This window comes from Podarcis melisellensis, assembly GCF_964234715.1.
Source record: "Podarcis melisellensis genome assembly, chromosome: 13".
Classification (NCBI taxonomy): domain Eukaryota; kingdom Metazoa; phylum Chordata; class Lepidosauria; order Squamata; family Lacertidae; genus Podarcis; species Podarcis melisellensis.
The window spans coordinates 1611289-1680199 of record NC_138545.1 but is presented as its reverse complement, the minus strand read 5'-3'; the positions used below and the strand labels follow the sequence as shown (position 1 = coordinate 1680199).

General features: G+C 51.8%; 3 protein-coding genes across 3 annotated transcripts in view; 2 read left to right on the top strand and 1 right to left on the bottom strand.

Annotated features, from left to right (window-relative positions):
• Positions 1-5961, top strand: part of PFN1 (profilin 1) — a 7630-nt gene extending 1669 nt beyond the window's left edge. The window contains exons 2-3 of the mRNA XM_081887111.1: positions 3679-3871; positions 5462-5961. Coding sequence (XP_081743237.1) covers positions 3679-3871; positions 5462-5559 — 291 coding nt within the window. The 3' untranslated portion in view covers positions 5560-5961. The remainder of the gene's footprint in view (positions 1-3678; positions 3872-5461) is intronic.
• Positions 5962-8590: 2629 nt separating this feature from the next.
• Positions 8591-30911, bottom strand: RNF167 (ring finger protein 167). The gene is made up of 10 exons (XM_081886940.1): positions 30804-30911; positions 25433-25563; positions 25250-25330; positions 22973-23095; positions 21733-21820; positions 21534-21624; positions 16374-16479; positions 15252-15345; positions 10870-10950; positions 8591-10342 (listed from the first exon to the last, which is right to left on the bottom strand). Exons 2-10 carry the CDS (start codon positions 25526-25528, stop codon positions 9945-9947), a joined length of 1158 nt encoding a protein of 385 aa, XP_081743066.1. The 5' UTR covers positions 25529-25563; positions 30804-30911; the 3' UTR covers positions 8591-9944.
• Positions 30912-51577: 20666 nt separating this feature from the next.
• Positions 51578-67011, top strand: SLC25A11 (solute carrier family 25 member 11). Its single transcript, XM_081887000.1, has 8 exons — positions 51578-51738; positions 56973-57125; positions 58054-58260; positions 59220-59310; positions 60443-60533; positions 60737-60836; positions 61823-61874; positions 66375-67011. Exons 1-8 carry the CDS (start codon positions 51665-51667, stop codon positions 66528-66530), a joined length of 924 nt encoding a protein of 307 aa, XP_081743126.1. The 5' UTR covers positions 51578-51664; the 3' UTR covers positions 66531-67011.
• Positions 67012-68911: the final 1900 nt, after the last annotated feature.

The following is a 68911-nucleotide window of genomic DNA, read 5'->3' as shown; positions in this document are numbered from 1 at the left end:
CAAAACAGGATACAGGTGGGGCTTTTGCGCCGCAAGAAGCGTCGCTTGCAGGCCGCCTTGGAGAGACTTTCAAGAGCGCAAGCAAACATGCCCCCCCCGCGCACTTCTCTTCTCTTCCCCCCCCCCCTTGCGCAAAGGCCGGGCGGAAAAGTTGCAAAGTTCTAGAAACTCTTTTCCCCCCCCCCTTTCTCTAGGGCGCTTCCGGCGCGCAGAGTGGAGCCCGGAGGGAACTTTTGCAAAAAAACCCAAACCGCCCCGTCGGGGCATCCATCGCCTTGCTGGGTTTTTGGGTGCCCCCCCTCTCCTTTCTTCCCTCCCCCCCCCCCCAAAGTGCCACGTCTCCAGACCTGGATTCCTTTCAGCTGCGGCTAATCTCCGAGCAATCCCGGCTCTGGGCCTCTGGCAGGAATCTTTGGGGGGGGGGGGCGAGAGATTTTGCTGCGAGGCTTGGGTGCATTTTTTTGCATTTTCGTTGGAACTTTCCTGCGGGGAGAGGGGGGTGGGGTGTGCGTGCCTCCCAACCCTCCATTTCCAAAATGTGGGGACCTGTGCAAATAATAAAAATACCCCCCCCAAAAAAAATTCCAGATTAATTCCTCAGTTCCTGCTTTCCAGATCCCGGGCAAAGGTTCCCTTTTTCTCTCCCCCCAGCCCTGGAAGAATCTGGAGGGATGCTTTGTTGGAGCTTCTCCTGGGGTGGGGCCCAAAGCAGCTGGCCTGGGGGCTCCCCCTGCAAAGGATCCACTGCTTTCCCTTGTGGATCCACTGATCAACCTTTAGGCTGCATCTTAATGTTTTAATGTTGTATTTTAAAATTGTTTATTAAGTTGTATTTTAATCATCTTGTTTTTATTATTGGTTGTTAGCCGTCTTGGCTGGGGAGGGTGGGGTATAAATAAAATTTATTATTATTATTATTATTATTTATTTATTTATTTAGGATCCACTGTTCTCCCTGTGGAGGAGAGGATCAAAGGACTTTAAAATCTCTTCTCTCCCCCCCCCCAACTTGATGAAGGGGATCTGTGCCCCCTTTGCTCAGTGCTGGGGGGGACAAGACCCCACAATATCCCTGGAGCCCCAGCATCGCCCCATGATGGGGAGGGGAAGAAAGGGTGCCCCACAGCGCTCCTAACACCCCCCCCAAAAGAAGGCCTTGGCTTCAAACTTCCCAATTCCCCACCTTAGCGGAAGTGCAACTTGTGTGTGTGCGTTTGGGGGGGGCCGTTTGTGACTTCTTCCGCAGTTTCTCACTTTTCTCCAAATTTGGCAATTTGAGCTTCATCCCTCCTGATTTTTTTGGGGGGTGGTGTTATGTGAGTTTGGGGGGCAGAGATGGGGCCTGCCTTTTGCAAAAGTGGCCACTTGGGCTAGGCTAACCCCCCAACCCAGAGATTCCCCCCCTTAACCAACTGAATCCTGGGGGGGGCCTGCTGGAGGGACCCCATTTCTCCCCTCTGGGGGGAACTGGAAGGGTGCACTGCCTGCCTGGCTCCTGCCATTCCCTCCTGTCCCCTCCTCCTCTGTTCCTCGGAGGGGAGTGCGGCGCAATGGGCGGAGGCGGCCAGGCCTGCCTCCCCCCCCCCCGCTGCCTCTTCCATTCTTCCATCCACTCAGGGAGGCTATTCTGTGTGTTCCCGCAGTTAATGTGCAACCTGGGAACCGGAGTCGCTGCCAGCCCAGCCCTAAACTGGCATGGGGGGGAATAAAATAAAGCTTGCTGTGTGTGCACTCAGCCCTGCTCCTTCTCCTGGGGAATTGGGGGCAGAGGAGAGAGTATTTGGGGGGGGTTAAAGACCTGAATCGCAGCGGGTTGGGCAGGATGACCCCAGGGGGTACTTTTTTCCAACGGGACAATTCTGAGCTGTAAACTGCTTGCTGTGTCTATAGGAAGGTCTCTCCTCTCTGCCCCCCCCCCAGCCCAGAGAGAGTATTTGCAGGGCAGGGTCCACTTCAGATCCCCCCCCAAAAAAACCCTGATGTCCTACATATCTTGGGGGGCAGTAGGCTGCCTTGATGGTGAAAGTACCAGCAAATTCTTCAGCTGCGATTCCTGCAGGTTGGGCTGGATGACCTGGGGGGGCCCCAAATTCCAGATGGAGACAGACATCTTCTGAGCAGCTAAAAGAGGCGGGGGAGTCTGCAGTTGTTCTTGCCCCCCCCCCAAAAGACCCAGCCATCCCTTGAGCCACGGGGTGTGCTGACTACATTCCCTTCCTTGTAGTGGGGGGGTGGAACTGCACCCCTAGATATTGGGGGGCTTCCAGAGGCCATGGCAGCAAGGGGGGGGCTTAGTCCTGGGTGGAGAACGACCTCCCTGTACGTAAGCACGCTTTGGGGGGGGGAATTGACCCACAAACTGGACTTAGCCGTGTCCAAGTGTGGGGGGGGGAGAGCTTGGAAAAGACTTCCTCTTCTCCCCCCCCCAAAAGCAAAAAACCAACACCCCTGGATTTCCCCTGTTTTCCTTTGGGACTTAATGGCCAGGAGACAGAGGGGGCAACAGGTGCTGGGGCTCCATTCCATCTTCCAAGGGGGCAGGAGAGAAGGGGCTTAATTGGGGGGGGCTTCCTTCTGTCCCTCTGCCCCCCCCCCCCCGTCCAGACCCCCTTCGCCCCACAAGGAACAGTTGCTGCCTGCAGCTGCTTTTTGGGTGTCCTCAGGCGCAAAGGTCAGCCCCATGGCTTGCGCTGCCCCCTTGCCCCTCCAAAAAAGATCTGCCCCCCCCTGCATTAGAGGGGGTTGGGCTAGATGACCCAAGGGGGTCCCTTTGGGCTCTGCTGCTCTATGTCCCCCCCACCCCGAATCCCCATCTTCATTCTCTGGAGTCCAGTGGTTCCCAAACTTTTTTGGGGGGCAGAAAACTCGCCCCCTATTTTTCTCAAAAGCACCGCTCAGATGAGAGGCTTGTATTTTCCCCCCAAGGCAACAATTTAATTGCCCAATCAAATAAAAAGTAAGCTATTTAGCTTAATTGAGGAATGATAATAGTTTTACTATTTTGAATGTTTTATTTTTTGAAGATTACTTCCAGTTGTACCTTTCTCTCGTTCTTTACAGGACATTCAGAATTATACCATGGATATATGTCTATTGTGAATGTATATTTCCCTTATTTCTACCATTGTGATCTCACAATTATTACTTTTAAATTGTGTTGTACATATAATTCGCTTATTCCCCATGCATTTTTTCTTAACTTTTTGCATTGACTGAAGTTCGTAAATAATTTTACTGTTTCTTCTCCCCCCCTCCCCCAAAAATCTGGCTGGCTTTCCCAGCCCACCAAACTGACAAACTTGATCCAAACTTTGCTAGAATCCTAGACTTGAAAGGGGACCCTGGGGGTCATCCATCCCCCCCCCCAGAATTGCAGCTCAAAAATAACCCCTGAGAATCCTGGAATCGTAGGGTTGGGGTTCCAGCGGTCATCTAGCCCAACCCGCTGCGAGGCAGGAATCTGTGGCTCGGTGCGGGTCTCGAACCCAGGACTGTGAGGTTCTGCTGACTGAGGCGCATCTAATCTGTACCCTTGCCTCTTAATGTGCCCCCCCCCAAAGATGCTAAAGCCATTTGAGGGTCTGTGGTTTAGTTTGGGGGGACGTGACTCAGTACTGTGGCTTTGAGGCTGTGGACCCTCACTTTCCCCCCTCTTCTTTTTATTTTGCCCCCCGGCAGCCGGCGGAAGTGAACATCTTGGTGGGCAAGGACCGGAGCAACCTGTTTGTCAACGGCCTGACTCTGGGCGGGCAGAAATGCTCGGTTATCAGGGACAGTCTGCACACGGACGGCGAATGCACCATGGACCTCAGGACCAAGAGCACCGGCGGGGCGCCCACCTTCAACATCACAGCCGCCATGACGGCCAAGAGTGAGTTAACCGGGGGGGGGGGCACCCTCTCCTCTCCCCTCCCCAAATCTCCTTGCAGCTGTCCATCTCTTGCAGAAGGGGCGACTTGCATTCTTTACCCTCAACAGCTGTGTGTGTGGGGGGGTGTCCCTCTGTTTCAAATGGGGGGTGGACAGCTGTTGCTAATCCAGCCCCCGACTGGGCAGAGAAGGCGGCCTCTGTTTTGCCGCGGCAGCTGCAAGGGGTCGTAAATCTTGCTTAACGGGAGCTGGGTTTTTAGCTGGAAGGAAGGAGGGATGGGACCCCTGGGGGTCATCCAGCCCAGCCCGCTGCAAGGCAGTGGAGAAGAGTCTGGCACCTGAGGTTGGGGCGCATTGTAGGGTTGGCAGGGACCTCCAGGGGTCATCCAGCTCAGGGCACTGGCCGTCGGTCAGGGATGCTGTAGCATTGCAGGGGGGTGGGATGGATGACCTCCAGGGGTCCCGCCCAAGTCAAATTTGGCATCCTTCGCCTGGCACAGCTTCTGGCTAGCGGGGTGTTGGCTGTTCAACTTGAAGGTAGCCCCTGGTTCTGGCTAGAGGAGCCCTGCCTTGGGTTCCCCCCGCCAAAAAAAACCCACCTTGAAGTTGCACCTTTGAAGAGTCCTCCTGGATCAGGCCCATAATAATAATAATAATAATAATTTCCTTGTAGCCCCAGCCGCTCTGGGCAGCTTTGCGCAAAATCTAAAAGCCTCGCTTCCCTCTGTGAATTTTCCCTGCCTGATCTGTCTGCGCTTCCTGCCTCTTGTGGCAGGGAGTTCCGCAGTGCTTCACCTTTGGCCTGCAATTGCAGAGGGGTTTTCCGCTTTCCAAGGCTTCTCCTTAAATGTCCCTGAAGGGGCTCTAGGGGATTTTGCAGGACCCATAAAAAAAGTCCAGGGCTGTTTATTGTGTCTTTATCTCTGCTGGAAGCTGCCCAGAATGGCTTTAGTACCCTTACTGTGGTTGGACTACAACTCCCATCGTCCCTGGCTGCTAGTCCTGCTCGCTAGGGCTGATAGGACTTGTAGTCCCACCCCAGTTGAGGCACCCCTATGGAAAGCAGTGCAAATTTGGTGCTTCTCAAGTTTGGTCCCCAGCTGTGGTTGTACTACAACTCCCATCAGCCCTGGCCACCGATCCTCCTTGCTGCGGACGATGGGACTTGTGGTCTGACACCCGCTGGGAAACCCCACCATCTACGGCCTCACCAATTTGGCGCTTCTCGATCTCTGCCCCCACCTGTCTCTTAGACTACATCTCCCATCATCCCTAGCATGGGAGTTGTAGTCTGACCCCAGCTGCGAACCCTACACGGAAGGCAGAAACTTATCAGTGCCCCTCAGCCTTACTGCCGGGGGACTTTTTGGGGGGACTCATCTGCCACGACCACCGATATGCCCATCACACTCTCTGTGGACCATGGGTTTCGTAGTCCCTCTGCCCCAGCTGGAGAAAAAACTGCAATTGACGAACTTTGAGCTGGAGAAACGCAGCGTCTGGGTGCAGATGGACCCCCCCTTTTCTCCTTGGGTGGTTGGGGGTCCTAATTTCCTTTTGCGCTGACCCCCCCTCTCGTTTCTCCCCCCAGCGATAGTCCTGGTGATGGGCAAGGAAGGCGTCCACGGCGGCTGCGTGAACAAGAAGTGCTTTGAGATGGCCAACCACTTGCGGAGGTCGCAATATTGAGGCCCCCCCTTGCCCCCGCCTGCGGTACTACTGAGGGACCGGGGGGGACGCGACGCCCACGGGGGCTGCCACCGCCCAGGACCCCCAGCCCAGCCCCGGCCCGACCAGCGTGGGACACCCACCCACCCCCCCGGCGCCGGACCGCCACTCTCTTCCTCTCCTCTCCCACCCCCCACTTTTCCTGCTTTCTCAACGGTTTTTTTTTTTCTACCCCCCCCCCAAATCGCACCCCCTCCTCCCATCTTTCCCCCCCCTTTCGGGCCATTTTTTTCTATCACGAGAAATCCTTATCGCTGCCAAATTTTCTGATGGTTACAAAGGTGTAGCTTTTTTTGGGGTTAAGAAAAAAGAAAACTATATTGGAACAAGACGAACGAAATAAAAGAGAAATTGAATTCTGAACCTGGTTGTGGTTGGTGGTCCCGTGGGGGGGCGGTGGGGGCTGGCGCCCAGCGCAAAAGGTGCTGGGGGAACTGGGAGCCCAGTTTGAAGGGAGAGCGTCAAAGCCGAGCGATAATTTGGACCCTGGTCGACGCAAGGGGCTAGTCCTCATTTAATCCTCGTGATGGCACTGCAAGGGAGGCAGAGGCAGCCAGCAACCAAAGCTCCGCTCATTGAACCTCAGGGCTGCTGAGCGGAGGATCTGCGCCTTCCCGGGTGCAGCGCTCTAACCACTAGGCCTCCGCTGCCTGGGAAGTTGTCAATGGACAAAGAGTTGGGGGAAGAGCCGGGCTTGGGGGCAGGACTCCTGGGTCCCTGACGCCGATGACAAGCGCCCGTCTCCCTTAGGCTGCGGGAAACAATGGCTCAGCCGCAGGCCCAGCACAGAAGGCGCCTGTTTGGCAAACAATGGGAACCGCCAACCGAGGTGCCTTTGTCCTCCTTGCGGACACAAGTGCTGGTTGCGCCGGGCGCCTCGGGGCAGGGAAGGAGGAAAGCGCGGCTGGACTGAGGGTTTCTGGCAGAAAAAGGATGTGCAAGACAAATTGGCGCCCTCCAGAACTATAACTCCCGCCAGCACGTTGGGCGCCATGAAGGCAGTTGTGGTGTGGGACGTCTGGAAGGTGCCAGGCTCTGGGGCGCCAGCCCTGGCAGGTCCAGTTGCTCCGTGCGATGCCGTTTTAGGAGCAAAGCAGCCAGGCGTTGCTGCGCTACAACTCCCAGCCTCTCCTGCAGGGAAAGGGGGTGCTTTGGTTCCCAAGAGGTGGCGACAGTGGGCATTGTACTGGACCCCTCTGCCCAAAAGCAACCTGCCCTCCCTTGTAGCCGGCCCCTGCTTTGTTTAGGAAGGGCGGAGAGCGCCTTCCCCGCCTGGGAGTTGTAGCGCAAAGTCCACCCGCTGGGCCTGGCCTGGCCTAACCCTCCGTGTCAACACTGGATGCGGCCGGTGACTCATTGTTTGGGAGCCGTTGCCATGCGCTGCTTTGGGCGTGTGCTGTTGCCCTGGCATCGGAGGGCGCCTGGCCAGAGCCCGGTTTCTGCATCTCGAAGCTGATCCCAAATCGTGGAGTTGGTGAGGGACCCCCAAAGGCCATCCAGCCCAACCCGCTCCTAAAATGCACAGGAAATCCTTGAGCCCTGCTGAAAACCCTCCAGCGGAGGAAGACTCCCACCACCTGCAACCTAGTAATGGTACTACATCTCCCATTATCCCAAGCAAGGTGTGGCTGATGGGATTTGTAGTCCAATACATGCCAAGTTGAAGAACATGGCATGAGAGCGTCAGAAGGGAGCCCTGGAGAGAACTGGAGGGGGGGGCGCACATCTATTCCAGCTTCCAGACCAAAGGGGTGTCTGTCTCTATGGGAAATAAAAGTTGTTGGCCGTTGTGGCAGGGAGTTCCACAGGTTAACAGTCTGTCCTGAATCCTGCAATATTCAGCAAGATCTAAAGAGAAAAGCTGCTTTTAGAGCATGATGCTGATAAAAGCCAAGGTTGCAGGTTCAAATCCCCGTAGGGATTGGCTGGCTTAAAAGCCCCCCACGCTGCCTCGTTTTGGCAGCCCTTTTGTGAACCTTCCTCCTCCCTGAGCCGCTGGGGGCCCTGCAAAAACCTGCTCTGGCTTCTGCCTCCACCCCAGGAAACCGTTTATTTCTCGAAAAAACCTCCTCCTCCGTCACCCACATCTTCCGGCGACAGAGCCCTGCGCTCGCAGCCTTTCACCGCAGCCGCTCCCCAAACCGCCGCTTTCTCTCTGCGTTTGGGGGGGGGGCTTTTAAGAGTCCTAAATTAATCAGGCCAAAGCGAGGGGGGCGTCTATGTCCCTGTCCCCAAATTGTCTGTCCGAATGACCCCAAATCAGCCCCCCAACGGGGGAGCCGGGCCCTTCCCTGCAAGTGATGCTATTCGGAGGCGTTTCCTGGTGAAAGCCCCTTTTCTCCACTGAACGTGCAGAGTTGGGACCCCGGGAGGTCATCCATCCCAACCCGCTTTGAGGCAGAGACCTTTGCAGATTGACCTCCAAGGAAGGAGAGGCCGCTGCCTTATGATGGAGTGGAACAGCCTGCTGCATTGGGCCCAGAAGGAACCAGCAAGCAGGACCCGGGTGCAAGAGCCACACTATTCCCCCTCCCCCCCCCAACCTCCACTTGGGTCTCTGGTTCCGATCATGCCAAGGTTGCAGGTTCAAGGGGGCTGAGCTAGATGACCCCGGGTGCCCCTTCTGCAAAAGCCCTCTTCTCCTCCATGCAGCCCTCCGCAGAATTGGTTTAATCCTCTTTTAAGCCACCCAGGTCTGCATCTGCCCCAGCCTCCTGTGGCAGAGAGTTCCATAGGCTAGGAGGGCTTTTTTTTTTGTCCTGTCCCAAAAAGTTCCATTGTTAGGAAAGAGGGAGGAAAAACATCTCCCTCCGTGTGTGCGCATCGTTTTAATAAACATTGCCTCTTCTGGGCTGTGCGTCAAACCTCTGCTCTTTTATGGGGCTGGGCTAGGAAGGGGGCGGCGCTGGGATCCTGTTCCTCTTTTGCCCTACTTAGGCAGCAGAAAAGCGTTCGCTCCCCCCACTTTGCAAACACAAATAGCCCAGCAGACTTTTATTTTAAACCGTCTTCCGTTTATTCCGACTTAAATCTCTTTTTTTAATATTATTATATGGAAGTCGTGATTTCCGTTTCCCCCTGCATCCAGGGCATGTCTGAACCCTTTGCTGGGGGGGGTGTCTTCCCCAATCTCCCCCCCACAGGCAAAAGCCCCTTCGCGTCCCACCATAAAACTGTACAGTGAAAAATAAAAAGTCCTTTACAGTAAAAATTATTCAAGGCGATCGAGAGAGAAGGCTAGGCAGCAGCGACTCTGGCAGGCAGCAGCTGGGGGGGGCGAGGAAGAGGAGAAATGGCCCCCTTGGTGCCCCCCCATGGCACCCCCACCCCAAAAAACCCAGCACCCCCCCCCCCCGAGGGCCGTTGCTTGTTAGTTCCTACGCGGAAAGAAAGTCAGTATCCTGCCCATTGCAGGGATGGGGGCAAGGAACGGAAAGAAATTTCGGGGGGGGGGCATGGAAGGAAAAAGGGGGTTAAAAGGTAAATTCCCCCCCAATAATCATTATTATAGGATGCTAAATTTGGAAGTTAGTGTGGGAAATTAGGAAGGTCAGCAGTCCCAAGAGGAGGGTTTTTTTTTAATTTGGGGGGGGCAGAGAGAACAAGAAGCCCCCCCCCCCCAATTCCTTGGCACACAATGGGGAGAAAAGTGCAAAATCGCAAGAGGGAGGAGGTGGGGGCGCTGCAGGGGAGATCCCGACGGGGGGGGGTCTACACCCAAAGGACCCCCCAACCCACCCTGGGAGTGGTAGGGTGCTGGGGGGGGTTGGCATGCTTTGCAAAGGGGGGGGCTCCCCATCAATGTGTTAAATTTATATACTGTCCCTCATGAGCTCCTCGCTGCCCCCCCAATGGATACAGGACTTTCTGGCCCCCTCCCCACAAAAAAATACTGTGTTTAATTGGGACCCCCCTGCACCAAGTTTGGGGAGGGGGAGGATCTGCTTTGGCCACTGTGGGGGTCTCTCTCTCCACCCCCCCCAGGAAAAAGGGGTTTTGTGGTCTGGGGGGGGGAGATGTGTGCCCCCTACCCTGCAAAGGAACCAGGCAGGAGAAACCTGCCCCCTCCCTCTTGGCTTTTGCATCCTGTTCCCCCCCCAAAAAAAGACACCCAAAGGGGTCTTGGACCGACCCCCCCACCCCACTCCTGCCCTGCGCTCCCCCATGCTGCAAAGACCCCCAGACTCCCTGAAAAGTTAACATATATAGTGGAAGCTCAGTGGTCAAAAGCAATAGGGATGAAGTGGGGGGGTCTTTTCAGCCGCCCCCCATTTCTGGATTCCCTTTGGGGTGGGGTGCCTGACTTAGGGGGTGCCCCTCTTGCGCCCCCCATGCCCAGCACGGCGCTAGACTGGGAGGGGGCCCCTGGGGAGAAGGCCCTTTGTCTGGTCCCAATCCTGGTCCCCTTCGCCCCCCAACTCTTGCGTGTGCTCCTGGGGGGCGGCGGAGGGGGGCGACTGCCCCATGCTGCCGAAGGAGGGCCCCCCCAGGGCGGCGCTGGGCGAGGGGCGCAGGAGGGGGGTGCGCTCCGAGTCGCCCCCTTCCTCCTCCTCCTCCTCCTCCTCCTCCTCCTCTTCCCCATGGCCCCCCTGGCCCCCCGCCTCTTCCTCGTCCTGGGGGGCGCGGAGACCCTCTTCGCCCTCCGAGTCCGAGTCGTCCGGGGAGCGCAGCACCCTCTGCTTGCAGACGGGGCAGGTCTTCTTGGTTTGCGTCAGCCAGGGGTCCACACACTTGCAGTGGTAGGCTGGGAAGAGAGAAGAGATTGAGGGATCCGCCGGATGGGACACTCCGAAGGTCATCCAGCCCAACCCACGGGCGGTGCACGGGGTGCAAAACTCAAGAATCCCCAGAAGATGGCCGGCCAAACTCAAGAATCCCCAGAAGATGGCCGGCCAAACTCAAGAAACCCCAGAAGATGGCCGGCCAAACTCAAGAATCCCCAGAAAATGGCCGGCCAAACTCAAGAAACCCCAGAAAATGGCCGGCCAAACTCAAGAATCCCCAGAAGATGGTGGGCAAACTCAAGAATCCCCAGAAGATGACCGGCCAAAAGCCTCCAAGGAAGGAGAATCCTCCGCCCTCCCGGGTCACAGGAGTTGTAGACTTGGGAGGGACCCCCCAAGGTCATCCAGCCCAACCCCAATTCCAGCTAAAGGATCCCGGGGGTGAAGGCCCCCCCCCCGTTTGCAAACTATCCTTCTCAAATCGTGGCGTCCAGAACGGGACGCATCCTGGCAAGGGAGCCCTTTGGAGTCGTTGGGTTCTCCTTACCGTGAGAGCAGGGCAGGATTCGCAGCCGCTCCCCGTCTTCGTACTCCTCCAGGCAGATGGCGCAGACGTCGTACTCGTCCCCTGCGGGAAGGAGGCGGGGGGAGACATCATCAGGAGGAGCTTCATCATCATCCTCAAAAAAATGTGGGATTGTCGAGTTGAAAGGGACCCCCAGAGGTCATCCAGACCAACCCCAGGAAATCCTGAAGAAATCCGTGACTGGCAAAGGAGCCTCCCTGACCACTGGCCGGCCAGAAAAGCGAACAGCCTCTCTTATCCATCTCCCCGTGCTCAGAAACACCCAAGGCAGGGTCTCTTATCTGGGTGCAGGCAAGGCTATTCTGCATGCGCAAGGATTCGAACTCGCTCCCTCCGTCCGGGAGTCCGGCTCAGGCTGCTGCCTGCCCCCCCCCTCAGTCCAGACATCAGCCCTCAATTCTCAGGATGCTATTATTCATCGTTAACTGTCTCTCGCTTATTAATCATTAGCTGCGGGGGTTGGTCACCAATCATGTGTTGTCATTTATCGCCGCTGTAATTATTATTAACGTCCGCTGCCGTTATTTCTTACTACTGTTATTAGTTGTTATAATTATTAATTGCTTGCCTTCCACCATTAAGGTCCTGGGGTGGGTGACGTGCATTGAAAGGCAAAGCTAGAAGCACAGAAGTAAGGCAATTGCTGCATTGGGGGGGGGGGCTCGGCTGGATGACCGCTGGGGGTCCCATCCTTGACTCTATAGGTGAAGGAAGCACAGAAGAGGCAAGAGGCTCCCAGCACCGTCTGCGTGAGGCAGCAAAGGGTGGAGTGGGGGGGTCAGAAAAAGGTGTGTGGGGGGGTTATTAACCTCAAAAGGAAGTACTGAATTCATATATGCCTGGGATTCTGGAGCTTGCCAGGCGGGTTGGCATGGATGACCTTTGGGGTTCCCTTCCTATCCCACCATGGATTCCTTGCGCACTGCAGGCGGGTTGGGATGGATGGCCTTTGGGGGTCCCTCCCTATTCCACCACAGATTCCTTGTGGGTTGCAGGCGGGTTGGGATGGATGGCCTTTGGGGGTCCCTCCCTATTCCACCACGGCTTCCTTGCATGTTGCAGGTGGGTTGGGATGGATGGCCTTTGGGGGTCCCTTCCTATCCCACCACGGATTCCTTGCACCTTGCAGGTGGGCTGGGATGGATGGCCTTTGGGGGTCCCTTCCTATCCCACCACGGATTCCTTGCGAGTTGGGATGGATGGCCTTTGGGGGCCCCTTCCTATCCCACCATGGATTCCTTGTGGGTTGGGATGGATGGCCTTTGGGGGCCCCTTCCTATCCCACCACGGCTTCCTTGCCCTTTGCAGGTGGGTTGGGATGGATGACCTTTGGGGGTCCCTTCCTATCCCACCACAGATTCCTTGCCCTTTGCAGGCGGGGTGGGATGGATGGCCTTTGGGGTTCCCTTCCTATCCCACCACAGATTCCTTGCGCATTGCAGGCGGGTTGGGATGGATGGCCTTTGGGGCTCCCTCCCCATTCCACCATGGATTCCTTGCAGCTTGCTCTGGGGCGGGTGGGGGGCTCCTCTACCCCCCCCAAATTGTGCATGGGCCTCCCTCTCTCTTTCCCCTGCAACAACCCTGCGAAAACAGGAAGGGGCCTCCCTCGCAGCAGCGGCGTCAGGGAAGGGAAGCGGTCAGAGCCCGGCTGCCGCTGCTCAGCTGAAGCCTGCAAAACTCTGCCGGGCCTTATAAGGCAAACGGCAGCCGGTCGGCGCCTGGCCTCTCCCTCCCGCTCTGACTCAGCCTTGGCCAAAGCCAAGCGGGAGACCGAGGAGAGGAAAGGGGCGGGGAGGCCGCAAGAGGCCTGCCGGATCAGGGCCTCGGCCTCACTAGCATCGCGTTCTCACAGGCGCCGACCGCAAAGGCAGGATTCGAACGCAGGACCGGCGCGGAAGCACGGCTTGCTTCTCGCAATTGCCTCCAATAGCTTGATTTTCCCTCTGTGAATTTGCCCCCAAAGGTCATCCAGCCCAACCCCAGCCCCTTGCAATGAAGGAATCTCAGTTGCAAAATCCCTGGGGTTGGTTTGGATGACCCCATGGGGTCCCTTCCGACTCGACGGTTCTAGGATTCTCTCACCCAACCTCTGCTTAGAAAGGAAGGAGAATGAGGGAGACTGTCCTTCTCTGGAGCCGATTGGGACCTTGCAAGCAGCTAGTCCCTAATGAGGACAGAAGCGCAGAAGTGCAGAGCTAAGCCAGGGACCCTCAGGGGTCATCCAGCCCAACCCCCCGCAGTACAAAGAGGAATGTCGTCCCCATTTGGGGAAAAGTCTCTACAGTCGCCCCCTTCCCGGGGTTCATGTCGGGGGCTCCCTGGCTGCCCGGACGCCTGGGTTCCTCTCCTGACCATTTCCTTGCAAGCGTGATTCAGAAGTGCGTGATTCGCACCCATGCCCCTGCGTCCAAAAGGAGGCTGCAGCCGAAAACCCAGACCCCCCAGGCCAGGTGGGATGGCTCGGCGTAGGAAGCAGCCTCCTACCCACTCAGCATCGCTGCCACGGGCCGGCAGCCGCTCTCCGGGGTCCACACACAGACATTTGTGTGTTCAAAATGCTGGAGGAGTCCAATGTTCCCCCGTCAAATTTAATTGCTGCCTTTCTGCCATGGAGGAAATTGCTGCCCGAAAGGCAAGATGTTAAAGAGGAGAATCGGGTTGGACGGCTGCACTGCCCCGGGGTTGGGCTGGATGACCTCCGGGGATCCCCTTCCAGTCCTTAGGATTCAGGGCTGGAAAGGAGGTGAAAAGGCAAAGGCCTTCTCTCCCCCTTTCGCAAGAAAGGCAGAGAGAGAGAACGGAAAAAAACCCAAGGTGTGGGTTGCAGCGCAGTCAAGGCTGTTGCAGCGCGGCTGCTCCCCGCCCCCCTCCCCTTTGGCCCTGAAAGGGGAAGGAAGATACAGATCTTTGGCGGGAAGAGGGGGGAGAGGAGGGGTGGCAGGGCGCCCTCTGGAGGGGAAAAGGGGCACTGCAGGGACACACACACACAAAAGCGCACACAAAGACACACACACACATAAACACAGACCCAAAGACACACACACACACAAAAACACAGACACAAAGACACACACAGTCACAAACACACACACAAAGACACAGACACAAAGATACACACACACAAAAAACAAAGACACACACACACACAAAGACACAAACACACACACAAAAACACAGACACAAAGACACACACACACAAACAATCACAAACACACACACAAAGACACAGACACAAAGACACACACACACACAAAAACCCACAAAGACACACACACAAAGACACGCACACAAAACAGACACAAAGACACACACAAAAAAAAACCCCACAGACACACACACACACACACACACACAGACACAAAACAGACACAAAGACGCACACACACACAAAAGCAGACACACACACACACTTCTGTGGACAACTCCCTGGGCCGGACTATATTCTGGAAAAAATATTCCTACGCACCACAAATAAGCCAGAGATGCATTTGAAATAAAAGGGCACATTCTACTCGTGTAAAAACACGCTGATTCCCGGACCATCCAGGGGCCAGACTGAGAAGGCGACTGGGCCGGATCCGGCCCCCTGGGCCTTAGTTGGCCTACCCATGTCCTAGACCAGGCATGGTCCAACCCGGCCCTCCAACGGCTTGGGGACTACAACTCCCATCATCCCTAGCATACAGGACAGCAGTGGTCAGGGATGATGGGAATTGTAGTCCCCAAGGTTGGCCATGCCTGTGACCTAGACCTTCCCAAGCTCCCCCCCAATATCCCTTTCTCCTGCTCCTTCCTCAATCCGGCTGGGTCAAGGCGCCGACAGGATTCGAACACAAGACCAGCCCTCTCCCCTCTGCTTCCAGCAATTCAGAAGTGTTCGCTGCTGTGGCAGAGAGTAGCCACATGGCCAGTGGCCACTGATAGCCTTTTTATGCATTGGCCCAACCCTCTGTCAAAGCCATCCAGGTCGGTGGCCCCTCCTGTGGCAGGGAGTTCCGCAGGTGAACTGGAAAACGAATTTCGCTGCTGCTTCTGGGTGTGCAGAGGTGCCATTGCCAGAGTCTGCTCCCCACCTGCCTGGGGACACCTGCCCTCTCCCTCCACCACCCCGGCTGTGATTCGATTCCTGCATTGAAGGGGGTTGGGATAGATGACCCCCCGGTGTCCCTTCCAACTCTTTGTATGCCGATCAGGAAGTTTTGCACTACGCCTCCTGCCAGCCGGCCCCAGCTTGCGGGGAAAAGGCTGCTTCTCCAGGAAGCTTCTTCCTCGGCCGGATCCGTCCAGCAGCCCCCTCCCAAACGGCAGCCTTGCCCCCCCCGGACGCCCCCACACCTTACCTTTCTTGTACTTGTGGACGGGGACTTTCTTCAGCTGCTCCTTTGACAACCGGTTCCTCCGCATCCTTTTCCGGTGCTGGATGCAGCGCACAATCTGCTCCGAAAGGGAGAAATGGGATTTGTGATCGGCGCTTCTGGCATGGCTCGGGGTTGGGCTGGATGACCTCTGGGGTACCCTTCCCAATCTACGATTCTGTGCTTCAAGGAGTCCTTAGTAAGGGGGTTACTGCTATTGCACACCCCTCATTTTAGGCACAAAACTCCTTTTTTTATCCCAATACATTCGTGGAAAAGAATCTCTAGAATCACAGAATCGTGGAGTCTGAAGGGCACCCCCAGTGGTCATCCAGCCCAACCCGCTGCATGCAATGCAGGAATCTCAGCTCAAGCATTCAAGGCAGACGGCCACCTAACCTCTGCTTAAAAACTTCCAAGGGAGGAGAGTTCACAGCTCCACTGCTGAACAGCTCTGACAGTAAGAAAGCTTTTCCGACAGTTTAATCGGAATCTCCTTTCTGGGCAATCGGAGCCACGGGTTCGAGTCCTACCCTCCAGAACAGGAGAAAAAACAAGCTTGCTCCCAGTTGCCCATTGAGATGAGCTTTGCAAGAGAGCAGCTGCCCATTGAGATGAGCTTTACAAGAGGCCAGCTGCAAACCCAGCTCCTTCAACCGTTCCTCATCCGTCTCATTTCTGAGACCCCTGTCAATCTCCACCCCACCTTCTGGCTTGCCAATCTCCTTCCCAAATTGGGGTGCCCAGAACTCCAGCCCTCCAGCCGGGGGTCTGACCGAGGCAGCACCTGGGGGGGGGATCTGACTCCCCAAATCTCAACACTAGACTTTCAGGGGACCCCTGGAGCTATTGAGGTGGATGTGCTTTGCAAGAGGCCAGCTGCCCGCTAAGATGAGCTTTGCAAGAGGCCAGCTGCAAACCCAGCTCCTTCAAGCTGTTGCAAGAATTTATGTATAGATTTGGGGGGGGGGGTTTACCCCTCCAGCAGATATCATGCACATGCAGCCCACTAGCAAAATCAATCCTCGCAAGAAAAGGGAAAAGTTGACAGCTATGGTGCCCGTCCATCCATTCTCCCCCCCCCCCTTTCCTCGCACGGTCACTCACCAAAATGGTGCACATCACGGCCATGACGATTCCCACGACCCCCGTGAAAGGGATCAGGTAATAGCCCAGGGGGAAGATGTATTCCGGGATCAGGATCACCTGGCCTCTGCGGAGGAGGAGGAGAAAAGAGAGTGGATTCAGAAACCCCAAAGATCTCAGCCTTGGCTCAGAATCTGGGGTGCATAATAATAATAATAATAATAATAATAATAATATTTATATCCCACCCTCCCCAGCCGAAGCCGGGCTCAGAACGGCTAACAACAGTAAAAATAACACAGTTTACATAAAATCGCCACCAATTAATTGAAATACTTTCTAAAATCAATTCATTCTGAAATCAATTCAGGGTCAATAAGAAGGGGAAATGCCATCAAATCCGTTTCACCCCCTTGGGCACTTCGAGTGCCAAGGAAGGTGCGGAAGATAAAGTTGAAAAAAATTCTTTCCCCCCTTTTTTAAAAATATATTTTATTTTTTACCAACCACCAAAACACAGTGAAACCCCCCCAGGCGGCTGATACATTGGGTATACGATATTAAATAATATAGAATATTCAATAATATACATATTCAATAAAAACATATTCAAATCAACCATAGGTACACTTCTATATTCCTTAACACTCCTCCCTCCACAAAGTTTATTTAACTTTTAACATTTTAATTGCCCCAAATAGTTCAAAGCTACCCAAATAATTCAATATCTTCTCAAACCAATCCTCCTCTTTCTCACTGACCTTAAATCCTTTCATTCTATGTACCTAAAATTATAATATTATTCAGTTTTTCCTCCACTGGTTCACCCCTAACTCTGCTGCATTTGCCCAATTACTCACTATACCATTAATTTTACCCATTTGCATTCCTCTTTTGTTTTTAACTCGGTACTACTCAGGGTAATAATAACCATTAATTTAGTTATTTCCAAATTGAAAAAAATTATTTCCCCTGATATTTTCACAAAGAGGGGCTGCTTTCTAAAAATAAAAATAAAGGAGAGGCGCTCTGGTGAAATTCCCCTTCTTGCCTCACCCCTAATTTCAGGGTTCAAGGAAGAGGTAGGGATCAAGCATCGAATTTGTGCTTTTGGGACCCACAATGATAGAATTGGAAGGGAACCCAGAGGTCATTCATCCCAACCCGCTGCAAGGCAGGAACCCCCTTTGCCGTTTCCTCCAAAGCTTTGGCCAAAAGGAACCCCCAGATGAAAAATCTCTCCCTTCTGTGCCTTTTGCCCAGGAAAAAGCTGGGGAAATCCCTAAAAAAATTAAGGTTGGGACGGAAGGGTCTGCAGTCCTTCTCCCAAAGCCCAGGAATGGCGGAGAAAATTCAGATTTTTTGGAAAAGGAAGGAGCCAGTGTCATTGATTGCAGCTGGGTTTTAAAGGGAATCACACTGTCAAAATCAATGCAACTATCCTGGCAGAACTGAATGATACTTCTGTATAATAAATAAGGGGGAAAATATTTTAGAAGAATATGCAGGAAAAGCTAAAAAATAAACTGCGCGATAAAATCAAGACATTAGGAAAAAGTACAGCGAGAATGATTGGAAGTTTTTGTTCCAGAAGACTTTATTGGTCAAGATTACGAGAATACAAGCGATATTCTTTTGTTTTAATGTTAATTCTTCTTGGCTTTTTATTTTTATTCTTGTTATTCCTTTTTCACTTTTGCGTGGAATTCTGTCGTAACTATTTGTAATGCATTTGTGTGACAGTATTTTAAATCAATAAAGATATATTCAAAAAAATAAAAAAAATAAAGGGAAACTTTTATGGTTTTAAAATGCCACCTGCTGGACGGTTTGCAGTTAGGAAGAACGTAAAAAAGACATAAGGAGAATCTGCAGGATCAGGCCCACCTAGTCCAGCCTCCTGTTCCCATAGGGGCCAACCAGGGGCCCCTAAACCAGGCATGGTCAAATTCGGCCCTCCAGATGTTTTGGGACTACAACTCCCATCATTCCTGTCCGCTGGTCCTGTTAGCTAGGGATGATGGGAGTTGTAGTCCCAAAACAGCTGGAGGGCTGAGTTGGCCTACGCCTGCCCTAAAGGGAAGCCCCAAAGCGGGATTCGAACACAAGACCAACACTTTGCAGCAACTGAGATTCGGAAGCATCTGGCTGCGGGGGCAAAACGCAGCCACCCAGGACTAGTAGCCATCGGCTGCCCTCTCCTCCGCCGTGAATTTTTCTAATCCTCTTTTAAAGCCATCCAGGTAATTGTAATAATAATAATAATAATAATAATAATAATAATAATAATAATAATAAATATAATACGATATGATATGATATGATAATATAATATAACATAACAATAACAGTAATAATAATTTATTTATACCCCACCCTGACAAACTGTTAGAGTATTTTGAATTGGCTAGATTAACAGAGGCAATTAGAGACCACTAATTGCAATTAGAGCAATTAGAGTTTCAAAAAGCATGGGGGAAATGCAGCGAATACTTCACAAAACAGCGCTCCAAAATACACACCTGGACTTGTTTCGATTACGTAATGTCTGCAGGAGACTTTGTGGATATTTAAGTTATAATTAGAAAAATCTTAATAATTCTCCGTAAAGGAAAGAGCTTATAAGAAGTAAATATGACAGCCAGATACAGGATAAAGGAAGTCTTTTATTTGGTTGTTTGCTTATTGTATGTTATGTTCATGTTAATGAGGGTGGATTTCTGTATTGGGGTGGGGGGTGGGGGGTTATGTTATGTTGTAAATAAAACTTCTCATTTATATATATATATATATATATATGCAGGTTTTGGTGTCCTCGGGTGTCTTCCCGTGTAAAAGTTGGGGTGTCTAGGCGACGTTTCGACGAGGTCTCACTCGTCATCTTCAGGCTGGTGCTTTCGGCTTCTTGTTACTGGAACAGAGCTCTGTTCCAGTAACAAGAAGCCGAAAGCACCAGCCTGAAGATGACGAGTGAGACCTCGTCGAAACGTCGCCTAGACACCCCAACTTTTACACGGGAAGACACCCGAGGACACCAAAACCTGCATTCCTGTACCCGTGAAAATCTACGAAAGCATATATATATATATATATATATATATATACATATCCCACCCATCTGGCTGAGTTTCCCCAGCTTGGTGGCCCATCGCTGGCCACAGTGGCAGGGAGTTCCACGGATTAACTGCATGAAGAAGGAGTTTATCTTATCTGTCCTGAATCTCCCAACATTCAGCTCCCTTAGATGTCAATCTTTTTGGGGGTCCTTTTCTGAACCTCCCCCAACAGTGCAATATCCTTTGGGGGGGCCGAGGCGACCAGAACTGGAAGCAGCAGCCCAAACCGCAGTCGCACAGCAAATTGGTTTACGGGATCCATTTACCGTATTTACTCAAATGTAACACACACCTTTTGGGGCTGAGTTATGTTGTGAATATTAGGGTGCGCGCTCGATTTGAGGGCACGTTTACATTCACCAGCTAAATCTTTGGGGGGTTCAATTGTTTTTAAAAAATAAAATGCTTTTGGAGGAAAAATCTTTCTAATGGCAGTTTTCTATTTAAGTGACATTATAGTCCAAGGGCTATTGATCAGGAAATAAAACTCAGTCTAAGCTTTTTTTTTAAATAGTTTATAACCACATCAGTTAACAAACATGTGCTATAATGTTACTGTTTTAGTTAAATAATTTTTTAAACTTGCTATTAAGGAAATGATCATTTTTCTCCTTCCAATGAAGAACAGCAGAAAAGTTGTCCAAACGTAAACAGCCAACTTATTAAACCTCACCATAATTTCAGAATTCTCTATGTATTTCCAATAGTATAACAAAATCAGTCATTTTTATATAATTATAAAAACGACTCTAAAAATTCATTATTCCAAAAATGAAACCTTCATTTGGTTTGTAAACATTAAGATTATACCAGCAAGAATGAGTCTTCCTGTAAAAAATATATGATTTAAATCAAGTCTTACTGACTAGTGATTTAAATCGTAATTTAAATCGATTTGATTTAAATCGATTCGATTTAAATCAAACCCACCCTGCTTTTGGGGGGTTCAAAGTTTTGAAAATCAAGGCACGCATTAGATTCCAGGGCACATTCGATTTGCGTAAATACGGTATACGGGGTTATGGCGTCGCGGTTTTTAAACTCCCCTTTGCCTTCCGTCCTTTTTCCTGCATTGATACCCGAATTGGCGTTGCATCGCAACACTGAAAAAGGTACTATGATGCATATATGGTGGAATTGTTTAAACAGCAAACAATTTTGGGAAACAATATACAATGAAATGAAAAAAAATGTTCAGATATTTATTTAGGAAAAGATCAGAAGGTTTTCTATTGGGAATAGTACCAGGAAGTCTAAAGGAAGAAGACAAGACATTATATTTATACGCAACTGTAGCCGCAAGGCTATTGATTGCGAAAAATTGGAAAAGTGATATTATACTGATAAAAGAGTGGCTTGCCAAATTATTGGAGTATTACAATATATCCAAAACAATGGGAGAAATTGGAATCTTCAAAAGAGAAGATAGACAAGGTGTTTAAAGGATACTTGCAAAATCATATCGAAAAATCAGAACTATTAGAATAAAGAAGTTCCGTTATAAATAATGAAATACTAAATACGATGGATAACAATGTGTAACAGAAAAAGAAGCAGAAAATTGGTTTAAAAGTGTGTGAAAGGAAGTAATAGAAGTGGAAAGAAATTGCAATTGAGTAATTGCAATTGAGTAAAGGAAGTATCTGTGGGATTGAGTGTGGGTATGTATGAATATTTTAAAGAATTGTATAAAATAAATGTTTGTATATTCGTAATATGTATTAAAATAAATGTTTGTATATTCGTAATATGTATGTATTAATGTTGAATTATTTTAAAATAAAATATTGGGGGGGGGGGAAAGATACCCGAATCGGCACCCGGCCACAATCCCCGCATTTCGCCGCGATCCGCGCTTCTCAGAAGGGGTTGAGATGGATGACCTTTGGGGTTCCCTTGCAACTCCACAATCCTTTGACCCTGAGTGCTAAACCGGGGGGCAGGGGGGCGTTTGGGGGGCAGCTCAGACACCCTCTTTGCCCCCCCAGCCCAGCGCCAGGAATTTCGGTGCGTCAATAAATGAGTCACCCCCCCCGCCCCACAGCCGCTGCCCCATAGAGCCTACCCTTTCTCGTAGGTGAAGGAGTCGCGAAGGAGCCTGGCGGCCGTCTCCCCGATGAAAACGGAGGGGATGGTGACCAGCTTGCGTAGTTCCTCTGGGGGGCGGAAGAGAAAGGGGGGAGTCAGCCGGGAGCCCCAAGAGAGGTGGCGGAAAAGGGGTTCAGGAAAAGGGGTGCGTTATCTGCCCCCAAGAAAAAGCTCACCGCTGTCCCAGACCATGTTGAGCAGTTTGTCCGAACCCACGTTGTGGACGATGGCGGCCAGGAAGCCGGCCTTCTGGGCGTGGAATACCTGCGAGGAAGAAGGGGAACGTCAAAGTCTGAAAAGCACTCTGCGCATGCTCAGAGGGTGCTGTTTTCCCAGCCGGCCCACAACACACGTCCCGGGGAAGGGACAAAGTGGGGCAGAGAAAAGGCCTTGCGGGAGCAGAAGAGGCCGAGCTCAGGAGGGTCTGGCGGATCGGGCCAAAAGGGGCCCCGTCTATTCCAGGGGCCCAAAGAGCCCTCCGAATCGAGGGATCGAGATAGACTGCCTTTGGCCCTGGAGGTTCCACTGCAAGAACATCAGGGTCCAGCCTCCTGTTCTCCCAGGGGCCAACGAGGCGCCCAGGATAGGAAACCCTGCGGACTTTGGCCAGGATTCGAACACAAGACCAAATCCCCCCTCCTGTGGTTTTTGGCAAGAGCTCTGGCTGCCTCTGTGCGGCCGTCCGGATTCACCTCCACAAAGCTGCCCAGTCCTCTTTGCGATAATAATAATAATAATAATAATAATAATAATAATATTTATACCCCTTCCCTCTGGCTGGGTTTCCCCAGCCACTCTCGACGGCTTCCAACAGAATATTAAAAATACAGCCAAACATCAAAATCTTCCCTAAGCAGGGCTGCCTTCAGATGTCCTCTAACAGTCAGATCGTTGTTTATTTCAATAATAATAATAATAATAATAATAATAATAATAATAATAATAATAATTTGATTATTTGTACCCCACCCATCTGGCTGGGTTTCCCCAGACACTCTGGCCGGCTACCAACAGAATACAGAATAAAACATCAAACATCAAATCTTCCCTAAAAAGGGCTGCCTTCAGATGTCCTCTAAAAGTCAGATTGTTGTTTATTTCAATAATAATCACAATATTAATAACTTTATTATTTATACCCTGCCCATTTGGCTTCCCCAGCCATTCTGGGCAGCTCCCAAAAGAACGCAAAAAACAGAATTAAAACTTCAAACATGAAAAACTTCCCTAAACAGGGGAAACCGTGGAGGAAAGGGCTATCTGGACGTGGGCGGTCCCCTCTTGTGGCAGGGAGTTCCACTGTCTAACTGCACGAGAAAGGGCTTCTATCGGCCCCAAATCTTCCGGCGTTAAAGACGTGCGGACTTCCCACCCCGGAGGAAAAAGGGGGCTGATCCTGAACCCCTCCTTGGTCACCTTGAGGTCGAAGCTGCAGTCGTTCCTCCGGATGAGGGCGATGAAAACGGTGCCGTTGGACAGAACCGGGGCATCTTCGATGGTCTGGCAGGCGTTGGCCGGCTTGGCTTCCACCAGAAATCCCTGAAAATGAGATATATGGGGGGGGGGGAGAAGGGTCAGCTTGGTGCCCCCCCTGACCTCAAGGACCAGGCACAAGTTCTGCCCCAGAGTGTCAGGGAGTAGCGTTGGGGGGGGGGCAAAAGTGCCAGAGGCTGGCAGGATTCAACCAAGAATTTGGCCCCTTCCCTTGCTGTCTTTTAATTTAATCATTTCACAAAAGGCATCTCTCTATTTACTTAACCACCCCATTAAATAATAATAATAATAATAATAATAATAATAATAATAATAATAATAATAATAAATTTAACTGCTCCTAAAAAAATCAGTTATTTAATTATTTCCTTAACATTTTTTTATTTTTATTTTTGCACCCCATTTAATTAAAAAAAAGTTTATTCATTTAACGGCTCCTCTAGATTCGTTTATTTCATTATTTCCTTACATTATTATTTTTTTGCACCCCATTTAACAACAACAACAACAAAAGTTTATTCATTTAACGGCTCCTCCAAATTCAGTTATTTAATTATTTCCTTAACCTTTTTTCTCCACTTAATTTATTTATTGTTAATGTTGCAATACATACACGAAATCTTTACATATTGATACGTATACGTTATATTCGTAAATTTTCACATTTCCTTATGTACCGACGTTTATCCCTTTTTTATTTCTTCCCCGTGAGTGACTTCCTTGTTATAATTTTGTAACTTTATTACTGAGATTGTCGTTTTGTATCTTAATAATTAAACATTCGATCTTATGTACAGTGGTGCCCCGCAAGACGAATGCCTCGCAAGACGAAAGGGTTTTTCCGTTTTGGAAGCGCTTCGCAAAACGAATTTCCCTATGGGCTTGCTTCGCAAGAAGAAAGCCCGTAGGAAAATCTCCGGGGACCTCTTTTAAATGCTGGCGGTGGGGAGCAAAGCCTTTTCCCCCCCCCTCCGGACTTCAGAAGAGGTCCAGGAAGGCCGGCTTTGCTCCCCACCGCCAGCATTTTAAAAGCGGTCCGGGATAGCAGGGAAGCGCTTCCCGCTATCCCGGATGGCTTTTGAAGGCAGGCGGGGGGGAGCAAAAACTTTTGCCCCCCGCCCGCCTTCAGAAGAGGTCCTGGACCTCTTCTCAAGGCCGGCGGGGGGCGAAAGTCTTTGCTCCCCCCTGCTTGCCTTCCCGGGAGAGCGGAGAAACGCGCTGCGATTCTCCACTCTCCCCGACGGCTTTTGAAGGCAGGCGGGGGGGAGCAAATACTTTCGCCCCCCCCCCGCCGGCCTTCCTGGACCTCTTCTGCCGGCCTTCAAAAGCCGTCGGGGAGAGCGGAGAATCGCAGCGTGTTTCTCCGCTCTCCCGGGAAGGCAGGGGGGGGACAAAGACTTTCGCCCCCCCGCCCGCCTTCGGAAGAGGTCGGGGGACAGACTGTCCCCAGACCTGGTCTGAAGGCAGTTTCCATAGGAACGCATTGATTGATTTTCAATGCATTCCTATGGGAAACCGTGCTTCGCAAGACGAAAAACTCGCAAGACGAAAAGACTTGCGGAACGAATTAATTTCGTCTTGCGAGGCACCACTGTATCTGCTTAGCTTAACTTTGTGAAATCAGTCTAGACATATCAATAAATTCTTGTTCTGAGCATCTTTCGGTCACGTATTCTTCTACACATTTCAATCCCTGTTGGAGATTTCGATTAAATTGCATTCTTATTGTTGCCGTCGTTTTTGCTAATCATTTCCTTAATTTCCTGATTTCCTTAGCATTTTCATCTGTTGCTTGATTGCCCCCCCAAACCCTCAAAATATTATTTTAAAAAACGATTAAACTATAGGTAGAAGACCCCGGCTGTTTAAAACACCCGTGAAATTAAAACCAGCTATGAAGTAAGAAACGCAGCGGCGTTCTGAGACCCCCCAGATATAGGGCAGTATATATATCCAATTAATAATAATAATAACAATAACTTGTTTTTATTATTGCTTGTTAGCCGCCCTGAGCCTGCTTTTGGCTGGGTAGGGCAGGGTATAAATAAAAATTATTATTATTAATAATAGAAGAAGAAATCTGGGAAGAGCCTCCTGAAAAGGGTTCGGGGTGTCCTGAGGCAGGGAGTTCCACAGGACCGCGCGGAAAAGATTGATTTCTGGCGGGTTGTGGGGAACTCGTTTTTCGGGGAGACTCACCACGAGCCCCTCGTGCGGCAGGGGCTCCCCAAAGAGGGCCGGCAGGTCGTTGAACTCCATGCTGGAATTGTGGTCCGACATCTGTTTTTCGGGGAGACAGAAAGAGAAAAAGAGTTGGGTAAGTCCGGGGAGAATTTGGAGCCGGACCCCTCTAGGGCTTTCCGTGGGGAAGGGGGGACTCACCGCGTGAATGTAGCCCTGGGCAGCCGGGAACTCCAGCAGCAGGAAAACCGGTAGGACCAGGAAAGCCGCCGGAAGCGGGTTCTGCGTTCGAATCATGGCGCCTGGCAGGCAAGCGGGCAGACCAGCGACTCCTAGGGCAAAAAGCAGCATCAGCATTGCAGGAGAGTCAAGGGAAGGAGCAGGGAAAGTTTAAAAGAAGTTTTGTGAGAAAACCTGAAGCGTTTTTTATTAGGAATTCTGGGTCCGGATATCCCAAAGGTAGCAGAAAAGGCTGTTTTTACGTACGCTGACATAATAAGCGTACGTAGGGACAGAGGTGGCGCTGTGGGTTAAAGCCTCAGCGCCTAGGACTTGCCGATCGAAAGGTCGGCGGTTCGAATCCCCGCGGCGGGGTGCGCTCCCGCTGCTCGGTCCCAGCGCCTGCCAACCTAGCAGTTCGAAAGCACCTCCGGGTGCAAGTAGATAAATAGGGACCGCTTACCAGCGGGAAGGTAAACGGCATTCCGTGTGCTGCGCTGGCTCGCCAGATGCAGCTTGTCACGCTGGCCACGTGACCCGGAAGTGTCTCCGGACAGCGCTGGCCCCTGGCCTCTTAAGTGAGATGGGCGCACAACCCCAGAGTCTGGCAAGACTGGCCCGTACGGGCAGGGGTATCTTTACCTTTTACTAGATAAAAGGACTTATTATTTTTTTAAAATGGAAGGAGCAGACCCAGGCAGCCTCTGACCATGTCCAGAGTGCTAAAAATGAATTTTTTAAATTATTAATTTTTAAAAAAGGAAGGAGCAGGCCCAGGCAGCCTCTGACCATGTGCAGAGTGCCTGCCAACCCCCCCATCTGGAAGAGGACGTGGATGCCAGGCTGGACCAGGGGAGAAAGGAGCAGCACCCCAAAATTAAACCGACGGGAACCCTCTGCCTTCTCCATCCACCAGGTGCCAGGCATTATCCGAGAGGGGATTCGAACCCTGATCTCCCAGGTCCTGGTTTGACACTCCAACCCAGTGTTTCCCAAACGTCGGGTCCCATCTGTTTTTGGACTACAACTCCCATCGACCCCTAGCTGGCAGGACTAACGGTCAAGGATGATGGGAGCTGTAGTCCAAAAACAGCCAGAGACCCGACGTTTGGGGAACTTTGCTCTAACCACTACACCACATTGCCTTGCTAGAGTTCTCCTGCTATGGGGCAGCTCTGTCAATTAAGCCGGGGGAAAGCAAAATGCCCCCAAGGTCACCCTCAGGGAGCTTCAGGGCCAAATGGGGGCGGATTTGAACCCAGCTCTCTCAGGTCCCAGCCTGGCTCTCTAACCACTAGGCAGCACTGCCTTGGTGGGTTAGAGCGGAGGGTGCCGGTAGCCAGAGGGGCTGCAGCGCTGTGGGGAGACCATGAGCAGGCCCTGGATCTGGAATAGGCGTGGGATCAGCATCCCAACCTCAGTGTTCCCCTTCTGTAAAATGGGAACAACCAGGCGCCAGCCCAAGGCTACAGGATTCTTGCAGGGGAGGAGAACCATTCGCTTTAGGAAGAACTCTCTGGTGGAGACAGTCAAAAGGACCCTCTCCAAAGATGGCAGACTCTCCTTCCGTGGAGGTTTCCAAGCAGAGCTAGGGGTTGGGCTAGATGACCGCCAGGGGTCCCTGACCATTCTTCCATCCTATGACCTTGGAACCTTTTTTGGAGGTTTTTAAGCAGAGGTTGGGTGGCCGTCTTTGGGGGATCCTTTAGTTCAGGGGTCAGCAAACTTTTTCAGCAGGGGGCCGGTCCATCCAGTTTGTCCCCCCCCCACCCCACCCATCAAGGACAGAGCAAAGTCCGTGTGGCCACTTCTGGGACGGATCGGCCAGCCCCGCCTGGAGCCAAACCCCCCAAGGGCAGCTGCCATTTCTGCGTTCGTTGCCGGGGGTTGGGATGGATGACCGCTGGGGGTCCCTCGCAACCCGACAATTTTGCCTTGCGACGGGGGTCGGTTGGCCAAACCCCCCAAGGGCAAAGGAGTCAGGATTGGAGGTCACAGGGAAGAGGGTCATCCAGACCAACCCCGTGCCAAACCGGCATCTTTCACCCCCATAAAGCTTGACACGGCTTAGGTCCAGGTTGTTTGAAAGGCCATATTCCCTCCTGGGTTTGGATATTTTTGGGGTGGAGGTCCTGCCGCCCTCGAAGACCCGGGTGGGTGGGTAGGATACAAGGCAGCGCCTTCTCGGTGGTGGCTCCTCCAGAGAACTTTGGAACTCCCTGCCTAGGGAAGCCGGAACGGCTCCCACCTGGCTGTCCTTCCGCTGGCAGGGGAAGAACCAGAAAAATGATTCTCCAAAGAGAAACCTGGGTTCTTGTGGAATTCAGAGCACGGAAAGGGACACCTGGGGGTCATCCAGCCCAACCCCAGCCCCTGCCATGCAGAAATGGCAGCCAAGGAATTTCTGATTAAGAAACCTCCACAGAAGGAGATTCTGCCACCAAGAAGACTTTGGGGAGCTGACTGCTTTCAGGAAAGGCCGGTAACATAACAATAGCCTGTCTGTTCTTAGCAGATCTAGTGGATATTCATGTATAATTCTTCTGTAATGGTTGCTTCCCCCACAATGTTTTCAGCTGCAAGGTTCCCTGAGTCAGGGAGGAAATAAATCCAATAATAAGGAACGTGCCTTTTTCTGGCCATGAGATTTACTGTCCTCATCAATCGTTTCATTTCTCTACTGTTTTATATCTCACCTCAAAGCCGTTTACGACACATCAAACCGGAAGAAAACCAATTCAAGTTCCCAGGAAATATTTCGGATCCTGCTCTAGGGGACATTTTGCTTTCCCCGTATTTAGTTACCAACTTTTTATAGAGCTGCCCCATAGCGGGAGGAATCTAGGAAGGCAGTGGGGTGTAGTGGTTAGAGTGTCGGGCTGGGACCTGGGAGATCTGGGTTCGAATCCCCACTCCGTCGGGTGACCTTGGAGTCAGCCTCTTGGCCTAGCTCACAAGGTCTTTGTAGGGACGACCTGGGGAAGGGGCCGGATTCCTGGGAGTATATTTTAAAGAGCAAAGCAGTTGGCAACACATTAAAACATCAAATGAAACGATGCACAATCAAATCGGTTCAAGGCGCAAGAAATTTATTTCCTGCTCAAAGTCACATTTTGCTTTCCCCAGGATCCAGAGATCTCCGTGTGTTCGCCATTGGACCCGTGCCAGTTGCAAAACGCGCCTGGCGCCTGGCTAGTTTCTAACACTGTGTTAGAATTATAATTATAATTTATTATTTATACCCCGCCCATCTGGCTGGGCTTCCTCAGCAACTTTGGGCGGATTCCAACAAAATATTAAAACACCGCAATACATCACACATTAAAAGCTTCCCTAAACAGGGCTGCCTTCAGATGTCTTCTCAAAGTTTGGTAGTTCTTTTTCTTTTTGACATCTAGTGGGAGGGCGTTCCACAGGGCGGGCGCTACCACCGAGAAGGCCCTCTGCCTGGTTCCCTGTAACTTGGCTTCTTACAGGGAGGGAACCGCCAGAAGTCCCTCAGGAGAGGGACCCCGGTGTCCGGGCCGAACAATGGGGGTGGAGACGCTCCTCCAGGTATTCAGGACCAAGGCCATTTAGGGCTTTCAAGGTCAGCACCAACACTTTGAATTGTGCTCGGAAACGTACTGGGAGCCAGTGAAGGTGTTATGGGGTCTCGGTGGCCGCTCCCAGTCCCCAGTCTGGCTGCCGCATTCTGGATTAGTTGTAGTTTCCGGGTCACCTTCAAAGGAAGCCCCACGTAGAGCGCATTGCAGTAGTCCAAGCGGGAGATAACCAGAGCATGCACCACTCAGGCGAGACAGTCTGAGGGCATGTAGGGTCTCATCCTGCATACGAGATGGAGCTGGGAGACAGCCGCCCTGGACACGGAACTGACCTGTGCCTCCATGGACAGCAGTGAGTCCAGAATGACTCCCAGGCTGCTCACCTGGTCCTTCAGGGACACAGTTGCCCCATTCAGGACCAGGGAGTCCTCCACACCAGCCCGCCTCCTGTCCCCCCAAAACAGAATGCCTCTTTGCCACGGGGTTGGACTAGATGACCCTCGGGTCCCTTACGGCTCTACGATCTCAACTCCACTGCTCGCTCTCACAACAATTCCCTTGCCCCAGTTTGCAAGGAGGAGAAAGGCACAGGGCGGAAATGGACATGCTATTAACTCTGGACTAAGGCGGAGCTTTTTCAACTGGGGTCGCCAACCTGGTGCCCAGAAATCTCCACACTGACGTAGTTGGAGCCAAACCAGTAGCAAAATGCAGGTGGGGGGTTTCGAACCCGGTTTTATCCACCCTGAACCTTCCAGCATTGGATGGAGTGTTACAGGAGAGGAAGAAAGCCTTTCCTCTGCCTCCTTCCTCCCTCTCTAGGGCTTGGATTGCGGAGAATCAAAACAAACACATTATTTTCCTGCCTCTTTCCTGCTGTTGAATTGCAAACCTCTCGGGGCAGAGACCTGCCCGACTTTGCCAAACTCCAATCACAGAGAGGTGGAGTTGGCAGGGTTGGGCCCCGGGGTCATCGCACGGCAGCGGGTTGGACTAGATGACCACTGGGGGGTCCCTTCCGACTAGATGACCACTGGGGGGTCCCTTCCGACTCCACGACCCCGTAACCCGCAGCTGAGATTTCTGCACTGCATGGGGTTGGACTAGATGACCGCAGGGTCTCTTCCAACGCTGTGATCCTGACCGTCAGGCTGCACAGAAGCGCCCAAAGTTGGGGCACAAGATTTGGGGCACCGGGGACAAGAAAGAGGGTCTGGCCAAGACAGCCTTGATCTCCGGCCCCTGAGGTTCTGCCCAAGGGCAAATGCCCCCCATTTATGCCCTGGACTTGTCAGGTTGGGGGGGTACAGCCTCACGGGGGCAGGGCACCCCAAATCTGAAGGAGGAGGAGGAGCGATGCCAAAGGAGGGGAGCAAAAGATTCACCCCAGATCCTGCCCAGTTTCCCCATTTTTGGGGGGGGCAAGGAGATCCCAAGCTGCCCCCCAACTCTGCCCGGCACACCCACCATCGAAGGAGACTCCTCCCTGACCCCTGCGCCCCCCCCAGTGCCAGGAACGGCGCCCTAGGGTGCCCCCACCCAGCCCAAAGGGGTGCCCCCCAACCCTGGACCGTGGGGCGCAGGACGCACCCCTAGAAACAGGGCGCTCCCCCACTCCAACCAGGAAGGGCGCCCCAGGGTGCCAAGGGGGCGCCCCCACCCTCGACCCTGGGGGCGCAGAGGCGACCCTCCCCCCGCCTTGGCGACCCAGGAGTCCGGGCAGGAGGCGCCTCGCCCACCTCCTCCCAGGGGACCCAGGCGTCCGGGAGAGGAGGGAGGGGGAGGCTGCTCCCCCGCAGGTCACTGACCTTTCCCGGGCGGCGGGGCTGGCGGGGGGTCGCGCGCCGGGTGGTCTCCCCTGGGCTGCCTTCTGTTTACAAACCCCTCCGCTGCAACATGGCTGGGAGATCTCGCGAGAGGAGGGAGGAGGGCAGGGGGGGGGAGAAGGAGCAGCTCCTCCTCCTCGGACGCCTGGGTTCTCCAGACGGAAGGAGGGAGAGGAGCGCGCCCAGGAGCGCGCGCGCACCCTTCCTCTCTTTGCAAAGCAGCAGGGAGACTCAGAAGGGATTCTCTGCAGAAAAAGTCAATTTTCCTTGTTGTGTTCTTATTAGTGGTTTTGTGTAATTGTTCTAGTGTGCTTTGCTACGTATTTACATTAAAACCTATTTTTTAATTCCTTGTGTTATTATTGTGTTATTATTCCTTGTGTATACATTCACAGTAGCAACACGGCCATTATTTTATTGTTGTTAGCCGCCCTGAGCCCGGCTTCGGCTGGGGAGGGCGGGATACGAATAAAAGTTGTTTATTATTATTATTATTATTATTATTATTATTATGAAAAAAAACACAAACTATTTTCCTCCACGCAGTGAAATTGCAAGCAATTTATATTCAATCATTTTTCTCTCCAAGGTGCCTTGTGCTCCCTTCTCTCCCTGCCCCATTTAATAATTATTATTAATATTATAATTATTAATAATAATTATTATTAATTATAATTTATTATTTATACCCCGCCCGTCTGGCTGGGTTTCCCCAGCCACTCTGGGCGGCTTCCAACAAAACACTAAAATACAATTAACTATTAAACATTAAAAGCTTCCCTAATCAGGGCTGCCTTCAGATGTCTTCTTAAAGTCTGGTAGTTGTTGTTCTCCTTGACATCTGGTGGGAGGGAGTTCCACAGGGCGGGCGCCCACAAACAACAACCCTGCGAGGTAGGTTGGACCCAGAGACCCAGTGTGTCTTTTCCCCCAAGGTCACCCCCCCCCCAGGGAGCTTCATGGCCAAGTTTTTTTTTGGGGGGGGGAATTCAAAGCCTCATTCTTCAGGAACTCACCTGGGGGGAGGCAGTTGTTGCCTCTCAGCCGGACCTACCTCACAGGGCTGCTGTTGTTGTTGTTTAGTCATTTAGTCATGTCCGCCTCTTCGTGACCCCCTGGACCAGAGCACGCCAGGCCCTCCTGTCTTCCACTGCCTCCCGCAGTTTGGTCAAACTCATGCTGGTAGCTTCCAGAACACTGTCCCACCATCTCGTCCTCCGTCATCCCCTTCTCCTTGCGCCCTCCATCTTTCCCAACATCAGGCTCTTTTCCAGGGAGTCTTCTCTTCTCCTGAGGTGGCCAAAGTCTTGGAGCCTCAGCTTCAGGATCTGTCCTTCTAGTGAGCACTCAGGGCTGATTTCCTCCAGAATGGAGAGGTTGGATCTTCTTGCAGTCCATGGGACTCTCAAGAGTCTCCTCCAGCACCAGAATTCAAAAGAATCAATTCTTCGGCGATCAGCCTTCTTTATGGTCCAGCTCTCACTTCCATACATCACTACTGGGAAAACCAGAGCTTTAACTAGACGGACCTTTGTTGGCAAGGTGATGTCTCTGCTTTTTAAGATGCTGTCTAGGTTTGTCATTGCTTTCCTCCCAAGAAGCAGGCGTCTTTTAATTTCATGGCTGCTGTCACCATCTGCAGTGATCATGGAGCCCAAGAAAGTAAAATATCTCACTGCCTCCATTTCTTCCCCTTCCATTTGCCAGGAGGTGATGGGACCAGTGGTGATGGGCTGTTGTTATGGGGGTTAAATTCAGAGGGGGGTACCTGCGCACTGCCCAGAGCTCCTTGGGAAGAAAAGATGGGGCAGAGATGCTATAAATACAGAAGGGGTTTTTTCAAGAAGAGCACCTGTCATGGATGCTTTAGCTGAGATTCCTGCATTGCAGCGGGTTGGTCTGGATGACCTTTGAGGGTCCCAGCACTATGATTCGTTTGAAATGGGAGCCCAGGTACCAGCAGTAGAAGAATGGCAGGTGAAGATGCTGGACTTTTTGGAGCTAGCCGACCTGACGGGAAGAATCAGCGATCAGAAAGAAGAGGAGATACAAGAGGACTGGAAGGAATTTAAAGACTATTTAGCCAAATATTGTAGTATAAGAAAATTACCAGTGTTTCCCAACCGGTGTTCCGCGGCACACTAGTTGCCTGGTGTGCCGTGGGAGGGAGGCGGGCGAGTCGGGCGGCGGGAGCGCAAGGCTTGCGGGCGGCAGCTGGCAGCGCGGAGCACGGGGCGCCCTTCGGAGGACGCCCCGTGCTCCGCGCTGGTGTTGGCAAGCCTTGCGCACCCGGGGGCGCGTGGGGCGCCCTGAAACAGAGGGTTCCCCATGCTGCGGACTGTAGCCTGCCGCCCGACGCGCGGGGCGCCCTGAAGCAGAGCGCCCCTCGCGCCAGGCAGACATGGGCCAGCCCCACAAGCTCGGGGGACAGCGGGGAGGCGCAGCACCGCCATCCCACTGTTCCCCGACCTGGTTTTGGGGGGGGGAAAATAAAGGAATTTTTTTTCCTTTATTCCCCCCCCCAAAAAAGTAGGTGCGTTCTATTTCATAATAAAGTAATTATAAAATACTTTCTTTGTGTTTATTTGATGCCTATTAAAGAGAGTTACTTTATATATAGTCAATATAGGCACACAGTTAATTTTTTAAACATTTTCTAATGGTGGTGTGCCTCGAGATATTTTTCATGAAACAAGTGTGCCTTTGCCCAAAAAAGGTTGGGAAACACTGAATTAGACGTCACTTGAAAAGATCAAATAGGCTCAGGAATAAAATAAGAATGAATTCTTAAGCATTATGGATTTTGGCTACCAAGGAAAGACTAGAAGATAGTAAATGGAGAGAGTTAATTTTATTTCCAGAAAGAGGATATTGAGAATGAAATTCAGTTAGGGGGGATTCGAGGAATGGAAATTAAATGGAAATTAGGAATGGAAATTAAGATGAATTTTAGAAGGAAGTTGGGTTTATATTATTGTTTCTTTTTTCTTTTCTTTTAGTACTGTAATGTGTTTTCTTTTGCATGTTTTATATGTTATACTTGTTAAAATCAATAACAATTTTTGGACTCCTGGGTTTTCTTGGGGAGATGGAGATGGCAGACTCAGAGGGGCTGCCTCGTTTTCCCCCACCTCCCTGGCTGTTGTCGTCCCGCCATTGCTCTCCTCTCGCCAGGGGTGATCCCTCTGCCAAGGAATGCTGAGGGCGTTGGGCGGAGGAATTGCTGCCGGAACAGCAAGGCAGGAATGCGGTTGCGCCTGGAATGAAGGCCCTGAGCAAAACAACCAAGTCTCCAGGCCGAGATCCTATACGGACGCGTGGCTTGCACATTGAACATCAGCCCAGTGAAAAGGCACATTGCATGCTGGGAAAGGAATTGTGCAAACCTGTGCAAATCTCTGGCGCAACCAGGAATTGTGCAAACCTGTGGCACAACCAGGAATTGTGCAAATCTGTGCAAATCTGTGGCGCAACCAGGAATTGTGCAAATCTGTGGCGCAACCAGGAATTGTGCAAATCTGTGGCGCAACCAGGAATTGTGCAAACCTGTGCAAACCTGTGGCGCAACCAGGAATTGTGTAAACATGTGCAAATCTCTGGCGCAACCATGAATTGTGCGAACCTGTGCAAATCTGTGGCACAACCATGAATTGTGCGAACCTGTGCAAACCTGTGGCACAACCATGAATTGTGCAAACCTGTGCAAATCTCTGGCGCAACCAGGAATTGTGCAAACCTGTGCAAACCTGTGGCACAACCAGGAATTGTGCAAATCTGTGCAAACCTGTGGCGCAACCAGGAATTGTGCAAACCTGTGCAAATCTCTGGCGCAACCAGGAATTGTGCAAACCTGTGCAAATCTCTGGCGCAACCAGGATTGGGCAAATCTGTGCAAACCTGTGGCGCAACCAGGAATTGTGTAAACATGTGCAAATCTCTGGCGCAACCATGAATTGTGCGAACCTGTGCAAATCTGTGGCACAACCAGGAATTGTGTAAACATGTGCAAATCTGTGGCACAACCAGGTTGGGATGCTCTATGTGGTTTTGGTCGCCTCGCCTCAAAACGGATATCGTAGCAGTGGGAGGCGTTTGGGGTTTTTCAGTTTAGAGAAAAGGAGACAGGATAGAGGTTTAATTAAAATAATGTGGAAAGTGAAGATTTCTCTCCCCCCCCCCTCTCTCGTCACAGCCGAAGTCGTGGACATCCCAGGAAGCTGGATGTTGGGGGGTTTAGAACAGGTAAAAGGACCTACATTTTTTGGGTCCTGAAGCCTGAGCGGTTATAGGTCCCCCTTTGCAACCGACGAGGTCCAAGAAACCACAGCCATCTTCTTAATTGGGCTTGTTCCACGACAGATCGCCCCACTTTCCCCACGATTTTGGGACTCCACTTAAGTACTTCTGTGAACTCCTTGCTGTTCCTCAAGGATCTTGACCTCTGCATGGTGGTGGCGGCAGCAGGGAAATACCGCATTTTTCGCTCCATAAGACGCACCTAGTTTTTAGAGGAGGAAAACAAGAAAAATAATATTCTGAACGAAACAGTGTATGATTTTTGTGGTTCATGCTGTGGCCACAGACATGTGATTTGACGGTGAGTTTGGGGTAGCCCAATGCAAAAAAATCCATGTGGATCCGTGCTTTGTAACCACGCTTTTGCAGCATTGCAGCCCCACGCAACAGTGGGTGGGTGATTTTTTTGGTGCAGGCTGTAGCCATGGACATGCTATGTGGTCTGATGGTGAATTTGGGGTGACCCAATGCTAAAATCCTGAGGATCCATGGGCTTTTACCTCCCCCCTCCCAGGCAGCCTCCTTTATCTTTAGCATCCCTTATCTCCCTCCCGAACGCTTGCCGATCAGCAGCTTTGTTTCAACTCCCACTTCCCTCTTTCAAAAAAAGAGAGCATGATTTGCTTTTTGCCCCGGGCAATTCGGCTCCAGGGACCACGCATTCGCTCCATAAGACGCACAGACATTTCCCCTTACTTTTTAGGAATAAAAAAGTGCATCTTATGGAGCGAAAAATACGGTACATTTGCCGAAGAAGAATGACCAACTTACCACAACACGCCCCCTTGACAACATCTGACTCTCAGACTGTGGGATAGTTGAAATATATGCAATGGAAGATTAATCCGTTGGAATTGTGCAACTCAAATTGGACTCTGCTAGACCCCAATTTTAAACAAAAACCAGTGTGAACTGAAGTCGCTTCTGGGGCCCCTCTGGGATTAAGGGCCCTGAGGCTTCAGCTTCATTGGTTTTAAAGCTTTGCGGCCTGTGGAACTCCCTGCCACAAGAGGCAGCAATGGCTGCCAGTGTGGATGGCTTTAAAATAGGATGGGGCAAATTCACGGAGGAGGGGAGGGCTCTTGTCGTATATATTTCAGCAGTCCCAAAGTTTGAGAGAATGTGGTAAAGATGGAGGGTAGTTTGCTGGTCTTCTGCATGTGTGAACGCAGATCACATTGGTGTTTCCCTTTCTGTGGCTGCTTTTCCATCGGTGATGGAATCTGCTTAGTATCTAACACCAAGTAAACTGGCAAAAACGTGTAAATCTCAATCAAACAAATGTTGGAAATGTCAAGAGAAAGAAGGTTCTTTTTATCATATGTGGTGGTAGTAAGGTTACAGCTTACTGGGAAATGATATATAATGAATCGGAAAAGATGTTAAAAATGAAGTTTGTAAAAAAACACACACACACAGAAGCCTTTCTCTTGGGAATTATAAGGACAGAACTACCTAAACTGTATAGAAATTTATTTATGTCTGCAACTACAGCGTCAAGAATGCTATTTGCCCAAAAAAGGGAAAGAAGAAAAAGTCCCAGCAAAGGAAGAATGGACACAAAAACTTATGGGATATGCAGAAATGGCGAAACTTACCGGAAGAATAAGAAATCAAGATAATGAACTTTTTGTAACAGAATGGAAATGGTTTATAGAATATTTACAAATTGCAAACAGATAAAAACATTAGTGGAATTATTGTAATAACCTGCAGTTTCGTAAGAGTATATATTTACAGTAGATAATGAAATGAGCAAGTTAAATGCATTCGGATATGCAGAAGATATTAAAAATTTAATTTTAGGAACTGCGGAAAGAGGGGGAAGGGAGTCAAGTTTTGAGATGTTTGGTTGAATGTAAAGCTAATGAAATGTATAAATTTTGAAAAGTATAAATCAAAAATAAAAACAAAGCGGCTCTTTCGCCCACAAGTTCCCGGGAAGGGTGAGATAAGAGACAAGTAGTCCGGCAGGAGGAACAGGTTGAAACCGATTGCTTGGCAAATTGCCGCCTGATTATTTTATATACTGTTACGGAAAATCCCGGGTGCGGGGCTACCCTGCCACCCGGTTCGTCGGACAGAGTCCGCGGGTCCTAGCGGAAGAAATAAGCTCAGCCGGAGACTGGAGCAAGATGCGGAGATCCGAGTTTATTGCGCAACAGGTTCAAGATGGTATTGAACCCCGAGAATGGGGTGACATAGACTTTTAAAAGTTCCCTCCAAGTCCCAGAATACAATGCAAAAAACGTCATGAATATGTTATGGGAAGGTTGGGTTACATGTAAACACGTCATGAATACATTACAGATGGGTAGGGTTACACATATTAGCATTTCAGGAAGGGAGGGGAAGATATGCAGAGTAAGGAATATGCATAGATAACATGGATAAACAGTTCTTGAGTACAGGTGATGGCGAGACAATGGAACAGATATGCGTCGTCTGCCACCTGACATTGCCCGGAGGAAGTGTTTGGCAGGACAATTCGAGCGGATTAGAGGTCTTCCTGAGTACGTGACCTGTCGCTCAGGGGATTATGGCAGTGGAGCGGTAACATGGAGTCCAGAGGGAGCTGAATAAAATGGCGTCAAAATGGAGAGAATCGGAGCTTTGGCTGATTTTATATCATTTTCCGAAGGTTACGGCTGCTTTGCCGGTCAAGTGTGTATTGTATATTGAGAACGGAAACAAATGGATACATTGTAACAAGACTTTGACAGTTTTACGAGGCCCCAGGTTTCGGTTCCATTGTTCTCGCAGTGGGGGGCCATCAGCAGCTTGTCAGTGAGTTCAATGAGGCGTGCAAGAGCTCCCTGAGCTAGCTCCTGCAGGATGAATGCACGGCTGTGATTGGCTAAGGCGCAGCCCGTTTTGTGAATGGGGCTACAATGTAATACGGTCGACTCACGTTGGAAATAGGAGGGAGAAAGGTATAGAAAAGATGGGGCTTATTTCGCCCGCGTGAAGGGAGGAAAAGAGAGCCTTTTATTTACAAGGCAAGGCAGGGGTATAGTGTGGTGCTTGTGCAACGGTGTGGGGCTGAAGGTTCGGGGCCAGGCTGGTCACTGTGGAGGTCATCGGCTCGGGCCCCTTCAGGGAGCGCTGGGGAAGGATGGGTACCCCCCCCTTGCTCCTTCCGTATCAGTCCCCCATTCGGAGATAGATTTGCATTAAAGTTCTGTAAGAACTTGCAAATCTTTTCTCCGCACCCTATACCCCTGTAATTTCATACTCTCCTTCCCCAAGGTGCCTCATCTGCACATATTCCGGGAAGATGGGATGGTTGCGAGTGTGAGAATAGGCTCGAAGAGAAAGGGAGGTGGGCTGAGTGGGACAGCGGAGAAGAGAGCAACAAGGGGAAACACAGTGTATAGCGCAGCAGAGCATTGAAAGGCAAAGGACGACTATAAGGGCAGTAAGCAACATCACCTTAAGTAACTGTCGGAGCCATCCAAGCTTGGGCAACCATCCCCATAAGTCTATGTCGGATAGTCCTTCATGTCGGATTTCGTCTAGTTTCCCAGCCAACTCGTGAATATTATTCAAGTGTCCGGTGATGTTCAAAGTCTGGTCCGTCACATAGGTGCAACACTCAGTACCTATTAAAGCGCATGTCCCCCCTTGGCTGGAAAGGAGAAAGTCCGTTGCAATCCGGGTTTGTAAACTTAGTTGTCTCACTTCTGACAGCTCTGACATCAGGGAGTCTGTGATTTGGGTGGCTTCCTGCATAAATTTCAGGAGGATGTCCGTAAGGCGGAGTATGTCCACATGGTTGGAGCCGGCCCCGTAGGCAGGGAAGAGTGCTCGACCAACAGTTTCTCCGTTTGCAGCGACATCGGACAAGTCAGATAGTCCCTTTTGTTCTCTCTTGTTCCTCTGCCTCCCGGGGGGTAGATGTGGGACCACTCTTATGCCGGGAACAATGTATCCCACGAAGCACGATCCTGACATATGTGGGCTCACCCAGGTGTATGCGCGATGGCCGCACACCCAAAACAGGCCGCTCAGGTAGGATTCCATTCTCCCGGAGGCGAAAGCTTGTAATAACATGGAGTCCGCAGGTTGAGGCTGCCAGGCCGGGGGGTGTCCGACGACGGTGGCCCAGGCGAGGGTGAGGTTTGGGAAAGTCCGGGACCCAGTCATGTCAGTGACGGAGACATGGCCGGTGGGTAAAAGTTCCAGGTTGGACGTGCAGGTACTGGACCCAATGAATGTCCCTTCCCCCGTGAAGGTGCGGCAGAGAGGTCCCTTTGTCGGGCCGGTAAGGTAAAGGTATTGATGGGTCAAGTTCAACGCAGTTAGGTTCCAGGAGGCAACGTCCCCAGAACGGAATTGTTCTAAGGTGACTGGGACCGGAACGAGGGGAAGGCTCTGTTGAAGGTGGCTGGGCGCATGAGCGCAGATCCAGCATTCAGGGTAGGGTGCCTCCTTGGCCACCTGGCCCAGGAGTTTAATATATGAATTCTGCTCCCAGGAAGAAAGGAGATCCTCTCCCGGGAAGGAGGGGTCAGCGCCAAGTTGCCGGGGTGCTGTGCCAAGTGGATGAAGGGGGTCGGTGGTGTTTAGGAGGCGTCTGTCTTTGGCTATACCCCCACATCTCAAAGGTCCAACGTTATCCCACGTGGGGGAGCGCGAGGGGTGCGCCGGATGATGCCACCCTTCTAGGTATTCTGCACCCCTCCAATCGTGGGTAGTTCCGAGGTTCCAAAGGCAACAGAACCGTCTCAGGCAAAGTCCTTGTAGTTGGGGTTTCCGCGGTTCCGGGGTCATGAGGAGGCATTGGAAGCCGAAAATCAAGTTATCCGAGGGGTGGCTTGTGTCTGTATAGGCTGTTATGCTTCCCCCTCTCTCGATTTCGGTCCAATTCGGGTTTCTCAAGAGTTCCCCGTTGCCGTAGAGAAAGTGGGTTCCGTTCTTACAGGTGAGTCGGTAGGAAGAATGGTCGAGGGTGAGGGCGGCTGATCCGATTCGGTGTAGGGTCTGGTCTCGGATGAAGAGTTCCCAATACTCATTGTCTGTCAGTCGGGGTACGAGAGAATGTCGTAGCAATGTCCGGGACTCAGGAAGGCAGAAGTCAAAGTCCCCCATTCGATCCGGGTTTGACCTACCGCCAGTCTCGAGTCGGTGGTAGTCTAGGAAGTGGTAATCCGTGGGTAGGCCAGTACAGTGGTCGGCGGGTACGGCTGCAAATTGGGTGATAGCTTGGCAGATGATCAAGATAAGAAAGTTCATGGTTGTAGTCCGAGGATGGCAAGGCGTAGGAGTATAAGAGGGTCGAAGGGTCGTGAGAGTGCGCTGTCAGCGGAACTGTCAAAGCTGTCAAAACGCGTTGTCAGTGGAGCTGTCAAAGCTGTCAAAGCGCGCTGTCAGTGGAGCTGTCAAAGCTGTCAAAGCGCGCTGTCAGTGGAGCTGTCAAAGCTGTCAAAGCGCGCTGTCAGTGGAGCTGTCAAAGCGCGCTGTCAGTGGAGCTGTCAAAGCTGTCAAAGCGCGCTGTCAGTGGAGCTGTCAAAGCTGTCAAAGCGCGCTGTCAGTGGAGCTGTCAAAGCTGTCAAAGCGCGCTGTCAGTGGAGCTGTCAAAGCTGTCAAAGCGCGCTGTCAGTGGAGCTGTCAAAGCTGTCAAAGCGCGCTGTCAGTGGAGCTGTCAAAGCTGTCAAAGCGCGCTGTCAGTTCGCTTTAAGCGTAACTTGATGGCGTTGGGGTCGGAGACGATCACAGATGTCCAATTAGCCGGAGTGGGTTCTGGTCCAGTCTGTTGAGCCCGAATTTGGCCCCGATCTGGTCCGGTCTGTTGGGCCCGATTCTGACCCCAATCTGGTCCGGTCTGTTGGGCCCGATTCTGACCCCGATCTGGTCCGGTCTGTTGGGCCCGATTCTGACCCCGATCTGGTCCGGTCTGTTGGGCCCGATTCTGACCCCGATCTGGTCCGGTCTGTTGGGCCCGATTCTGACCCCGATCTGGTCCGGTCTGTTGGGCCCGATTCTGACCCCGATCTGGTCCGGTCTGTTGGTCGTCGTCGTCGTCAATGTACGAAGTTGGTGGAGTGGGTGGAGTCGTGAAGGTGAAGTCCTCACCAATGTCTTCCTCGGTTTCTTGCGGGGGGGGTGAGGGCTTACACCTCGTGTGATGGATCCACGAACTCTTCTCACCTAATTTTATAGCCGTTGGTGATGTCAGAAGGATCTGGTATGGACCTTCCCACGCAGGTTGGAGGGGTTCCTTCTGGTAGACTTTGACGAGGATCCAATCACCCGGGCTGAAAGAGTGGGCTTGAACGTCGATGGGTAGGCTTTGTCCTTCGATGGCCGCGTACTGGTGGAGGCGTTGTAGCTGTGTCTGGAGCTGAATGACATAGTTAGTAAGCTCTGCTTCTCCTAGTTCGAGTTCTGAGAGCGGGAACTGAGTGTTATAGACGGGAGGAGGTCTCCCGAATAAAAGTTCGTAGGGAGACAGTTTTAATGGTCCAGTTGGGGCGCTCCGTATATTATGGAGGACCAACGGGAGTGCATTAACCCATTTCAGTCCAGTTATTCTGCAGAGTTTTCCTAGTTGAATTTTAATTTCTTGGTTCATTCGCTCTACCTGGCCCGATGATTGCGGGTGATAGGGTGTATGAAGGTCCCATTTTATTCGCAGGGCTTTGGCTACTAGTTGGACTATTTGGGCTGTGAAGTGGGTTCCTCTATCACTATCTAGGCGGCGGGGCACTCCGAATCGAGGTATAATATCTTGTAGGAGGGCTCTAGCTACCACAGAGGCAGTGGGTTTTCTACAGGGGAATCCTTCTACCCAGGAGGAGAGTTTATCTACGATGATGAGGGCATGCTTGAAACCCTGGCATTGCGGTAAGTCAATGAAGTCCATCTGCAGGCTCTCAAATGGAACGAATGCCCACAGTCTGGCTCCTGGTGGCGTTCTGGGTTGCCGTTTGGGGTTGTAGGAGTTGCAGGTAACGCAGTTCTTTGATGCTGTTGTGGCTGCAACTGCGAGTCCTGGAGCGTACCAAGACCTCTTAACATGTTCTATCAGTCTCCCTTTTCCCCAGTGTGTTTGTTGATGGAGGACCCTCACCAACTTTGGAACCCAGGCTTTTGGGAGGATAGCCCTGCCATCTGGGAGAACCCAAACGTTATTTTGTTCGGTTGCGCCCACCGATCGCCAGAGGGTCTTTTCGTCCTCGGGAGCTTCTTTATAAATTTGTGTAGTGTCTATGTTGAGTGGTATTTGTGGGGCTTGAAACTCTGAGTCGTCGTTTGGGGGGCGGAGTGCGGCTGTTTGAGCCGCCTTATCTGCACGTCTGTTTCCCTTTGAAACAGGATCTCTACCCCGGGTGTGAGCTTTACAATGGACGACTGCGATTGCGGTAGGTAGGTGGATGGCAGTAAGTAGTCTCTCTACCAGGGCAGCGTGTGAGATCTTTGAGCCAGCAGCTGTTAAGAAACCCCTTTGTAACCAAATTTGGCCGGTTGTATGCACCAGTCCGAAGCAGTACTTGCTATCCGTATAGATTGTAGCTCGTTTGTTTTCACTGATTTCACAAGCCCGTATGAGAGCTATTAATTCTGCAGCTTGGGCGCTGTACTGAGGGTTTATTGGATTGGCTTCAATGACCTCGAAATCAGTGACCACTGCATACCCTGATTTCCTTTCCCCCTCAACAACCTTTGAGCTACCGTCCGTGTAAAGGATGATGTCTGGGTTCTCTAGGGGTAGGTGGTCTAGATCTTCCCTGGGCTTTTCAGCTTGCCGGACTATGGTGGCACAGTCATGGTGTGGAGTGCCGTCATCGGGGAGTGGAAGAAGGGTGGCAGGGTTGAGGGAGTTAACTCGCTTTATGGTGACATTCGATGGGGTCAGTAGGAGGGCCTCGTATCTGTTTAGTCTAGAATTTGAAAAATGATGGCAGCCCTTTAGGGTCAGGAGGGTGGAGACGGAATGGGGCACATGGATGGTGATCTCGTGCCCCAAGACCGTCTCTTGGGCCTTTTCTAGGAGGATCGCGGCGGCTGCTATGGCTCTCAGGCAACCTACTGCCCCCTTTGCGGTGTTATCCAGCTGGAGGCTGTAATATGCTACCGGCCTCTCTGTATCTCGGAAAGGTTGGGTCAAGACTCCAGAAGCTACCCCCATCTGCTCGTGGATGAACAGGTTAAATGGGATCCTGTAGTCTGGCAGACCTAAGGCAGGGGCAGATCGTAATTCCCGTTTTATGCGTTCAAATGATTTATAAGCCTCTTCTTCCCAGACCAAGGTGTCTGGGTGGTCTTGGCGGGTCATGGCCGTCAGGGGCTTGGTTATCTCACTGTAACCCGCGATCCAAGCTCTGCAGAAGCCAGCCATTCCTAGGAACCCCCGTAGTTGCCGCTTTGTTTTGGGAAGGGGGATTTTTGTGACTGCTTCTATTCGATCCGTGGCAAGGCTTCGGGTACCTATTCCTAGGATGTGCCCGAGGTATTTTACTTCCTGTTTGCAATACTGTAGCTTTTTTGGTGACACTTTGTGTCCCTTCCGTGCCAATTCAGCAAGGAGGTATTTAGTGTCCCCTTTACATGCTTCCTCACTAGTGGAGCAGAGGAGGAGGTCATCTACGTAGAGGAGGAGGGCGGAGCCAGCAGGGAGGTGAATATCCTGTAGATCTTGGTGTAATATGGCCGAAAAAATAGCGGGTGATTCTACATATCCTTGGGGTAACCTTGTCCAGGTTAACTGGCTGGGTCCCCAGGTGAAAGCGAAGAGGAACTGACTGGCTGGGTCCAAGGGTATACTAAAGAAGGTGGAGCATAAGTCTGCAGCGGTGTACCATTGAGTGTCAGCAGGTATGGCATTCAAAAGGGAATTCGGGTTGCCCACCACTGGGTGGCGGGGTATTACGAATTGATTCACGAGTCTCAAATCCTGTACAAAGCGGTATCGGACTGGAGCTCCTTCCGCAGATGGCTTTTTTACGGGAAGTACTGGAGTGTTACATGGAGACGCGCATGGGATTAGGATCCCCTTTTCGAGGAAGTCCTCTATCATGGGAGTTAGTCCGTCGATGGCTTCCTTGGGTAAGGGATATTGTTTGGTACACGGAAAGGGTAGGTCGGTTCTATAGGTGATTTTTACTGGGACTGCAGACAGCAAGAGACCCACTGAAGTCGATTCGGTGCCCCATAAGGAAGGGGGTAAATCGTTTTCCAATTCAGGTGGGAGTCCCGGGAACTGCCCGTCGGTTTTCGCTTCCTCTATTATTCCTTGAAATGCGGGGATGGAATCCTCCGGCATGTATAGATAGATACCCTCCTTGGAACATTTAATTGTTGCATTCAATTTACAAAGGAGGTCCCTTCCGAGGAGGTTTACTGGGCTGCTAGTTAAGAGGAAGGTGTGTTCAGCCAGTAAAGGTCCGAGTGTGACTTTAGTAGGGCGAGAAAGTGGACAAGTACGGGGAATCCCATCCAGACCCATAACTTTTCTGGTCTCTGAGCCTGCTTCGAGGTGACTATTGGTTAGGGTGGAATAGGTGGCTCCGGTGTCCAGTAGGCATTTGTATGGATGGCCATCTATATCTATGGTGCAAAATGGGTCTTCTGCGGATAACGCTAAGACTGGGCAGATAGTTAGGGTTTGTTCGGGATTCCCTTCTAATTGTCAATAGGTTTCTTGGTCGTCCGGTGGGGGTTGGTTAGGAGGGTGCAAGGGGGGTGCCGTGGCGTTGGCCCACGGGTGGGTGGATGTAGTTATAGCGGGCATCTGCGTTTTTGGTCCCGGCAGAGGTCTCTGGTTCGGGAAGGATGTGTTCGGAGGTAGTTGAGGTTTATATGGGGCATGGGCTGGTTGAGGGGCATGGGTGTTGGTTGGTTGGTTCCCGTATCCGTGAGTCGCGTTTGGATGTGGTGTTCCATAAGCCACGTTGTTGAGGTAGGGGCAGAATCTTCTTATATGTCCCTCTTCCTGGCAGTAATAACACCCTCCGGTGGCCGGTCCCCATGATCTATGTGGGTTTGAGTTTCCTCCTCCCCGGAACCCTCTTCCTCGGCTGAAGCCCCTGCCCCTATTCGAGTTTAAGTCCATACTCAGGGCAAGGATCTGCTCAGGTTCTGATCTAGGGTCCTTCTTTTTCCTCTCATCTCGTGAGTTATAGACGGATTTGGCGATGGAGAGGATTTCGCTGATGCTTTTGCCATCGTATCCTATTTGCAAGTTCAGGGCCTTTCTTATGTCGGGGCAGGCTTGGTCCTTAAAGAAACCTTTGACTATGACCTCGTGTTGGGGGTTTTCAGGATCGATTCCCCCCCAGGTTTTGATGGCCGAGACCAGTCTAGTATAGTAATCGGATGGGTGCTCGCCGGCCCCCTGCAGTACGGTCTGGACCTTCGTCCAATTTACGGTACGTTGACCGGCGGCCTTAATGCCGTCTAGGATTGCCTTTTAAAATAAGTTCAAGTACCAGATGCCGTTGGTAGTATTGTAGTCCCAAGTTGGCTCGATGCGCAAGCACTGAGCCGTAAGTGGCTCTAACCCTTCTGGGCGTCCCGCTTGATAATTCGGGAGTTCGATTGCCTCTCCGGCCTTTGCTAGAATATCCGCCTTCTCAGCCTCGTTGAAGAGGGCGTTTAAGAGAACGTGAACATCTGGCCAGGTTGGCTTATGGGTTGAGAAGATCGCGCTGACCTGGCGGTGGCATTTGTCCGGGTCGTCTCTTAAAGATGGCATTTGATTCGACCAGGTTACCAGGTCTGCCGTAAAGAATGGTTGGTGAGTATACACCATCCGAGGGGGTCCATCTGGCTGCAGGGGTGGAATAGGCAGTGCCCTTAAGGGCATCTGAGTTGCTGCGGGGTCTGCCTGGCCCGAGTCCGCCCGCTTGGATGTCCCTGGGATCTCTCTAGGTCTCTCAGGGGTCTCCTTTGATTTCTCATGGAGACTGGAGTATTCTGCGGTGGCATTTAATATCTCTCTAGCTCGTTGTCTAAGGGACAGGAGGTGAGAGCCATCTAAGGTGGCGTTCTGTATCTCTTTAGCTCGCTGCCTGGTTAATCGCGGGCTCGCGCCCCCCCGCGCTCCTGGTTCTTCTATATCTGCTTCGCTATCTGAGTCCTCCCTTGGGGCGGGTGGAATGGTTGGCCTGTAGTAGAATGGAACGAGCGCTTGTTCTATGGGGTCGTCTCCTGGGTGTCCTTCGTATGGGGGGGGCGGAGGCGACTTTCCATGGGTTAAGATAGGTAGTTGGTAGGTCGCCGCTCTCTTGGTGGTGGTTTGAATCAGTCCTCTGACCGTCTCAAAGGTGGCTAAGTATTCTAACTGGCGGGGTTTTTCTTCCATCAAATACTTCCTAAGGTGTTGCAGGCGTTCTTCATTAAAGGAGCCCCCTCTTGGCCACCGTAACTCTGGTTTAGCGGAGGCTGTTCCAGCGGGCCAAGTATCTGTACAGAGATCTTCTAACTTCTGCTTCGATAGCAATTTGTGGCCGGGAATAGATTTCCAATAAGAGATGACAAACTCAAGAGGGGAGTCGGTGTCCCTCTGGGATTCGGATGGCTTCCTTGAAGCCTTCCTCCCGGAGCGAGCCCGCTCATGTTTGGAAGCTTGGGTACCCATTTTATTCACGCGTGTCTAGGTAAAGAGAAGGGAGAGGGGTCGTTAGGGATATAGGGCTTTGGGAAAAAGGGTTTCGCTGTTTGGCAACTTCCTAACGGGTTTCTTTAGAGAGCTCTTCTTGCCTATTTTATCACTTCCTTTCTTACTCTTCTAATTCTTAAGGGGTTCTCTCTCTCCACTCTGCCAAGTCCCACCCAACTCTTCTTGGGTTATTTCCCCCTGGCAACCTCCTACCTATCGTCACAAACTCAGAAGAGGGGCCCTACTGGACGCCCGCGTCGTGCGGTGCCAGATCGGGTGATCCCTTGATAGGATTTCGGACGGAAAATCCCCCTTGCTATCGGAAGCGGGCTCACGCACGATACACGTGTTACGTGGCCCGACCGGTGCGGCTGGGATTAATCAATAGGACAGCAAGACCCCTTCCTGCCCCCTCCGTAAGGGCGCTCGGGAAGTTCGGAAGAAGAACTCCAGCCCCTTGCTATCAACTGAGATGTCCGTTGCGGGGAGTCGGCTGTCTTTCCAAGCCGGGTCTCTCCGTCTTATTTTCGGACTCTCAGTTGGTGCGGCTGGCTGGAGAATTTGAGAAGAAGAAGAGATAGAGCTCAGAGCCCCCCTTTCGGGCTGAGCGACGGTCTACGGTCTCTCTCACCACTTAGACCAAGAGATAGATGAGAAGGAACGATAGATAGAAGGGCAGAGAATTCGGTTGCCAGGAGACTTCCAACCCCCCTTCCCACCAGTGCACTGGATTTTCCTATACTCACGCGTCTTCCGTGCGGATCCCGGGATCGTAGAAGCCGGCTGGATGTCCCTTTGCTCCCCGGCTGAACCCTTGGGACGTTTGATTACCGCCCGGAAGATGGCCGGAGGTCCAGAGGGTCTTCCCGGACAAGATGGCCCGGAGCCGGCTGAAGATTTCGGGGCCCCCGGTCAGCAACACGGGAGAACCGCTCGTCCCTGTTCGGGCGCCAAATGTTACGGAAAATCCCGGGTGCGGGGCTACCCTGCCACCCGGTTCGTCGGACAGAGTCCGCGGGTCCTAGCGGAAGAAATAAGCTCAGCCGGAGACTGGAGCAAGATGCGGAGATCCGAGTTTATTGCGCAACAGGTTCAAGATGGTATTGAACCCCGAGAATGGGGTGACATAGACTTTTAAAAGTTCCCTCCAAGTCCCAGAATACAATGCAAAAAACGTCATGAATATGTTATGGGAAGGTTGGGTTACATGTAAACACGTCATGAATACATTACAGATGGGTAGGGTTACACATATTAGCATTTCAGGAAGGGAGGGGAAGATATGCAGAGTAAGGAATATGCATAGATAACATGGATAAACAGTTCTTGAGTACAGGTGATGGCGAGACAATGGAACAGATATGCGTCGTCTGCCACCTGACATTGCCCGGAGGAAGTGTTTGGCAGGACAATTCGAGCGGATTAGAGGTCTTCCTGAGTACGTGACCTGTCGCTCAGGGGATTATGGCAGTGGAGCGGTAACATGGAGTCCAGAGGGAGCTGAATAAAATGGCGTCAAAATGGAGAGAATCGGAGCTTTGGCTGATTTTATATCATTTTCCGAAGGTTACGGCTGCTTTGCCGGTCAAGTGTGTATTGTATATTGAGAACGGAAACAAATGGATACATTGTAACAAGACTTTGACAGTTTTACGAGGCCCCAGGTTTCGGTTCCATTGTTCTCGCAGTGGGGGGCCATCAGCAGCTTGTCAGTGAGTTCAATGAGGCGTGCAAGAGCTCCCTGAGCTAGCTCCTGCAGGATGAATGCACGGCTGTGATTGGCTAAGGCGCAGCCCGTTTTGTGAATGGGGCTACAATGTAATACGGTCGACTCACGTTGGAAATAGGAGGGAGAAAGGTATAGAAAAGATGGGGCTTATTTCGCCCGCGTGAAGGGAGGAAAAGAGAGCCTTTTATTTACAAGGCAAGGCAGGGGTATAGTGTGGTGCTTGTGCAACGGTGTGGGGCTGAAGGTTCGGGGCCAGGCTGGTCACTGTGGAGGTCATCGGCTCGGGCCCCTTCAGGGAGCGCTGGGGAAGGATGGGTACCCCCCCCCTTGCTCCTTCCGTATCAATACAGGATGGCTGAGTTATTCTGTGGTTTGTTACGTTTCATTTGGGGCTCTCGCCAAAAGATCCCTTCATTGTGCATTCCCCCTTCTCCTTTTTTTATTTGCACGTAATTTGCATGTTAACAGAGAAATCTGAGGGCTCCCTTGGACAAAAAGCAAGGACCCCAGCCAGGAATCCCAGAGCAAAACAGCAGCCAGTAAGTAGGCTTGGTCTTGATTGAAGACTGTCGCGACAGGACTCCCACCTGCCATAAGGTGGAAGAAGATGGAAGCCCCGAACAAAAGAGCCCCCCAACTTTTATTAGCTGCTAATCCCCATGTTACCCCCCCAAACTACATCACTCATACATCACGGTTACATCATGAAAGGGGAGGTCTGGTGGCCGTAATCTGAGCATCCTGGACCCTGCCCCATGGTTCCCCTTGCCCTCCACCAAACACCCATCAAGTGGAACAAAAAGGATATTTACATTTCCCTGTTTCCCAGCCAAGTTAATTCCACCCTTTTGTCTTCATCTGGGTTTGTTATTTCTGGAATGGCTCCTTGTCTGGCACTCAGGTATCAGGAGGCCAGGGATTATCACCCAGGCAGAGGGGCTGCTGAGGAGCTATAGGATATGAATTTCTGAAGTTTTCCCAGTGAGCCAGTACATAGAGACATTTATCAGAGAATTCTTACATTTGGTATCGTGCAGCAAAGGGCCTTTGAATAGACAGGAAGAAACTGTGATGAAGTGTTTTGTGGGGACAAATCACAAAAGTCACAAAGTGATTGTGCTGATTTTGGTAGTGGGCTGCATGTGCATGATATCTGCTGGAGGGGCAACCCCCCCAACCTATACATAAATTCCTGCAACAATTACCCGATTTTCCCCCCAATGAATCCGGGGACACTTTCCAACTTCAATAGGAAAGATAGGATTTTGTCAGGGGACTGATTTTAAAATCTGGGGGTTGTCCCTGGGAAACGGGGACGTCTGGTAACCTTAATAGAAATGCAATTAATAATAATAGGAGTATTAGGTCATGCAAAACAAAAACATTACAAAACCACAAGCTAACATTCTATTTCCCCCCAGAATGATGCAAAACTTACATGCATGCGGAAATTAAAAATAGCTACTTCCTCAGTTTCCTGATGGGGAAATTACCTCGGCTTCAAAGCACAGTATTGCGGGGAGACCGAATCAAACCTGTCCTGATTTTTTAATTTTTTTTGGGGGGGGTGAGGAACTTTTCTGGTGTTGCTCAGCACCTGCTGAGTCTGCCCATTGGGTAATCCAGCAGGGTGGGAGGGTCATCAAGAGACTTGGGTGCAAATTTTCAACAGCCCCAAAACAGCCCCGGATCTCGCCTTTCCCCTGAGCCGAGGCTGCCCCCTGGCACCCAGCACTGGCCCGGTTTGAAGTTGCCCTCCAGAGGCCTCAGCTATCAGCATCCTGGGGTGGAAAGGCAGCTGGATCGTGTCCTTCCAGCTGTGCTTCTGCGAAGATCAATCAACCTCTGGCTCTGACATAAATCAGCGACTCAGGCCTCCCAGACTTGAGCACACTATACACAGCAGAGCAAACTGCACAACAGAAGACGCCTGAGGCTGTGTGGATACATACTAAAACTACGGCTTTATTAATCATAAATCAAGACAAAGATGTTGTCTCTCCTTGCCGTTGTTGTAAACAAAAATTGCTCTTTTCCCTTATGGGGTATCCAAGAGCCCATATAGAGTCCTTACGTAGGTTCCCTATTGGTAGGAGAAAATAACAGGCCAACCAGAGAATATTGAGAAGCAAAGCAGCTAGTAAGCCTGATCTTTATTAAAGCTGTTGCAACAGGGTCCCATCACACGCAGGAGGGAGGAGGAACCCAGAACAATGGCACAAAGGCCTTATACGGACTTTTGAAATTGCCACCCTGTAGATCAAGATCTGGCAGGTTACTTGATTGGATTGCCTGGGGAGCCTGGCCAGTCTTTTGTAGTGATAAATACTTAGTTCCTGAGCCAGGTCACAGGCTCACCCTATTCATATCTTAAATGTGCCCTTAAGACAGGATTTGCGAGGAAAGAGACAATGAGTTTTAAATTGTATTTTAACCCGTATTTTAAATTGGTACCCCCCATTATGTTTTTATTGTAATTTTACTGGTGTTAGCTGCCCTGAGCCTGGCTCTGGCTGGGGAGGGCGGGGTATAAATAATAATAATAATAATAATAATAATAATAATAATAAGCAAATCATACATACACACAGTGCTTTTTTCCTAAAAAAATGTTTAGGGGTACTCTCATTCTTACTTAAGAAAATCACCATTTTATAGTTTTAATGGGGAAAATTAAATGCAGAAAATGGACAAAGGTAAAGATTCACAAAATGTTTAGGGGTGTGCGCACCCCATAAAAAAAGCACTGTGTGTAATATATATATATATATATACACACACATATATAGAGAGAGAGGTGTGTCCTAGACATGAATGCATTATCTGTCTGAGTCAATTGATTCCCTCGCTTCCTTCGCAATTCTTGACACGGACTAAACCGGGTCAATTCAAAGTCCGCTGTCCTTTCTCCGAGCTGCGCCTGCGCGCCTGCCGCGGGGGCTGATGGGAGCTGTAGTCCCGCAGGGGACTCCTCGCCCGGGAAGCCGAGGACGGCTCCGATTGGCCCTGCGCGTCGCCCTCCTTTTGCCCACCCTCCCGGCGGCTTCGCGAGGCCTACTGCGCAGGCGCCTCCTCCTCCTCATCTCCGCCTCCTCCTCTTCCGAGGCGGAAGTCCCGCCCCGGAAGCCCCTCTCGTCGCGCAGCCATTGGCTCCTTCCCGCTCCCCTCGCTCTCGCCCGCCGGAGTCACCTTGGTCCCGGCGCGAGCGGAGCCGTCATGGCGGCGTCGGGACCCGGCAAGCCCAAAACGTCGCCCAAGTCCGTCAAGTTCCTCTTCGGGGGCCTCGCCGGGTAAGAGCCGCCTCCAGACACCCCCCCCAGGCCCGGCTGCGCGCGCACCCGCCTCTGGCCGCAAGGGCTCACGGGTAATGGGGGGTCTCTTCTCCCCCCCCACCTCTGACCCAAAGGCCCGTCTGCAGGCACCTCGTACTACAGTTCCCACCTGCTGGGAGTTGTAGCACGAGGCACCTGGGAGGGAAACAGGTGTTTTTTTAATCTGCCGCAAAGGCTCATGGGTAATGGGGGTCTCTTCTCCCCCCCAGACCCAAAGGCCCAGGCCCCGCCCACCTGGGGACCTGCAGGCACCTCATACTACACTTTCCAACTGCTGGGAGTTGTAGTACAAGGCACCTGGGTTTTTTTACTCTGCCGCAAAGGCTCATGGGTAATGGGGGGTCTCTTCTCTCCCCCCCCAGACCCAAAGGCCCGCCTGGGACCCTGCAGGCACCTTGTACTACAGTTCCCACCTGCTGGGAGTTATAGTACGAGGCACCTGGGAGGGAAACAGGTGTTTTTTTAATCTGCCGCAAAGGCTCATGGGTAATGGGGGTCTCTTCTCCCCCCCACCCCAGACCCAAAGGCCCAGGCTCTGCCCACCTGGGACCTGCAGGCACCTTGTACTACACTTTCCAACTGCTGGGAGTTGTAGTACGAGGCACCTGGGTTTTTTTAATCTGCCGCAAGGGCTCATGGGCAATGGGGGGCTCCCCCAGCCCCAAAGGCTCCCCTTCTCCCATCCTGTGGCCCTCCAGGCGATTGGCACCGCAGTGAAGGGATAGGATCTGCTAGGGCAGCAGTTCTCAACCTGTGGGTCCCCAGATGTCGTTGGACTACAACTCCCATCATCCCTGAGCTCTGGCCTTGCTAGCTAGGGGTGATGGGAGTTGTAGTCCAACAACATCTGGGGACCCACAGGTTGAGAACCGCTGTGCTAGGGGGTCCACACTGAGGCAGGGAGAAGCAGGTGCACAACTATGGGATGGCAGCAGCAGCACATAGGGAAAGAGTCAAGAGGGGAGGTCTTGGGGGGCCACAAGCTGAACCTGAGACCACTATGTGCTGCGGCAGCAAAAAAGGCGAACGCTGTTCTAGGCGGCGTCCTCAGAAGTCTAGGGTCCAGATCAAGGGAAGTCGCAGGGACTCGGGTCGTGGTGCAAGAGCGAATGAGGCTGGCTAAGTGAGGAGTCCTATAGAATTGTAGGGCTGGAAGGCATCCTCCGAGGGTCAGCCCCATGCGATGCTGGAATCAGAGCTGAAGAATCACCGGAAGACGGCTGTCCAAGCTGCAAAAGGAGGTTGCTGGAAAAGGGGAGCTCAAATTCTCTGGTGCAGCAACTCCCCATGGAGAGAGGTTACCGTATTTTCCGTTCTATAGGACGCACATTTTCCCCTCCAAAAAAATTCACAAGCTCTGGTGAATGTACCTTGAACGCACCTTGTTTTAGAGGGGGAGAACAACAAAAAAAATTTTTCCCCCTGTTCTCCCCCTCCTATAATCCGGTGCGTCCAATGGAGCGAAAAATACAGTAAATGCTTAAACAGGGAACGTGAGTGAGATATGTACAATTACGGGGGGCTGTAGGTGCTGAGTGTTGCTGCTCTGGCTTGGGGAGGGGGGTCTATCACCTCCTTTAAGACGGGGGACACCTGACTTGCCAGCAGCTCATGTGAAAAAGGATCTTGGGTTGGGGGTGAGTCTTGGTGGACCTCAAGGTAAACGTGAGCCATCAGCGTGCTGCAGCAGCAAAAACGGCTAATGCAATTCTAGGCTCAGAAGTCTAGAGTCCAGATCGAGGGAAGAAACAGTCCCACTGTATTCCGACTTGGTCAGACCACACCTGGAATACTGTGTCCAAATCTCGGCACCACAATTTACGAAGGATGTTGACAAGCTGGGAGGTGTGCAGAGGAGGGAGACCAAAATGACCAAGGGTCTGGGAACCAAGCCTGATGAGGAGCAGTTGAAGGAGTTTGGTAAGTTTAACACAGGAAAGAGGAGAGATGAGAGCCATCTTCGAATATCTGAAGGCGGAGCAAGCTTGTTTTCTGCTGCTCCAGAGGGTAGGACTCGAACCCACGGCTTCGAGTTATGAGAAAGTAGATCCCGACTCAACATCAGGAGGAACCTTCTGACAGCAAGAGCTGTTCAACACTGGAATGGACGGACTTTGGAAGGTGGTGGGCGCTCCTTTGCTGTTTTCAAAGAGAGGCCATCCGCTCACAGAATTATAGAGTTGCAAGGGGCCACGAGGGTCAGGTGCTCCAACCCTGCGCAGGAATCCTTTCGCCCAATGTGGCTCTCGAACTCACAACCCTGAGATTAAGAGTCTCACGCTCTGCCTACGGAGCTAAGCTTCTACACTGCCAGGGATCCTTTAGCTGCGATTTGTGCATTGTAGGGGGACATGGACTAGAATGGTTCTCAACCTGTGGGTCCCCAGATGTTGTTGGACTATGACTCCCATCATCCCTAGCTAGCAAGGGATGATGGGAATTGTAGTCCAACAACATCTGGGGACCCCCAGGTTGAGAACCGCTGGGCTAGATGATTCTACGGTCATCTGGCGATGATTCTACGATTCAGTGATCCGGGGCTGAGCTACACTCTATGATTGGAGCAGTGCTTTTTGTGCTGCCAGAAGTGCTAATCCGCTTAAGCGCCAAGTGAGGGATTAAACCGCATCAGGGGGAAGGGGCGATGGAATGCCAACGGCTCTGGCTCCCCTCCGGTCAAATTTCGGGGTGTCTCACGGGGGAACAGCTGGGGAGAGCAGGAAGAGGTGTGGCAAAGAGAGGATTAGGGAGGAAGGTTTCGGGGGGGGAATGGTCTCCTCTGGCTCCTGGGGTGCTTTCCTTGCCAACCTCCCTAAATAAAGCCTGTTATGTAACTGAGGGGTGTGTGAAGCAGATTTAGGCTGCCTTGCGGAGAGGGACACAGAGGGAATCTGGCTTATTTAGGTTTCTGGAAGGATCTGAAGTGGGACAGAGGGGGAGTGCTTCAGGATTTGAATCCTGAGTTGTTGTTTAGTCATTTAGTCATGTCCGCCTGTTTGTGACCCCCATGGACCAGAGCACGCCAGGCACTCCTGTCTTCCACTGCCTCCCGCAGTTTGGTCAGACTCATGTTTGTAGCTTCGAGAACACTGTCCCACAATCTCGTCCTCCGTCGTCCCCTTCTCCTTGTGCCCTCCATCTTTCCCAACATCAGGGTCTTTTCCAGGGAGTCTTCTCTTCTCATGAGGTGGTCAAAGTATTGGAGCCTGAGCTTTAGGATCTGTCCTTCCAGGGAGCACTCAGGGCTGATTTCCTTCAGAATGGAGAGGTTGGATCTTCTTGCAGTCCATGGGACTCTCCAGAGTCTCCTCCAACACCAGAATTCAAAAGGATCCATTCTTCGGCGATCAGCCTTCTTGATGGTCCAGCTCTCACTGAATCCTGAGTAGGACAAGGGAAATATTTCCTGTGCGTCTGCGGAGACGGGTGGCTCCCTTAGGAGGAAAGTCTGCGTGGTTTGGGAGAAAAGTTGCTATAGAAAAAATAGGGGGGTTGGCTTTTGCTACGTCCATGATCAGTCAGAGATGAATGGGTGGAGGCAGGATGCAGAGAAAGCAAGGCAGATCTTTATTTTTCTGCTGCAACAGAGTTCCCTCCTCTGCTTGCAAGGAGGTCGGAGAGACAATGGTGCGCAAGCCCCTATAGAGACTTCTGAAATTGCCCACCCTATGGCCCAGAACCACCCCCAAACATACATTGCAGAAGGAGGCAGTCTCCAGCAGAAATTTGAAAGTGTTGCTTCTCTCCTGCCTGCCAGGATACCTGATTATGCCTTAAAAGTAAAGGGACCCCTGGCCATTAGGTCCAGTCGTGGCCGACTCTGGGGTTGCGGCGCTCCTCTCGCTTTCCTGGCCGAGGGAGCCGGCGTACAGCTTCCGGGTCATGTGGCCAGCAGGACTGAGCCGCTTCTGGCGAACCAGAGCAGCGCATGGAAACACCGTTTACCTTCCCGCCGGAGTGGTACCTATTTATCTACTTGCACTTGACGTGCTTTTGAACTGCTAGGTGGGCAGGAGCAGGGACCGAGCAACGGGAGCTCACCCTGTCGCGGGGATTCGAACTGCCGACCTTCTGATCGGCAAGTCCTAGGCTCTGTGGTTTAACCCACAGCGCCACCCGCGTCCCTGATTATGCCTTACCCGATTGCATTTTCTGGGTAGCCTGGCCATTCCTTGGAGATGGTAAATCTCTTCCACATATTGAGAGTTTGCTCAGCTTAACGGTGGTACCTCGGTTTAAGAACAGCCCTGTTTAAGAACTATTTGGTTTAAGAACTCTGCAAAACCGGAAGGAGTGTCCCGGATTACGAACTTTACCTTGACCTAAAAACGGAATCCGAATGGTGGAAGGGCACCGGCGGCGGGAGGCCTTGTTAGGGAAAGGGCGCCTCGGTTTAAGAACGGACTTCCGGAACGGATTAAGTTCGTAAACCGAACTTCCTTGCCAGACTCTATTTGCAGGGAGGTGTAAGCCCCTACAGCCCAAAGACAATTGGAAAGCTTTTTCCCATTTCCTTCCTCCTTGCAGAGAAATATTTGAGGTCAATTTGGGAGAGTCCAAATGGCTTCAGGATTGCTCTCCTGTACTATTTCAGACACGTGGTTTATATACTTACATACGTCCTTCCTTGAACATTTATTCTGTATTGGAGACCTTAGAATTCTTACAGCAAAGTCGAGCGAGAGGCTACACCGTGGGAGTTCAAGAAATAAGACGTGGCTTGGAGGAAAGGTTTTCTTCCTCTTTCGCAACACAGCAACTGGTGGGCATCCAGCGAAGCTGAGCCTTGGGAGATTCAGGGCAGAGAACAGAAAGTCCTTCTAACTGATTGTGAAACGGCGGAACTCTCTGCTGCAGGAGGCAGGGGCGGCTTTAAAGGAGGATGGGACAAGTTCATGGAGGTGGAGAGAGCGATCGGTGACTCCTCCTGAGTCCAGCATCTTGAAGTGTAGGAAGGAAGCAGCTTAGAGGAGCAGCTTAGAGTGTCTTTCAAGCGAGGAAGGGAAAAGGAGGAACTTCCTTCCAGGGGAAAACTCCATTGGCCATCCTCAAAATGTATAGGACCATAATCGGAGATATCTGGGTCAGGGTTGCAGGAGGGGGTCCTCCCTCTCTAGCCCGTTCTGCCGCTTCTCCCTGTTCTCCCCCAGCCCTCAAGGGACCTCTTGCCCCTTCTCTCTGCCCCCCCCCAGCATGGCGGCCACCGTGTTTGTGCAGCCCCTGGACCTGGTGAAAAACCGGATGCAGCTGAGCGGCGAAGGCGCCAAGACGAAGGAGTACAAGACCAGCTTCCACGCCGTGGGGAGCATCCTCCGCAAGGAGGGCGTGCGGGGCATCTACACCGGGTAAGTTTTCTCGAGGGGAGCAGGGGCCTTGGGGGGCCTGGTGTGTGTGAGAGAGAGAGGGGGGGGGGAGTATGGCAGGGGCACTTGGCTGCAGAACAGGTGATGTTTATTATTGTTTATTCAGTTTATATACCACTAGCCCCTTCCTTCCTCCCTCCTTCCCTTCCCTTCCTTCCTTCCTTCCTTCCTTCCTTCCTTCCTTCCTTCCTTCCTTCCTTCCTTCCTTCCTCCCTTCCTCCCTTCCTCCCTTCCTTCCTTCCTCCTTTCCCTTCCTTCCTCCTTTCCCTTCCTTCATTCCTTCATTCCATCCATCCTTCATCCCTCCCCTCCCCTTCCCGTCTCCTTCCTTTCCTTTCCTTCTCCCTTCCCCCTTCCCCCTCCCTCCCTTTCTCCCTTCCTTCCTCCCTCTCCTCTGTGCGGGCAGAAGGAAGAGACATTTGAAGGCTGTCCCTGGCAGGACATATTGAGGGCCTGGTTTCCACTTGGGGGCTAAGCTGCCAACTCCCCTGTTTATTTGGGTGGTGCGTAGCCCCACAACCTCCTCAGTAGCTGCACCCCCCCCCAGCGGAACGCCCTCCTGTCAGACATCAAACAGATAAACTATGACTTTTAGAAGACATCTGAAGGCAGCCCTTTACAGGGTAGTTTTTAATGTTTGAGGTTTTATATCGTTTTTAATAACTGCCCAGAGTGGGGCAACCCCTTCAGATGAGCAGCATATAAACACTAAAATTGCCATCATCATTATTATTTGTTCAAGTTGACCCCGGAGTGTGAACACAGCTCAAAATGCGCAGCCTGGAAGAATCGAAGCGCTGCAGCCACAAACCCCTTCAGTGCCAGCGTGAGGCGTGCGTGGCTTTGGGTGCCAGGAGGGGCTCCTCTGGCTCTGGTTCTCAGTCCCCTGTGCCCCCCTCTCTCTTGGCAGGCTGTCCGCCGGCCTCCTGCGCCAGGCCACCTACACCACCACCCGACTGGGCATCTACACCATCCTCTTCGAGAAGCTCACCTCCTCTGACGGGACGCCCCCCAACTTCTTCATGAAGGCCGTGATCGGGATGACGGCGGGCGCCATTGGGGCCTTTGTGGGCACGCCTGCCGAGGTGGCGCTCATCCGCATGACGGCCGATGGCAGGTGGGTGGGGGAGACCCCTTGGTGCACTGGCAGGGGGCAGGGGCACCCCTGCCAGAAGTGGGTGGGTCCATCGTTCCTGGCCTTGTGCTGGTGGCAAAATGCAAACCGGTTCTCTTTTCTGCTTGGGCAGATAATTTTTATTTCGTACATAAAACAAGAGGGAACGGTTAGAACATTGAAAGATAAGAAACAAACACAGAAGACTGGCAGGTAGAATGAGTTCAGGGTTGAAATAACCAGAGTCCGAGTAAAGACTGTCAGCATTCTCCGATCCAGTCTTGCTCCAGAGACAGGTGCCAGGGTTCTGATGATGGTTTTGCTCTTTAGGTCCTAAAAGAATGCCAAATCACATTGCAAGTGTCTGGCGGTTTTGATCCTTATATCTTTATCTGTAAATTTCTTCTTTATAGCACCAAGCTTCCAGTGTAAGATTTGGGGCTGTTTCCCTTTGAGTTGCAACTATTATTTGCGATGCCAAGATCATACAGGAGACCAGTTCTTTGGACAATATATCCACATTGATATCACCGAAAATACTCAGCAACTTTAATTTTGGGTAGCAAGCGGTAGCTCCTTTAGTAATATTTATCATTTCTCTTGAAACCGGATCCCCGAAACCTTGCAGCCAGTAATGTGCCGAGTTTTCTGCAGTCCCTCCAGCAATTAGGAAGAAAACATTTTTGGCATTTGAAGAGTGTTATTGCCTGTGTGCTGATTTCAAGGAGTTTGCCCTAAGAAAGCTGGAAGCAGTCCAGCTGTTTCCGAGCAAAGAATGTTATCTGAGGATCGAGTCCGGTCCCGGATTTGGCCGGCTCGTCTTGGGAACGAAAGCTCCTCCGCTGTGCATGTGATAAAGGAATGCCAAAAATGCGGGCTGGTTCTGGTTGGGAAGATCTGGGCCTGTTCCTCTCTCTTTCTCAAGTCTTCTCTCTTCCTCCTTCTTCTTTCCTCTGTTCCAGGTTGCCTCCTGACCAAAGGAGGGGCTACACAAACGTCTTCAACGCGCTTCTGCGGATAACCCGCGAGGAGGGGGTTCCCACGCTCTGGAGGGTACGGCCCTTTAGGAAGAGGGGTGGGCTCAGGGGGAAAGTTTTGACTCTGCCCTCGCGATTGCTCAAGTCTCACCCAATAAGGAGGGTCAGGCCTCTTCTGTAATTTAATGAATTTATTACAGCAGAGGAAATGGGCTCTCATTCATTTTCGAGTTCGCACAGAGGCGAACCTGAGAATTCCTCTTTTTGCCTGGCTATCGGATGCCGATAACGGAATGGGAAGAAAACCCTTCCTGCTTTCTGTATTAAGGGCAAACCACTCTTGAAATGCGACTTCCCTTGCTTGCTCACCTGCCTTGGCCAGGTACAGGGGGACCTCTGTTCTTGAACCGCTCCGTTTCCGAACGTTTCGGCTCCTGAACATCAAAAACCTGGAAGCAAATGTTGCGGTTTTCGAACGTCCCTCGGAACCTGAACGTCCAACACGGCTTCTGATCTGCAGAAGGCCTAGCTGTCAAAGAAGCCTTGGAAGTCGACCATTTTGGAAGTCGAACGTCCTTCTAGAACAGATTAAGTTTGACTTCCGAGGTTCCACCGTATCGGGTTTGGGCTGTTCTTGCTGCTCTCCTCTCGTCTCTCCCATTGCATTTTCCAGGTGTATTTTCCTCTTAGCTATGTACCCTTATTTAAACTTACTTGGGGGTGAAATAAGGAGGGGGGAATCTCACTGTCGGGCCTGGAAAAACAGCTTGCTCTCGCCTTAATTCTAGGCTCTGCTAAGTGGTCTCCTCATCCCAAAACACAGATCTGTGTTTTGTGCCTCTGGATGTAACAGTGCCCAGCCTCTGCCAGGGCGAGGGGTTTCCTCCCGCTGATCTCCAGCGTCCATTTTAAGAGAACAGCTCATCTCGCTTTACTGGCCGAGGGAGCCGTGGATGTGAACCGCCGACCTTCTGATCGGCAAGCCCTAGGCTCTGTAGTTTAACCCACTGCGCCACCCGCGTCCCTGCTGGTCGGTGTAGACAGCACTAATCTAGACGGACCCAATGGTCTGGCTGGTCTGCCCTCTGCCCTTCCTGGCCGCTGATATGAGCTGCCGCTCCACTGTGAGGCGAGAGCCCCTCTCCCCTCCTTGAGGGGAGCTTCCGGTGCCCCCCAGCCCCTAATGGCTTTTCTCCTCTATCCCCCAGGGCTGCGTCCCCACCATGGCCAGAGCCGTCGTCGTCAACGCAGCCCAGCTGGCCTCTTACTCCCAGTCCAAGCAGTTCCTCCTCGATTCGGGTAAGCGGCGTCCCAGTTGGGGGTGGAGGGGCGAGGAAGGCCTGGAGGGGTCTCTGTCCTCTCGGCCAGCCCTGCCAGGCCCCTGCAAGCTCCGCCGCCCTCTTTCCTGTAGGGCTTGAGGGCTCCCAGAGGGGAGGTGGGGGGTTCAGGGGTCCCAGAGGCGATGGCAGCAGCAGCCGAAACTTCCTCTGCCTTGTCCGCAGGTTACTTCCGGGACAACATCTTGTGCCACTTCTGTGCCAGCATGATCAGCGGTTTGGTGACGACTGCAGCCTCCATGCCGGTGGATATTGCCAAGACCAGGTCAGGGTCCGGGAGGGCAGTGGGGTGCTGGGGGGTGGAAGGAAGGAAGAGCAGTCTTTGGGGGGTGGGAGTGAGGGCAGGGAGGGAGAGGGAAGCCTGGGATTGACCCTCTTCTTTGTAAAATACGACGACTACTACTACTAATAATAACAATAATAATATTTTATTTATACCCCGCCCTCCCTGGCCAAAGCTGGGCTCAGGGCAGCTAACACCAGTAAAATTACAGTAAAAACATAATAGGGGGAAAAAAGCAATTTAAAATACAGGTTAAAATGCAATTTAAAATGCAGCCTCATTTTAAAAGTAGCCCATTGATCAAAACCATAAGGGGAGGGAAAACATAAGGGTCAGAATGAGTCCAAGCCAAAGGCCAGGCAGAACAGCTCTGTCTTGCAGGCCCTGAGGAAAGATGTCAAGTCCCGCAGGGCCCTGGTCTCTTGGGACAGAGCTTTCCACCAAGTCGGGGCCAGTGTTGAAAAGGCCCTGGCCCTAGTTGAGACCAATCTAACCACCTTGCGACTTGGGACCTCCAAAGTGTTGTCATTTGTGGACCTTATTAAATGCATAACAAGCAGAACACTCCCATATTTCAACAAGAGAAACAAACAATTGAGCACGATCAGGTACAGGGTAGGGAGACAAAAGGCAGGAAGAGAAATATTGCAAGAGGCAGGTGCCAAATAGGCAATTTGTTCCTGATTTATTTATGGCCTTTAAACCGCCTTTTCCTCCAAGGAGCTCAAGGTGATTCCTCGTTTAATCCCCACAACGACCTTGTGGGGTAGGCCAGGCTGAGAGACGTCAGTGGCTGGCCCCCAAGGTCATACCCAAGGGAGCTCCATGCCTGAGTGGAGGATTCGAACCCCAGCCTCTCCCAGCTCCTAGTCCAACACTCCCACAACTGTTCCGCACTGGCCAGAAGCGGCTTCAGCAGCAGAGGGTGCGCACCTTACCCCCCCTTTTTTTTGCATTTCCCCCTCCAGGATCCAGAACATGCGGATGATTGATGGGAAGCCGGAGTACCGGAACGGGCTGGTGAGTGTGGGCCGGGCTCTTTTGGGGGGATCCCTCCTCTCTTCCCCACCCCAGTCAGGGAAGCACGGAAGCCGCCGTGGGGTTTGGCATTGGGGGGGGAGAGATTTCTAGTCCGCAAGGATGCACAACATCAGTTTGACAGTGAGCAACTGCTCAGAAGACCCGGGAGGCGGTTGGAGGATGGATGGCAGCTAACAGATTGAGGTTGAATCCTGACAAGACAGAAGTACTGTTTTGGGGGGACAGGAGGCGGGTGGGTGTGGAGGACTCCCTGGTCCTGAATGGGGCAACTGTGCCCCCGAAGGACCAGGTGCGCAGCCTGGGAGTCATTCTGGACTCACCACTGTCCATGGAGGCGCAGGTCAGTTCTGTGTCCAGGGCGGCTGTCTACCAGCTCCATCTGGGACGCAGGATGAGACCCTCCCTGTCCGCTGTCTGTCTCGCCAGACTGGTGCATGCTCTGGTTATCTCCCGCTTGGACTACTGCCATGTGCTCTATGTGGGGCTACCTTTGAAGGTGACCCAGAAACTACAACTAATCCAGAATGTAGCAGCTAGACTAGTGACTGGGAGCAGCCACCGAGACCACATAACACCGGTCCTGAAAGACCTACATTGGCTCCCAGTATGTTTCCGAGCACAATTCCAAGTGTTGGTGCTGACCTTGAAAGCCCTAAACAGCCTCAAAGGCCCAGTATACCTGAAGGAGCGTCTTCACCCCCATCGTTCTGCCCGGACACTGAGGTCCAGCGCCGAGGGCCTCCTGGCGGTTCCCTCACTGCGAGAAGCGAGGTTACAAGGAACCAGGCAGAGGGCCTTCTCAGTGGTGGCACCCGTCCTGTGGAACGCCCTCCCACCAGGCGTCAAAGAGAAAAACAACTACCAGACTTCTAGAAGACATCTGAAGGCAGCCCTGTTTAGGGAAGCTTTTAATGTTTGATGTATTACGGTATTTTAATATTTTTTGGGAAGCCGCCCAGAGTGGCTGGGGAAGCCCAGCCAGATGGGCGTGGTATATATAAATAATAATTATTGTTGTTGTTGTTGTTATCAGCAACTGGAATGGACTGGAGTGGGCTGCTCAGGATGCCTTGCGGTTGTTGGGGAAGAGGGGAGGCTGGGTTCACTCTCTCACCCCCCCCCCCTGCCTCTCCCCACAGCTTGCCTCATGCCCCACACCAGAGCCAAGCCCAGGGCCTGCAGTTCTCCCACCTCTCTCCCTGGCTGGCAGGGGGAAGCTGCTTCCAGCTCCTTCTCTCCTGGAAGGGGGGGAAGACTTTGGACCCCAGGCCCCTCTCCCTTCAGAGGAGGACTTTGCCCCCCCAGCCAAGGGCCCTAGAGACGGATCACGGAGCCCACAGTATTCAGAGCGGGAGGAGTCTACCTCCCTCGCTTCCTTGCTTGTGTCCCTGGGTAGAAAAACACACAGAGATCTCCTAACCTTTGCTCTCCCTTCACAGCTGGAGCCAGCAATGTTTCTGAACGCCATTTTCTGGAAATAATAATTATTTATTTATACATACATACCCAAGGGACGCGGGTGGCGCTGTGGGTTAAACCACTGAGCCTAGGGCTTCCTGATCAGAAGGTCGGCGGTTCGAATCCCCACGACGGAATGAGCTCCCATTGCTCGGTCCCAGCTCCTGCCAACCTAGCAGTTCAAAAGTATGCCAAATTGCAAGTAGATGAATAGGTATTACTCTGGCGGGAAGGTAACTGGTGTTTCCGTGCGCTGCTCTGGTTCGCCAGAAGCGGCTTAGTCCTGCTGGCCACATGACCCGGAAGCTGTATGCCGGCTCCCTCGGCCAATAAGGCGAGATGAGCGCCACAACCCCAGAGTCATCCGTGACTGGACCTAACGGTCAGGGGTCCCTTTACCTTTACATACATACCCTACGCATCTGGCTAGGTTTCCCCAGCCACACAATAAAACATCAAACATTAAAAGCTTCCCTAAACAGGGCTGCCTTCAGATGTCTTCTAAAAGTTTGGTAGTTATTTTTCTCTTTGACATCTGGTGGGAGGGCGTTCCACAGGGTGGGAGCCACCACCGAGAAGGCCCTCTGCCTGGTTCCCTGTAACTTGGCTTCTCGCAGGGAGGGAACTGCCAGAAGGCCCTTGGAGCTGGACCTCAGTGTCCGGGCAGAATGATGGGGGTGGAGACGCTCCTCCAGGCCTACTGGGCCTTTGAGGCCATTTAGGGCTTTCAAGGTCAGCACCAACACTTTGAATTGTGCTCTGAAACGTACTGGGAGCCAATGAAGGTCTTTCAGGACCGGTGTTATGTGGTTTCGGTGGCCACTCTCAGTCCCCATTCCAGCTGCCGCATTCTGGATTAGTTGTAGTTTCCGGGTCACCTTCAAAGGTAGCCCCACATAGAGCGCATTGGAGTAGTCCAAGCGAGAGATAACCAGAGCATGCGCCACTCTGGAGAGACAGTCCATGGACAGGAGGGGAGAGGGTTGCTCTTGCGCTTGGGTCCTGCTTCTGGATTTCCCTGGGGGGCATCTTGTCAGCCACAGTGGGAACCAGACGCTGGGCTGGGTGGACCAATGGTCGGATCCTGCAGGGTTTCACTTCTGTTCTTCGCTCCTCCGCCAGTGGTGGGGGCCAGTGCCGGCCTCCCTTCTCTTGCCCTTGGAGAGGCGTTTCGCTTCTCCCCACAGCCGATTCGGAGGGGGCTGCTTGGCAGGGACAAAACAGGCCTCTCTTCGCCAGGACTTTGCCCCGTCAGCTTCCGGTGCGTCTCGTTTTGCCGGAGAGAAGGGGCCAAAGTCCAAGCGGCTGGTCGCTCTTTCCCTTCTTGGAGAGCTAGGCTTGCACGGGGGCTGGTGACCCCTTTAGTCCTCCCCTGCCCTCCCGCAGTTATATCTGCCCACCAGACGCCCACCTCCCCGCTGCCAGCAATAAAGCAATAAATCACAGAAGGCTGGTGAAATTCTCTTTATGGAAAGAAGCAAAACAGCTCAGGCCTGGGGAGCCCAGCGACTCTTCCTAGTAGGTCAGTTGCCTTGCCCCAGCTCTCTCAGTCCCCATCTTCTTCCCTGATTGCTTCCCAAGCAATCTTAAGACTCCTTCATCTTGTCTCTCTTTGCCCCGTCCTCTTCACACCTCCAGAGGTCATCCACTAAACCCCAGCTTATCGCTCGGGTTCCTGCCTGTTCCGCCTTCCCCTTCCTTCTCACCACATTTGCACCCCACCTCTTTCTCCCCATGGGGTGCAAGGGGGGGCGCCCTTGCCTGGCTCTCCCCACCTCATTCATTTTTTTGTTTTTGAAATCATTTTCTATTCCATTTTACAAATATAAACTTATAACAATCCAAATGCATATCCATATATAGAGATTACTCTCGATCTCGAGACTTCCCTTCGGCTCCGTGGGTCCTGTTGTCAACATTGACAACTGCATATTATTCCATAATCTATATTTTGTATCCATCCATATTAGACATACTGTTTGTTTCATTGCAAGTGAGATTAAAACCCTGCTAATGTTTTCATCTGCTTGCAGTGCTCTCCTAAATAAATTACAATTTCCCCCCATTCTTTTTTAAAGTATTTAAAGTTTCTGTCCTCTTGGTTCCTGAGCTTTCCGGTCAGTTTTGCCATTTCGGCATAGTCCAACAGCTTCATTTGCCATTCCTCTCTGGTAGAGACTTTGCCTTCTTTGCATCTCTGGGCTAGTAGCATCCGTGCTGCTGCTGTTCCATACATAAAAAGTCTTTGGGGATGCCCGTACCTACAATTCCTAATAGAAAAGCTTCTGGTTTTTTTAAAAAAAGTTATTTTAAACATTTTCTTCATTTCATTATACATCATCTGCCAGAAAGCTTTTGTTACGTTACAGTTCCACCACATGTGATAAAAAGGTACCTTCTTTTTCTTTACGTTTCCAGCAGATATTTGAATTTGTCCTATACATTTTTGCTAACTTAGGTAAAGGTAAAGGGACCCCTGGCTATTACGTCCAGTCGTGGCCGACTCTGGGGTTGTGGCCTCATCTCACTTAGTGAAGTGAGATGGCCGAGGGAGCCAGAGTACATCTTCCGGGTCATGTGGCCAGCAGGACTAAGCCGCTTCTGGCGAACCAGAGCAGTGCATGGAAACGCCGTTTACCTTCCCGCTGGAGTGGTACCTATTGATCTACTTGCACTTTGACGTGCTTTCGAACTGCTAGGTTGGCAGGAGCAGGGACTGAGCAACGGGAGCTCACCCCGTCATTGCGGGGATTCGAACTGCCGACCTTCTGATCAGCAAGTCCTAGGCTCTGTAGATTAACCCACAGCGCCACCTGCGTCCCTTTGCTAACTTACTAGGAGTCAAATACCACCTCATTTAATCTCAAAAACAACCACCACCCTGCAGGGTGGGTCAGGCTGAGAGACTGATTCCCCAGCCCTCAAGCTCCCCCCCCCCCCGCGAGCTTCCTTCGTGCCACGGCCCTAGCTCTAACCACTGCACCATCACTGCCCCTGACCACGCCTCCCTTTGCCTTGCAGGACGTGCTGGTGAAAGTGATCCGCTACGAGGGCTTCTTCAGCCTGTGGAAAGGCTTCACCCCCTACTACGCCCGCCTGGGGCCCCACACCGTCCTCACCTTCATCTTCCTCGAACAGATGAACAAGTTCTACAAGCAGTTCTTCCTCAGTGCCTGAGTTTGGGGGAGCGAAGGAGAGACCCCCCTCGACTCCTGGAGCTCCCCTTTCTCAAGTGCCATGAGCGCACCTTCCGAGAGCCCCCTACCTGTGGGGAGGGAGGGGGTGCCTGCCTTCTCCCTCGCCCCACCCCTTAAAAATTCATTTTTTCAGAGTGTGTCTAGGCCTCCCCTCCCCATCTCTCTCTCTCTCTCACACACATCTAGCCAATCATGAGGAAGGATTTCTCCTCCTGGTGCACTGTGGGCAGATGGTGGCGAACGCTGTGTTTTTTTTTGGGGGGGGGGTTAAAATGCATTTAAAATTATTTATTGCCAGGGAGGGGGGAGTTCTGGGCCGGGGGCCGCCGGTGGGACGTTCCCTTTCCCTCCCTGCAACCGAACTGCTGCCTGGGTTGTGGCCGTGTGGCCAGTGACGGTTCCGCCGTCCCCATCCCCAACTTTGCTTTCCACTTAGTAAAAACCAATCATGGTCTTAAAAACGTTTTGTTTCTGCTGTGGCGTCCTTCTGCGGAGTCTGGGGGGGTTGTGTGTGCTCTTGGTTGGGCACCCGGCTGAACGCTGGGAGATTCGAGACCGGTAAGTGGAAGTCCGGATAGTTGAACTGCGGAACTCCTTGCCACAGGAGCCAGAGGCAGCCAGGTGGCTTTGAAAGAAGATTGGACCATGGAGGAGACGGCTGCCGATGGCTACCCTATTTAAACGCATAACGCTCACATATTTAATGCTGATTTTTCCATCCCAAAAAGGGGAACGCAACTTATTATGCAAGGAAAAAGTTTTTTAGTAACAAACAAGTTTACGTCGCTTGCCCGCCTGCTCCCCTTGTACATTCGACTGGTGCTGAGGAGGTGTGCTGAGAAAATCCTGCAACTCTTACACAGCGAATGCTTTGGGACCAGTTTTAAGGACCAAAAAAAAAAGAGGGGGCTGTGACTATTATGCGATGGAAGGCAGCGTTGCTTTTCTCCAGCTTTGTTCGTTACGAAAGGCTCTCTGGCCCAGGAGGCCAGGAAGCCATTGTGTCAAGTCCACAGGATCCTCTTGGCTCAATCATTTGCTCAAGGCCTCCCACCTTCGCCCCCTTTGCAAAGCCAAAGGGGAGGGGAGGAGCTCAGAGGCAGCGCTGAAGGCTGGGGCGGGAAACCTCCCAGGAACCTGAAGGAAGACACCAAATGGGTGTTGCAGTAAAACCTTCCCTGCAGGTGGGATGGCTGTGTGAGTCAGGGGTTTTATTTTTTGAGCTGTGATGGTTGCATTGCAGAGGGTTGAGCTAGATTTGGGGGTCCCGTCTGAGGAGAGGAGGCGTGTAGTGGTGATAGGGGAGTCCCTACTGAGGGGAACAGAAGCAGTGATCTGTGGGCCTGACAAGATGTCTCGGGAAGTGTGCTGTCTCCCCGGGGCTAAGATCCAAGATGTCACTGAACGACTGCAAGGAATCATAAAACCCACTGACAAATACCCCTTCCTCTTGGTTCATGTGGGAACCAATGACACTGCAAGCAATAGCCTCCAGAAGATCAAAAGAGATTACGAGGCTCTGGGCAGGAAATTGAAGCAATTAAATGCACAAATTGTCATCTCATCTGTCCTCCCAGTTGAACGACGTGGCCCAGGGAGAGAGGGAAAAATAGTGGAAGTGAACAGCTGGCTTCGCAAATGGTGTAAACAGGAACGGTTTGGATTCTTAGATCACGGACTGCAGTTTCTTGAAGATGGACTTCTGGCAAGCGATGGGCTGCACCTCACAACGGTTGGGAGGAATGTTTTTGCCAAAAATCTCAGAAACCTCATCAGGAGGGCTTTAAACTGACTAATATGGGGGAGGGAGACAGTGCTCCTGAAGGTAGGAGTCTATCAATTGATGAAGATGATCATCCAAATGTCATAGACCAAATGGAGCAAACAGCACGCAGACCTAGTGGTGGGAGGAAAAAATCCTTAAATAAGAGACACGGGGGAATGATTAATGGACTTCAGTGTCTGTACACTAATGCGCAAAGCATGGGAAATAAACAAGATGAGCTTGAGCTCTTGGTACAGCAAACTAAATATGACATAATAGGCATCAGTGAAACCTGGTGGGATAAGTCCCACGATTGGAATGTAATAATGGAGGGATACAATCTATTTCAGAGAAACAGACCAGACAAGAAAGGAGGAGGAATGGCGTTATATGTCAGGGATGTGTATACCTGTGAAGAGATCCAAGATCTAGAACCTCAAAGCCAAAGTGAGAGCATTTGGGTCAAAATTAAGGGAGAGAAGAATAACAGTGACCTCATTGTGGGAGTTTACTATAGATCCCCAAGCCAAACGGAGAACATAGATGATGCCTTCCTGGAACAGATGGCCAAGCATGCAAAAGGAAGGGAGATAGTA

What these genes read in the sequence shown, in the direction of transcription:
- RNF167 (XM_081886940.1), bottom strand. Translation starts at nt 25,528, where the DNA reads ATGATTCGAACGCAGAACCCGCTTCCGGCGGCTTTCCTGGTCCTACCG. An exon ending in TGCCGCACGAGGGGCTCGTG is followed by an intron (nt 23,096 to 25,249) that starts GTGAGTCTCCCC and finishes TCTCATTTTCAG; the next exon opens with GGATTTCTGGTGGAAGCCAA. An exon ending in ACTGCAGCTTCGACCTCAAG is followed by an intron (nt 21,821 to 22,972) that starts GTGACCAAGGAG and finishes TCTTCCTCGCAG; the next exon opens with GTATTCCACGCCCAGAAGGC.
- SLC25A11 (XM_081887000.1), top strand. Translation starts at nt 51,665, where the DNA reads ATGGCGGCGTCGGGACCCGGCAAGCCCAAAACGTCGCCCAAGTCCGTC. An exon ending in GTGCGGGGCATCTACACCGG is followed by an intron (nt 57,126 to 58,053) that starts GTAAGTTTTCTC and finishes CTCTCTTGGCAG; the next exon opens with GCTGTCCGCCGGCCTCCTGC. An exon ending in CGGAGTACCGGAACGGGCTG is followed by an intron (nt 61,875 to 66,374) that starts GTGAGTGTGGGC and finishes TTTGCCTTGCAG; the next exon opens with GACGTGCTGGTGAAAGTGAT.